This window comes from Bombina bombina, chromosome 2 (genome assembly GCF_027579735.1).
Source record: "Bombina bombina isolate aBomBom1 chromosome 2, aBomBom1.pri, whole genome shotgun sequence".
NCBI lineage: Eukaryota > Metazoa > Chordata > Amphibia > Anura > Bombinatoridae > Bombina > Bombina bombina.
Genome location: NC_069500.1, coordinates 591,616,164 through 591,688,252, shown reverse-complemented (window position 1 = coordinate 591,688,252; position 72,089 = coordinate 591,616,164).

The window sequence follows — 72,089 nt, the reverse complement described above, 5'->3', positions numbered from 1 at the left end:
CATAATTGCTGGTAGAACTTATTATCATTACTGAAATAATTATGAGTTAAAATGTAGTCGATACTCTCAAGAATAAAAGTGTGTTGTGCTTCAGGGACAGATGAGTCTTTCTTATGGAAAAAGTCCACCGCTTCAACACCTCCTTCGTGGGGAATACTAGTATAAAGCGTCACTACGTCGCATGTTGCCATAATATATGTATCTTCCCATACTATATTATCAAAAAATGGTCAAAACCTGCCTGGAGTCTCTTAGGTGGGATGGGAGACTAGTGATATGCTTTTAGAGATTTTTGTCCACGTATTCAGAAAGATTACTGGCTATAGATCCTATACCCGATATAATGGGTCTTCCAGGTGGGTTTACCAGAGATTTGTGTATTTTTGGAAGTTGGTAAAATACCGGGGGGATTGGATGCTTTACCAATATATAATTATATTATCTTTCATTTAGTATTCCCAGTGTTTTTGCTTTCATGACCAAGTCTTCCAACTCTCTTTTAAATTTCTCCACCGGATTATTGAGTAATCTCTGGTAAGTTATAGTGTCGCTTAAAATTCTGTTACATTCACCATCATAATCACTTCTATTCATCACCACTATGCCTCCTCCTTTATCAGCCTGTTTTATGGTCAGGTTGTGGTTATTGTCAAGTTTTTTAATGGTATCGAATTGAGACTTTGATAAGTTGTATTTGACTTTCCTGATTTTATTTCGGCTCAGGTTTCTGATATCATGACACACATTTGTCTCGAAAGCTTTGATTGCACAACCTTCACTACCAACTGGGTAGAAGGTGCACCTCGGTCTTAAATCTGTGTATAGAAATTCGTTGTTTCCAGATGGTTTAAGGGGTATGTAATTCTGTTCAATTGGTGATCTTAAAAAGTAACGTTTTAATGTTAATTTTCTGACAAACTCTTTCGTACTTGCCTGGAATTTGTCCAAGCATTTAGTAGGTGCAAAGCTCAAACCGCACGTTAGTACAGATTCTTCTTTTTTCAATAGTTCTATTGAGCTTTGGTTGTATATACCATTCACTCTTTTGGTAACGTTTCCTAGGTTCAAATTTGATGTCTGTGGGACTGGACCTTGAGTAGCATCTTTAATATGTGGTTTATGTTTTTTTCAGTTTTGATCCTCCTTTTTTTCCTCTATAGGTCTTCTTTTTGTTGAGTGGTAATTTCCTGATCTTCTAGATCTGTGTTTTTCCTTTTCATTGTTGTTCTCTCTTTTTCTTTTTCTCTGGACTGTAGGGGATTTCTCCCTAAAAAAACTGAGTTAGAGGTAGAGGCTAAAGTGAGATCTTGTTCGGTGATGGAGATGGTCTTCTTAGGTTTTTTTTATGATAGTAAGTCAGGGTGATGTTGCGTTCTCTCATTTGAATCTTGATGATCATTTTCATATTGAATATTGTCGAACCTGTTGGAGTAATTTTGATATCTATTTTTCAGCTAGATCTTTGGTGTGGGTTCTCATGATAATTGGTAAAAAAGAAAGACAGCGCCTCATAGTGCAAGTGGGTTCCAACAGTAATGAATCACAGTGAGAAAATAACAAGTGGTAGTATACTCACAAGGATATTGGCACCTTTGTTAAAAGAGGTGCAAATGTGCAGACTGACATTCAAATCAACAGTCAGTACGCTGGAGCCAAATAGATTCAGATTTCCTGGATGGGCCGCTGTGGACTCTCCTCTGTGTATGCAAGCAAGATCCTATGATGTTGTGCTGTATATACAAACAGCAAGCGGTTAGTCTATGCGTATAGCATACACTGGGTACAGGACAAACTTCCCAGATAATCGGAAGATAAGTATTGTCTGATAGTGACTGATATAACTTGGCAGGCAGAGTAAAAAGCAAGTAATGCTATGGTGAATAAAGTTAAAAACACTTTATTTTACGAGCTTAGGACGCGTTTCTCGGCCGCAAGCTCCTGGCCGTTTCATCAGGTAAAATGTATCATAGACTAACCGCTTGCTGTTTGTATATACAGCACAACATCATAGGATCTTGCTTGCATACACAGAGGAGAGTCCACAGCGGCCAATCCAGGAAATCTGAATCTATTTGGCTCCAGCGTACTGACTGCTGATTTGAATGTCAGTCTGCACATTTGCACCTCTTTTAACAAAGGTGCCAATATCCTTGTGAGTATACTACCACTTGTTATTTTCTCACTGTGATTCATTACTGTTGGAACCCACTTGCACTATGAGGTGCTGTCTTTCTTTTTACCATTTCTAGAGACTGTGTTTTCGATCAGACATACCAAAGACCAGCTGCCTGCTATATTGGAAATCCTTCTGACTACAAAACATCTTCATTACGATAAGTTTGAAAGAAACACTGTTTCAGAGACATTGATACTTGTCGGCATCACTTTGATTGTTTGATCACTAGTATATATATCCAATATATATTTTTTTCTGTTTTTGGTTCTTTCATATATATGTTTTCTATATGAATTGATTTTACTAACTAATACTGTATTGTGCACTTATTACATTGGTAATATTGTTTAGCCAATTTGCACCTATATCATTGGTAATATTTTTCAGCGAATTTGTTTCACATCACATTGCAACAATTTTACAATTTACACAAGTATTTTATTTATATCTATTTTCACACATCTTTATATTATCATCATTATATTATATATTTTTAACCTTCACTACAAACACATTAGGCGCATGCTATTACCTATTTTGTCAATTGGTATTTTTTCTCATGATAATTGTCTCGACAATAATGGCTCCTATGATCAAAGTTTCTTCTTTCATATCCTAATGTATTGTCTCTGTGATCGGAGAAAGAAATCTTCCTTTCTTGTATATTTCTTGATGTAAATCTTGGCTTATCAAAGTTTCTCTGAGAATTATAGTAATTATAGTAGTGTGGCCTGTTATGGGTTTTATATTGTCTACTATCATTGTAAGGATAATATGATCGGTTGTCATAATTAGATCGGTTGTCGTAATTGGGATATTATCTCTTGTTATACATCCTTTGGTTGTTTTGTCCGTAACCATATCTATTATGATAGCGTGGGGCTCTGTCATGAGTGTTAGCCCAGTCTCTATTGTGGTATGGGACATTGGCTCTAGATGGAGCTTGGTTACTTGAATTTCTCCTTTGAGATGGATGATTATTACGATCTCCATCATGGTTTGTATATGTGTTGTTATAATAGTTGGATTGCTTCCTGTTATATCGTACTTCTTTCCATTCATTTGGTTCCTCTGTGTTCATAAACTTATTTTCAAAGTGTGGAGTGTGGCTGACTAATCCCTCTGAATTATTGTTAGTGAGTTTTGTTTATAACTGATTTACTTGGGACTCGGAGTCAGTGTTTTTACTATTCTCTAATTCTCTATTTAATTTTTTTGTCTTTTTTAATATAATGTCTTCCCTGACCTTAGTGACTCTTTTGACCATATTCTCTTTTCTTTCTGTTATCTCTTTTTGCTCTGCCTCTGTGACCTCAATATTATTCAGCATGATTTCATCATCTTTTATTTCTAAGTCTATCTGTTTCATAAGTGAGGTTCTATACTCTATTATAAGTTTTATGAGATTTTTAGATGTTTTCCTCCATTTGTCTATGAACATTGAATCTGATAATTATAAGGCACAATCTTTGTTAATACTAAGTCCCTTGGGAATAAGATCCAGTTCCAAACATTTGTTTAGAAAAGAGATCTCTGCATTATATTTGACTTCTGAAATCAGTAACTTCTCGAGATTTCTGAATATAGAGATACTGTCCAATCTGTCTGGATCAGTGTGATAAGAGTTTGTCATATTGGTGCAAATAACTAAAGTCATCTCGCTCCTTAGTGTCAATAAATCCTCCATATTTACTTACTTAAATAATAGAGTGCGGATTTAAATAAATGTATATGTATTTCCTCACATGAGGATGTTGGTATAATATCAGTATATACTGCTGCTGGGTCAACGGTCTAGGTAGAAACTGGTAATGGTATATGTAATGGGTGGACCCTGCACAAGTATAGGCACCTCTAGCTCACCTCAATAGGTTCCCTAGTAACCTTAAAATGAAACAATAGTATAAGTTGTGAAGCGAGCGCCAAAAAGGCTGAGGTAGGTGAATGAACAATTAAAGGAGTTCCTAGGCTCCTAAATAACAATAGAATATACAATTTTAATACAATACAATCTAATACGATAAAATACATGGATCCATGTTTTACAGAAATAGAATTCAATAGTTAAAAAGTCACAGTCGTGAGATCACAATAAAAAACACAATAGTCACAATAAAAAACATCAAAAACACAGTAAAAAATCCACAGTAATATAATTTACATGTAAAAGTCCATAAATATTAACTTAATAAATAGCATCTTTGTGTATATGGTAGGTTTGATGAAACCCCCAAAAAGAGTTGGATATAGAAGGTGGTTAATGTGTATTCCAATAAATCCCAGTATAGAAGGTAGCTATTTTGTATTCCAAAAAGTCCCAGTATGAAAACAGTCCCAGTTCGATATAAGAAACATGATATCCTTTGTGTTCAGATATTATAAAGAAAATAGTCCATAATAAAAAACAAATTTGTGATTAGTGATGAAAAAAAGTATAAGTAAAAATGTGGAAAAAATGGTGAAAAAAAACCTTAACTGTGACTGATCACAAAGAAAACATCATTAAAAAATGTGATGACATAAAAAACATGAAAAAATGGAGAAAAAAAAAATCAAACTAGTGAAGAAAGAAGCAGGTGTTGATAAAATGGTGTAGTGAACTCTTTATATCTTCAAAGATCCATAAATATCACCAATGGATATAAAAATTCTCCTAAAATAACCTAATGGGGAAAACAAAAACAATGCTGCAGAATATATAAACCATTTGATTCAGATATAGGTATTCAGGATGAAAATACTTTTAGAAACATCTAAAAATCTCATAAAACTTATAATAGAGTATAGAACCTCACTTATGAAACAGATAGACTTAGAAATAAAAGATGATGAAATCATGCTGAATAATATTGAGGTCACAGAGGCAGAGCAAAAAGAGATAACAAAGAAAAGAGAATATGGTCAAAAGAGTCACTAAGGTCAGGGAAGACATTATATTAAAAAAGACAAAAAAATTAAATAGAGAATAGTAAAAACACTGACTCCCAAGAAAATCAGTTAGAAACAAAACTCACTAACAATAATTCATAAGGATTAGTCAGCCACACTCCACACTTTGAATGGAAAGAAGTACGATATAACAGGTGGCAATCCAACTATTATACTACTATAACAACACATATACAAACCATGATTATAACAATTATATCCACAGTTTAAGTTGTCACCATGCCTCTTGGAAAGATAATATTCCAAAGGGACAACTATTATGGGTATTATGGCACTACTTGTGATTTCCCCTAATTGAAATACACTAAGGGCTGATATGCCTCCATATGTAGATCAATTACCACACTGGTTATTTGACCGCATTCATCACCTTAACATCAAATATATAACTTATTTCCTATTCTATATGAAGTTATATTATTATATGGTATAAGAAAAGAGAATATGGTCAAAAGAGTCACTAAGGTCAGGGAAGACATTATATTAAAAAAGACAAAAAAATTAAATAGAGAATAGTAAAAACACTGACTCCCAAGAAAATCAGTTAGAAACAAAACTCACTAACAATAATTCATAAGGATTAGTCAGCCACACTCCACACTTTGAATGGAAAGAAGTACGATATAACAGGTGGCAATCCAACTATTATACTACTATAACAACACATATACAAACCATGATGTAATAATCATCCATCTCAAAGGAGAAATTCAAGTAATCAAGCTCCATCTAGAGCCAATGTCCCATACCACAATGGGCACATACTCATGACAGAGCCCCACATTATCATAATAAATATGGTTACGGACAAAACAACCAAAGGATGTATAGCGAGAGATATTATCCCAATTACGACAACCGATCATATTATCCTTACAATGATAGTAGACAATATAAAACCCATAACAGGCCACACTACTATAATTACAATAATTCTCAGAGAAACTTTGATAAGCCAAGATTTACATCAAGAAATATACAAGAAAGGAAGATTTCTTTCTCCGATCACAGAGACGATACATTAGGATATGAAAGAAGAAACTTTGATCATAGGAGCCATTATCATCGAGACAATTATTATGAGATCCCACACCAAAGATCTAGCTGGAGAGATAGCTATCACAATGACTCCAACAGGTTTGACAATATTCAATATGAATATGATCATCAAGATTCAAATGAGAGAACGCAACATCACCCTGACTTACTATCACAAAAAAAACCTAAGAAGACCATCTCCATCACCGAACAAGATCTCACTTTAGCCTCTATCACTGACTCAGTTTTTTTAGGGAGAAATCCCCTACAGTCCAGAGAAAAAGAGAGAACAACAATGAAAAGGAAAAACACAGATCTAGAAGATCAGGAAATTACCACTCAACAAAAAGAAGACCTATAGAGGAAAAAGAGGAGGATCAAAACTGAAAAAATATAAACCACATATTGAAGATGCTACTCAAGATTCAGTCCCACAGACATCAAATTTGAACCTAGGAAACGTTACCAAAAGAGTGAATGGTATATACAACCTAAGCTCAATAGAACTATCGAAAAAAGAAGAATCTGTACTAATGTGCGGTTTTCCAGGCATTTATAAGAACGAAAGAGTTTGTCAGAAAATTAACATTAAAACGTTACTTTTTAAGATCACCAATTGAACGGAATTACATACCCCTTAAATCATCTGGGGACAATGAATTTCTACACACAGATTTAAGACCGAGGTCCACCTTCTACCCAGTTGGTAATAAAGGTTGTGCAATCAAAGCTTTCGAGACTAATGTGTGTCATGATATCAGAAACCTGAGCCGAAATAAACTCAGGAATGTCAAATACAACTTATCAAAGTCTCAATTCGTTACCATTAAAAAACTTGAGAATAACCACAACCTGACCATAAAACCAGCCGATAAAGGAGGAGGCATAGTGGTGATGAATAGAAGTGATTATGATGGTGAATGTAACAGAATTTTAAGCGACACTATAGCTTACCAGAGATTACTCAATAACCCGATGGAGAAATTTAAAAGAGAGTTGGAAGATTTGGTCATGAAAGCAAAAACACTGGGAATACTAAATGAAAGAGAATATAATTATATATTGGTTAAACATACAATCACCACGGTATTTTACCAACTTCCAAAAATACACAAATCTCTGGTAAACCCACCTGGAAGACCCATTATATCGGGTATAGGATCTATATTCAGTGATCTTTCTGAATACGTGGACAGAAATCTCCAAAAACATGTCACTAGTTTCCCATCCTACCTAAGAGACTCCATGCAGGTTTTGATCATTTTTGATAATATAGTATGGGAAAATACATATATTATGTCAACATGTGATGTAGTGTCGCTTTATACTAGTATTCCCCACGAAGGAGGTGTTGAAGCGGTGGACTTTTTCCTTAAGAAAGACTCATCTGTCCCTGAAGCACAACGCACTTTCATTCTTGAGAGTATCGACTACATTTTAACTTATAATTATTTCAGTAATGATAACAAGTTCTACCAACAATTATGTGGGACCGCAATGGGGACCAGGTTTGTGGTGAGCTATGCTAATCTCTACATGGGCAAGTGGGAGCAAATTTTTTGGGACTCCTGCCCAGCTAGCGCGCACCTGGTCCTATATGTAAGATACATTGACAATATCTTCCTTATTTGGAGAGGTACACTTGAAGATCTGCAACACACTATTGACATAATGAATATGAACAGGATGAATTTAAGATTCACTTACGAATATAGTAAAAAGACAATCCAATTTTTAGATTTGAAAATAGAGATTGTGGATGGGCAAAAACATCAACCTTCTTCAAGGAGGTTGATTATAACAATTATATCCACAGTTTAAGTTGTCACCATGCCTCTTGGAAAGATAATATTCCAAAGGGACAACTATTATGGGTATTATGGCACTATTTGTGATTTCCCCTAATTGAAATACACTAAGGGCTGATATGCCTCCATATGTAGATCAATTACCACACTGGTTATTTGACCGCATTCATCACCTTAACATCAAATATATAACTTATTTCCTATTCTATATGAAGTTATATTATTATATGGTATCAAATGTCCTTTCATTATGTTAGATTAGTAAGTATTGTCTAAGAGTTTACTGTTTTAGCCCATCTACGTTTCTAATCTATTAACATAAGTTTCAGTCTTTTTGCTTATTAGTTCATCTTTTATGAAGTCACAATTGCTGTTTGTACCGATAAATTATATATAAATTTTTTTATAGACTATATGTTATTTATTATTCATTTTGTAAACCACTATTTTCATGATTGAGATACCTACTCATTTTTGTAATTTACAAATCCCAAATGCAACTGAGAGTCATCACAAAACCTTATATATTTAGTTATTTGTCAGTCTTAGGAGTGTATAGATAGGACAATCAAATAATAGCTTATATACTTAACAGTCTTAGGGTATATAGACAGGACAATTAGAATATAGATGTTAAGACAGAATTATCTATCATATAAGTCCGTAAAGGTTATTTTTGTTCAACAAGTGATAAATTAAGTTAGATCCAGAGAACATATGGGTCTAATCCATATATTTGATAATTTTCAAAATTAATAATAACTCAAAAGAAAATGGTAGCTTAAAAATCGATGTATTCAATTTGATAATACATTGGATTCTATCAGCCAATCGGAATTAAGTTAGGAAAATTTTCCTACCTTAATTCCGATTAGCTGATAGAATCCTATCAGCCAATCGGCATTCGAGGGATGCCATCTTGGATGATGTCCCTTAAAGGAACCTTCATTCTGTTTTAGGACGTCGGAAGAAGAGGATGGATCCACGCCGGAGGTCTTGAAGATGGAGCCGCTTGTCATCGGATGGAAGAAGATAGAAGATGCCGCTTGGATGAAGATGTCTACCGGTCCAGATCTCCTCTTCTGCCCGGATAGGATGAAGACTTCAGCCGGAGGATGGACTTCTTCAGCCCCCGCCTGGGCTTGGATCAAGACATCGGAGCCTGGACGGATCGGTGATACCCGGCGTGGTGAAGATAAGGTAGGGAGATCTTCAGGGGCTTAGTGTTAGGTTTATTTAAGGGGGGTTTGGGTTAGATTAGGGGTATGTGGGTGGTGGGTTGTAATGTTGGGGGGGTATTGTATGTTTTTTTTTCCAGGCAAAAGAGCTGAATTCTTTGGGGCATGCCCCGCAAAAGGCCCTTTTAAGGGCTGGTAAGGTAAAAGAGCTTTTCTATTTTAATTTTAGAATAGGGTAGGGTATTTTTTTATTTTGGGGGGCTTTGTTATTTTATTAGGGGGCTTAGAGTAGGTGTAATTAGCTTAAAATTGTTGTAATATTTTTCTAATGTTTGTAAATATTTTTTTATTTTTTGTAACTTAGTTCTTTTTTATTTTTTGTACTTTAGTTAGTTTATTTAATTGTATTTATTTGTAGGTATTGTATTTAATTAATTTATTGATAGTGTAGTGTTAGGTTTAATTGTAGATTATTGTAGGTATTTTATTTAATTAATTTATTGATAGTGTAGTGTTAGGTTTAATTGTAACTTAGGTTAGGATTTATTTTACAAGTAATTTTGTAATTATTTTAACTAGGTAATTATTAAATAGTTATTAACTATTTAATAGCTATTGTACCTGGTTAAAATAAATACAAGTTGCCTGTAAAATAAATATTAATCCTAAAATAGCTACAATTATATTGTAGCTATATTAGGATTTTTTTTACAGGTAAGTATTTAGCTTTAAATAGGAATAATTTATTTAATAAGAGTTAATGTATTTCATTAGATTTAAATTATATTTAACTTAGGGTGGTGTTAGGGTTAGGGTTAGACTTAGCTTTAGGGGTTAATACATTTATTAGAGTAGCGGCGAGGTCCGGTCGGCAGATTAGGGGTTAATAATTGTAGGTAGGTGGAGGCGACGTTGGGGGCGGCAGATTAGGGGTTAATAAATATAATATAGGGGTCGGCGGTGTTAGGGGCAGCAGATTAGGGGTACATAGGGATAATGTAGGTGGCGGCGGTGTGCGGTCGGCAGATTAGGGGTTAAAATTTTTTAATAGAGTGGCGACGATGTGGGGGGACCTCAGTTTAGGGGTACATAGGTAGTTTATGAGTGTTAGTGTACTTTAGAGCACAGTAGTTAAGAGCTTTATGAACCGGCGTTAGCCCAGAAAGCTCTTAACTCCTGGCTTTTTTCTGCGGCTGGAGTTTTGTCGTTAGATTTCTTACGCTCACTTCAGCCACGACTCTAAATACCGACGTTAGAAAGATCCCATTGAAAAGATAGGATACGCAAATGGCGTAAGGGGATCTGCGGTATGGAAAAGTCGTGGCTGCAAAGTGAGCGTTAGACCCTTTCCTGACTGACTCTAAATACCAGCGGTAGCTGAAAACCAGCGTTAGGAGCCTCTAACGCTGGTTTTGACGGCTAACGCCAAACTCTAAATCTAGGCGTAAATAAATAAAATTAATAATAATAATAATACCAAACATGACATAGAGCTCCGGATCCATATTTACAACTTTGTATTGTTCTTACTCTCGTCTTTTATTCAGTGGATAATTCTGCATTTCCTATGCAGGGAGTTGTACAGCTCAGTAACACAGCCCATCTCCAGCAGCAGCTGACATTACTACTGTGAACATCATCGAAGGATTCCAACCACACTAGCAAAAAGGCAGAGTTCCGCAGTCTACCACTTAACCTCCATTTAAAACAAAACTCTTGCCTCAGCTCCCTCTAAGAATCCAGTTTCTTCTTCCACCACCTACTGAAAACCACTTCATCTTTGTAGAGAGATCCATTCTGTGTAAGCTGCATGGAAAATTGCCAGTAAGTACTGCTATAGTACCATAGCAGTATATCTTAGTGTGTCCACTTCCAGAGTTTACTTAGCCAGCTGGAATACCGGGTTATATTCTAACATCTTAAAGATTTTAACAGTTACTACAAAGGTGGTAACACATCTCAGTTTGTTACATGGTAGCTTTGAACACCTCGCAACATATATTACAGCATTAACTTCTAAATTGGTGCAAAGCTACATACAATATCATATTTATTAATTCCAGGGATCTGGATTAACAAACTCACGTTACATTCAAATAGAACATAGTATTCTCTCAACTCAAATTGAGTTGTATATTATCAGCCACTTTTGCCAGACCTATTCTACCTGGATATAATTAAAAAAGAGACAGTGAACAAGTTACAATGGAGCATAAACATTGCTGAACTGTGCTGTACTATAGTGCTTGCAACATTATAAATAGTACAGGTACATCATTCTTATGATTATTATCATTATTATTACTATTATTATTTATAATAATAATATTAATGATGATAATATAAGCACCTATCATACAGGCCAGATTAGAAGTCGAGCACAAAAATGTGAACAATATAGAGAATAAACCCCACTGGATTCCAATCCTTATAGCTTTAATCTTTGTGCTAGTAAATCCATTGTTTATATTTATTGTGCACGTTGTAGTATCCTCGCTCCACTATTCATGTCAGATAGCACAGATACATGATTTCCATCAGATAATATGTCTAAAAAAGAAAGCATTTTAACTAACAACTTTTGACACTCAATTGTATATTATTGATTATGCAAGCCTGAGAGCAAAATTATTTACCAGGAATTATCAGTTGTGCTCCTCTTGTAATATAAAATAAAATAGTTACAACCCCCAAGGCAGAACATGTTGTGATCTGAAATGTCATCGCAGAAAATGCAGCATGTCTGCAGAAAGAATGGGACACATGCAGGAATTGTTAGCACTTTCACTTTGCAGCACCTGCTCAACATTAGACTGTTCTCTTCAAACAGAGCTTTGCTCTAGCCTCATTGTTTAAGTTTTCCTTAAAACAGTGCATCCAGAGCAAGGTGCTGTTTGCAGAGAACAGTCAAATATAGAGCATCACTGCAAAGCAGCAGTGACTGGCTCTCAGGAATTTATTCAACCCCACCCTCTAGCCTTTCCTGGGCTGCAAAGCTGTGACTTCTGAATGTAAGGTGTTCTTGTGAGCAATGCACCTTTTTTTTATAACTACATTTCTGCCTTGTGATGTTAGACTAAGAAAAATTTGAATTTCAAAACCTAATTTTTTTATCTGCAGCTAATTTACAAAGCAATTTGCAACTGATTGAATTTTAATATAAAAGTTAAAAAAAAATTGCTTTACTCTCCAGTTTATCAACACATTGCAATTGAGCTGGTTCTTTAGTGTAACTGCTTAATTTAAAATTGAATTTTATTTCAAAATGACCTACAGAATTTTTTTTACCAAAAAAATCTCATTGCAGAAAGTGAAGAAATGCTCGACCTCTGGGGTTACAACCAAATATTTAAATATAGATTAATTTCCTATTGATTTTATGCACTGCATCTGGTATAACACGTCATTTTAAATACATAAAGGGGAAACTAGTTTTACAGTGCACTGTCCATTTAAGTACATTCAAACATGTCATTATTTTTGTTGTTTTTTTGTTTTATTTTGCACAAAGGCAATGTTCTTCTTAAATGATCTTGGCAATGTGTTAAAATTAAACCTAGGAGTACAGTTTTGTGGTTTCTGAAGTTTTGTATGAGCAGTCACAATGACTTTATCAGAGCTTTTCAAGTTGGTTAATATTTCTATTGTTAATGTGATTTATCACTTGAGTAAATAGATTAACCATGAACTTGTAATACAAGCATGAATTTCAACTTCAAACACATCATTGAAAGTATAGGGAGCATTAGATGGCACAAGTTCACGGAAGTGAGGTTGCTATGGAATAGGATTGCTGTCAAAAAGGCAAGTGTGTGTGTGATTCTTTATCATTGTACATAAACTGTGACATATGAATACAAATCTAAATTTCCAAATATATATATATATATATATATATATACAGTATATATATATATAAAACAGTTCTCAGAGATCCGCACTCACTCTAACTAATGTGCAGCAGATGCCCGGGGTGCATCTAGAGTAAACATGTATAGCAAAAAGGAGACGCACTCGCCGGGTCTTAGTAAATAGTGTGTTTAATACACCATGTTTAACAGTGACGTTTCGGGGTAATTAGCCCCGTCCTCAAACCATAACAAATATGTACATTAGTAACAAATATTTAAAGCCTTACCCTCCACCAAGATTCTATACCGGAAGTGTCCATAGCGTTCCCCCTGCGCCACTGCGCAGGACCGGGGGTGGTCATAGCAACCGGTAAACAATACTCACAGAATGACACTGAACTCCGGATCGTACGGACACGCCCATCTGCACTAACAGTGCCAAAGGTAGCCGTAAAAGCCGGATAATGATTACAATTCTGATAAACTATCTGCAAAAGAGTAACATACATAATAGAGTATTTAAGCACATCAATAGCTGTTCAAATTAGAAAACAATATACATCGTATTGTAATATAATGGGGGTCATCACTTGAATACATGCTATGGTGGGCTTCAATGTTAAAAAAGGGGGGTATATACAGAATATATATACTTAAATTAGAAAGTCATTACATAAATGAAATCACTAAGTAAGGAACAAGTATCATAAGAAACAGTGCCAATCTAAATATACATTTAGCCCATTTGGCGTTAAAGTGTTGAGGGTATGAATCCATCTGGATTCCTTTTGTAAAAGTAGTTTGGCCCTGTCCCCCCCTCTACTAGGTCTAGGGACATGATCTATTATGACATATCGTAAATTAGACACCGCATGGCCAGCCAACGCAAAGTGTCTAGCAACAGGTTGATCAGACTGTTTTTTCTCAATTGCCGATCTAATCGCAGTGCGATGGTTGGCCATGCGTGTCCGTAAACACATATATATATTTGGAAGTACAATTTTGTTTTCTGGAATTACAGTCTTCTTTTTTGTAATTAGACTTTTGTTTTTTGGAAATACTATATGATTTTTTCTTTTGGAAGTACAATTCTTTTTTTTTGTAATTACACTTTCAGTATGTGTCAAAACACTGTCAAAAATAAATGTATCTTCGGAAGTAGTGTGCATATTACAGGTTACAAGTAAACGCGATCGCCTGAGCGCAATTGAATTTAACTTGCGTCGGGATAGAGTGATTTCAAAACTCTGGTTAACTGTTAGCCTCGACTAAAAAGTTGCACAAAACACATCAAAATGATATTTAAAAGTACAGTTACACTTATAATAACAATATCTAATAACATTTGCTTTAAAAAATTGCAATAAAAAGTTATACGACTCAAAGATATGGGGCCCCATCTGATATGCAGCGTCGCCCGCAAAAGCCAGCGATGCTGGTTTTTGCGCGGGTTTGGTATCACATATACGGCATAGCATACAACTTACGCCCGTATATTTCACCCGTCGCCCGCAATTCTTACTCCCTTAGGCTAACATGGGACCGCGTCGTAAATTGGTAACCAATATCCAGCGCAAGACCTTACGTGACGAAAATGGAGAAATCTTACTCCATTTTCACCTCGCCATAAAATGCAGCCATAGCAGGCCTTGCACTGAGTATGGGAGCACTGTAACTCCCTAAAATGCCTTAAAAAAAACCTAACGCATGCGCAATGTCTATCTACCTGTCATCCGCAATCCCCCACCGCAATAACTAATAAAGTGTATTAACCCCTAAACCACCGCTCCCGGAGCCCACCGCCACCTACATTATATGTATTAACCCCTAAACCGCCGCTCCCAGACCCCGCCACACCTAAATAAAGTGTTTAACCCCTAAACCGCCACTCCCAGACCCCGCCCCCACCTACATTAATTTTATTAACCCCTAATCTGACCCCCCTACACCGCTACCACCTACATTAAATTTATTAACCCCTAATCTCCCACCCCCAACGTCGCCGCCACTATATTAAATTTATTACCTCCTAAGCCTAAGTCTAACCCTAACCCTAACACCCCCCTAACTTGATTATTATTTAAATAAATCTAAATAATATTACTATTATTAAATTAATTATTCCTATTTAAAACTAAATACATACCTATAAAATAAACCCTAAGATAGCTACAATATAATTAATAATTACATTGTAGCTATTTTAGGATTTATTTTTATTTTACAGGCAACTTTGTATTTATTTTAACTAGGTACAATAGCTATTAAATAGTTAATAACTATTTAATAGCTACCTAGTTAAAATAATTACAAAATTACCTGTAAAATAAATCCTAACCTAAGTTACAAATACACCTAACACTACACTATCAATAAATTAATTAAATAAATTAACTACAATTATCTCAAATTAAATACAATTAAATAAACTAAACTATAGTACAAAAAACACCAAACACTAAATTACAAAAATAAAAAAATATTACAAGAAGTTTAAACTAATTACACCTAAGGATATGATTCTATCAGCCAATCGGAATTAAGGTAGGAAAAATCTGATTGGCTGATTTAATCAGCCAATCGGATTGAAGTTCAATCCGAATGGCTGATTGGATCAGCCAATAGAATGCAAGATCAATTCTATTGGCTGATCCAATCAGCCAATCGGATTTTTCCTACCTTAATTCCGATTGGCTGATAGAATCCTATCGGCCAATCGGAATTCGAGGGACGCCATCTTGGATGACGTCATTTAAAGGAACCGTCATTCGTCGTTATTCCATCGGCCAGGAAGGATGCTCCGCGCTGGATGTCTTCAAGATGGAGCCGCTCCTCATCGGATGGATGAAGATAAAAGATGCCGCTTGGATGAAGATGTCTGCCGGTCCGGATGTCCTCTTCTGCCCGGATAGGATGAAGACTTCTGCCGGTCTGGATGTCCTCTTCTGCCCCATCGGATGAAGACTTTGGCTTTTCTGGGTGAAGACGGCTCAAGGTAGGGTGATCTTCAATGGGGTAGTGTTAGGTTTTTTTAAGGGGGGATCGGGTGGGTTTTAGAGTAGGGGTGTGTGGGTGGTGGGTTGTAATGTTGGGGGGGATTGTTCTATTTTTTACAGGTAAAAGAGCTGATTATTTTGGGGCAATGCCCCGCAAAAGGCCCTTTTAAGGGCTATTTGTAATTTAGTATAGGGTAGGGCATTTTATTATTTTGGGGGGCTTTTTATTTTATTAGGGGGCTTAGATTAGGTGTAATTAGTTTAGACTTCTGGTAAAAAAAAAATATTTTTTGTAATTTAGTGTTTTTTTTTTTTGTACTATAGTTTAGTTTATTTAATTGTATTTAATTTTAGATAATTGTAGCTAATTTATTTAATTAATTTATTGATAGTGTAGTGTTAGGTGTATTTGTAACTTAGGTTAGGATTTATTTTACAGGTAATTTTGTAATTATTTTAACTAGGTAGCTATTAAATAGTTATTAACTATTTAATAGCTATTGTACCTAGTTAAAATAAATACAAAGTTGCCTGTAGTACAAAAATAAATCCTAAAATAGCTACAATGTAATTATTAATTATATTGTAGCTATCTTAGGGTTTATTTTATAGGTAAGTATTTAGTTTTAAATAGGAATAATTTAGTTAATAATAGTAATATTATTTAGATTTATTTAAATAATAATTAAATTAGGGGGGTGTTAGGGTTAGACTTAGGTTTAGGGGGTAATAAATGTAATATAGTGGCGGCGACGTTGGGGGTGGGAGATTAGGGGTTAATAAATTTAATGTAGGTGGCGGCGGTGTAGGGGGGTCAGATTAGGGGTTAATAAATTTAATGTAGGTGGCGGCAGTGTAGGGGGGTCAGATTAGGGGTTAATAAATTTAATGTAGGTGGCGGCGGGGTCCGGGAGCGGCGGGGTATACATATAATATAGGTGGTGGTGGGCTCCGGGAGCGGCGGTTTAGGGGTTAATACTAGGATAGGTTTATTGTGGTGTGGGCTATGGCAGTTTAGGGGTTAATAATTAGGCTTATTGCATTTTGGGGGGTTGTCGGTCTAGGGGTTGATACATTTATTATTAGGAGTGAGAGGGGGGATTGCGGATATAGGGGTATACGTATCGGGCTTATTTTTGGGAGGCAGGTTAGACAGTTACGGGAGATTTAAATTATTTTTTAACTTTTCTTAGGCGCCGGCAGTTTCTAAAGTGCCGTAAGTCACTAGCAACTCCAGAAATTTGTAGTTACGCTTATTTCTGGACATCGCTAGTTTATCCGACTTATGGCACTTTAGGAACTGCCGGCGGGGTATATGTAATACCCCGATGTGCAAGGTGAAACTACGGGCGGCGCGGGTTCCCTCGCTTAAGCCGAAAACTACACTGTTTATCGGATCGTGCCCATGAGGTCTCAGGTGTTAGAATAAATAGGCAGGCAAAGAGCTTTAACATAGAGATACATACATATAGATGTCTAAAGATGGATATGTATGTACATATGTATTTATATATATATATATATATATATATATATATATATATATATATATATATATATGTATATTTACAGACATATAAAAACACATAAATACATATACACACACATATACACATTAGAGTCCTTTGCATATTTATGCAATATTCAAATTTAATAATGGTTTTAACTATGTATTTGCTGTTAATATTTCGCCTTCCAATGTTCTTCAAATATGATCTTTGTATTTTTAAACAGATATTCCTATATATATATATATGTACATATATATATATATATACCTTAATATAATCATATACTGTATATATATATATATATATATATATATATAAATATATACTCACCATCCACTTTATTAGGTACACCTTGCTAGTACCGGGTTGGACACCCTTTTGCCTTCAGAACTGCCTTAATTCTTCATGGAATAGATTCAACAAAGTGTTGGAAACATTCCTCAGAGATTTTGGTCCATATTGACATTATAGCACTACGCAGTTGCTGCTGATGTTGGCTGCACATCCATGACTCAAATCTCCCGTTCCACCACATCCCAAAGGTGCTCTATTGGATTGAGATCTGGTGACTGTGAAGGCCATTGGAATACAGTGAACTCATTGTCATGTTCAAAGAACCAATTTGAGATGATTTTAGATTTGTGACATGGTGCATTATCCTGCTTGAAGTAGCCATCAGAAGATGGGTACCTTGTAGTAATAAAGGGATGGACATGGTCAGCAACAATACTCAGGTAGGCCGTGGCATTTAAACAATGCTCAATTGGTACTAAGGGGCCCAAAGTGTGCCAAGAAAATAACCCCACACCATTACACCACCACCACCAGCCTGAACCGTTGATACAAGGCAGGATTGATCCATGCTTTCATGTTGTTTATGCCAAATTCTGACCCTACCATCTGAATGTTGCAGCTGAAATCGAGACTCATCAGACCAAGCAACGTTTTTCCAATCGTCTATTGTCCAATTTTGGTGAGCCTGTGCAAATTATAGTCTCAGTTTCCTGTTCTTAGCTGAGAGGAGTGGCATCCGGTGTGGTATTCTGCTGCTGTAGCCCATCTGCTTCAAGGTTTGACATGTAACGAGTGGTTATTTGAGTTACTGTTTCCTTTCTATCATCTCGAACCAGTCTGCTCTGACCTCTGACATCAACAAGGTATTGTTGTCCACACAACTGCTGCTCACTGGATATTTTCTCTTTTTTGGACCATTTTCTGTAAACCCTAAAGATGGATGTGCATGAAAATTTCAGTAGAACAGCAGTTTTTAAAATACTCAGACTAGTCCGCCTGGCACCAACAACCATGCCACGTTCAAAGTCCCTTAAATCCCCTTTCTTCCCCATTCTAATGCTCAGTTGGAACTTCAGCAAGTCATCTTCACCACGTCTAGATGCCTAAATGCATTGAGTTGCTGCCATGTGATTGGCTTTTTAGCAATTTGTGTTACCATTACCAAGCAATTGAACAGGTTCACCTAATAAAGTGACCTGTGAGTGTATATACTGTAGGTATAGATATATATATAATAAAACAAACATCATATATATATATATATATATATATATATATATATATATATATATATATATATTGAAATTTGTTTTTTAAAATAAATAGAAAATATTTTTTTATGTGAAAAACACTGGAAAGTAAAATATTCATATTTCATGTCGGGCTAATGCAGATGAGAAACCAGGGTCAGTTTTGCATGATGGGTGTTAGGTTTTTCCCAACACTTTTCACGCTTCATTGTAGTCTATAGAGAAATACGTTAACACGGTTGTGGTATTCAGGTTTTTGCAGACGCAAAAAGATTATTCCTAACGGAGTTAATGCTCAAGCAAGGGCACAAACTACCGCTCCACTTTAATCTAGCCCTAAATGTGGAGAAATAGCTGACAAACCCAGCACATCAACATCTCAGGTAAAAATTTTAACATTTATAATGTAACATACAACATGACTTAAAGGGACACTGAACCAAAATGTTTTCTTTTGTGATATAAATAGAGCATGCACATTTAAGCAACTTTCTAATTTACTCCTATTATCATTTTTTTCCTTGTTCTCTTGATATCTTTATTTGAAAAAGAAGGCATCTAAGCTTTTTTCTTGGTTCAGACCTCTGTACAGCACTTTTTGATTGGTAGATGAATTTATCCACCAATTAGCAAGGACAACCCAGGTTGTTCACCAAAAATGGGCCGGCATCTAAACTTACATTCTTGCATTTCAAATAAAGATACCAAGAGAATAAAGAAAATTTGAGAATAGGAATAGATTAGAAAGTTGCTTAAAATGTCATGCTCTATCTGAATCACAAAAGAAAAAAATTGGGTTCAGTGTCCCTTTAACATGCCAGGCGTGATTATTCTCTCTTGCATAACACTATACAGAAGAATATTGAGTTTTATGTTTTAATTACAGTTTGCCCAAAGTGCTTATTCTGCCTTGTTTTATAATAATATTAATGTACTAAGGAATATTGATTTTGATTATCCGTTAGAGTGTTAGAGGGTTAAATTCACAGTAGAAGTTTTGCATGTAAAATTAGTGGTGCTAATTGGATCAGAGCAGGGTCTTTAAATGGAGTCTAGTCAAAATTAAACTTTCATGATTCTGATAGAGCAGGCAATTTTAAACAACTTTCTAATTTATGCTTATTATAATTTTTTCTGCATTTTCTTGGTATCTTTATTTGAATATAAGCTTAGGAGCTCACCCATTTTTTGTTCAGCACCTGTGTAGTGCTTTCTAATTGGTAGCTACATTTAGACACCAATCAGAAAGTGCTACCCAGGTGCTGAACCAAAAATGGGCCGGCTCCTATGCTTATATTCTTGCTTTTTCAAATAAAGATAGCAAGAGAACAAAGAAAAATTGATAATAGGAGTAAATTAGAAAGTTGCTTAAAATTGCATGCTCTATCTGAAACATGAATGTTTAATTTTGACTAGACTACCCCTTTAAGTTCTATACATCATTGGCAAGTTTTTTTGTTTTGTTTTGTTTTGCAAAAGAAAGCTGAATAAAATAAATGTATTTGTAGTTGAAGATTTGTATTCTAAAAAATACTGTACTTTATCCCCCCAAAAATGTATTGGAAAATTTAGATTTGTATTCGTATGTCACTACTTATGTTTAATGATAAAGAATCACACACACTTGCCTTTTTGACAGCAATCTTATTCTATAAGTTGCAAAAAATAATTCACACGCAACTTGTAAGATGGTTTCTAATAGTAAACATATCATGACCTTTAGATTATATTTGCGCTTCTTGTGGTAACAATCACATTCCACTAATCTAGGCCATAGTGTGCCATTCAAGTTTGATATCTTCAATATGCTGCGACTCTTCCACTATCAACAGCACCTCAAATAGGGCAAAATGATCTCAAGCTCGACAGAATGTAATTATGTTGTAAAGCTATCCACATTGCAAATCAAAAGTTCATGTGTAATGTTCCAAAGTGTTACAAATCATGTAAGAAGGTTATTTCACACACACATAAAGTAGCCTTTACTGTGTGATGTCAGGGTTCTCTCCGATTGCTGAATGTTCTATACAATCTCATTGATGTAAGAAATGCAAATCACTAGTACAAAGGACCTTCAGCAGGTCTAACCCTTACATTACAAGTGTTTAGATTGATCCTACATCATATACATTCTGTACGGCAAGGGGAAGATCACTTTTGTAGAAAATTTCACCTGGCAGGAACATTGCAAGTCTAACAAGAGGGAACATTTCTTATCAAAAGCAGCCGTCAGTTCAATAGAGCCTTAAATATTACATATATGATCATTTTTAATATTTAGATACAATTAGAAATAAAGTTTTATTTGATGGGACATGAAACCCAAATATTTTCATTCATGATTTAGGTAGAATATACAAATTTAAACAACTTCCCAGTTTACTTCTTTCATCAAATTTTCTTCATTCTCTTGGTATCAATTATTGAAGGAGCAGTAATGCACTACTGGTTTCTAACTGATTACATGGGTAAGCCAATGAAAATTGGTATATATATATATATATATATATATATATATATATATATGCAGCCACCAATCAGCAGTTAGAACCTACGTTCTTTGCTGCTCCTGAGCTTACCTAGATAAACCTTTCAGCAAAGGATAAAAAGAGAATGAAGCAAATTAAATAATAGTAATTTGGAAAGTTGTTTAAAATTGTCTGCTCTGTCTAAGTCATGAATGTCTAATTAAAACTTTACTGTCCATTTAAGGTACAATAATGATAAAATGTATGAATGTACAATGATGATAATGGTCTTTAACCCCTTAATGACCAAGGACGTACGCCACACGTCCTCAAAAAAAAGACAGTTAATGACCGAGGACGTGTGGCGTACGTCCTTGGTCTGGAAAGCAGCTGGAAGCGATCCTGCACGCTTCCAGCTGCTTTCCGGTTATTGCAGTGATGCCTCGATATCGAGGCATCCTGCAATAACCCCCCTTGGCCATCCGATGCAGAGAGAGCCACTCTGTGGCCCTCTCTGCACCGGACATCGGTGGCCGGTATCGTTGGTGGGTGGGAGCAAGTCTGGGAGGCGGGTGGTCGGCCATCGATGTGCCGAATGGAGTGGAGGGGGGCGGGATCTGGGGCGGGAGGGGCGGGGAGCGCGCACGGGAGCGCGCGCGTGCACGGGGGGCGGCGGGCGGGCGCGTGCACGGGGCGGGAGCGGGAGGGAACCGCTGCACTACAGAAAAATAAACTGGGAAAAGTAAAAAAAAATAAAGTTTTTAAAGCTGTAAATAAACAGCTAAGGGACCTGGAAGGGGTGGGGGGTTGATCTTGGGGGGGGGGGGGAAGCTACACTACAGAAAAGATCATTTAAAAAAATAAAAAGGCACATTTTTTTTACTACACTGGGTACTGGCAGACAGCTGCCAGTACCCAAGATGGCGCCCATTAAGGCAGAGGGGGAGGGTTAGAGAGCTGTTTGGTGGGGGATCAGTGAGGCTGGGAGCTAAGGTGGGATCCTACACAGCAGCATATGTAAATATGCTAAAAAAACACAAAAAAAGCCCAAATATAGCTTTTATTTTAGTACTGGCAGAGTTTCTGCCAGTACTTAAGATGGCGGGGACAATTGTGGGGTGGGGGAGGGAAGAGAGCTGTTTGGGAGGGATCAGGGGGGTCTCATGTTTCAGGTGGGAGGCTGAGCTCTACACTAAAGCTAAAATTAACCCTGCAAGCTCCCTACAAGCTACATAATTAACCCCTTCACTGCTAGCCATAATACACGTGTGAAATGCAGCGGCATTTGGCGGCCTTCTAATTACCAAAAAGCAACGCCAAAGCCATATATGTCTGCTATTTCTGAACAAAGGGGATCCCAGAGAAGCATTTACAACCATTTGTGCCATAATTGCACAAGCTGTTTGTAAATGATTTCAGTGAGAAACCTAAAATTGTGAAAAATTTAACGTTTTTTTTAATTTGATCGCATTTGGCGGTGAAATGGTGGCATGAAATATACCAAAATTGGCCTAGATCAATACTAGGGGTTGTCTACTACACTACACTAAAGCTAAAATTATCCCTAAAGGCTCCCTACATGCTCCATAATTAACCCCTTCACTGCTGGGCATAATACACGTGTAGTGCGCAGTGGCATTTAGCAGCCTTCTAATTACTAAAAAGCAACGCCAAAGCCATATATGTCTGCTATTTCTGAACAAAGGGGATCCCAGAGAAGAATTTACAACCATTTAAGCCATAATTACACAAGCTGTTTGTAAATAATTTCAGTGAGAAACCAAAAGTTTGTGAAAAAATTAGTAAAAAAGTGAACGATTTTTTGTATTTAATCGCATTTGGCGGTGAAATGGTGGCATGAAATATACCAAAATGGGCCTAGATGAATACTTTGGGATGTCTACTAAAAAAAAATTTATACATGTCAATGGATATTCAGAGATTCCTGAAAGATATTAGTGTTCTAATGTAACTAGCGCTAATTTTGAAAAATAATGGTTTGGAAATAGCAAAGTGCTAATTGTATTTATGGCCCTATAACTTACAAAAAAAGCAAAGAACATGTAAACATTGGGTATTTCTAAACTCAGGACAAAATTTAGAAACTATTTAGCATGGGTGTTTTTTGGTAGTTGTAGATGTGTAACAGATTTTGGGGGTCATAGTTAGAAAAAGTGTGTTTTTTTCAATTTTTTCCTCATATTTTATATTTTTTTTTATAGTAAATGATAAGATATGATGAAAATAATGGTATCTTTAGAAAGTCCATTTAATGGCGAGAAAAACGGTATATAATATGTGTGGGTACAGTAAATGAGTAAGAGGAAAATTACAGCTAAACACAAACACTGCAGAAATGTAAAAATAGCCTTGGTCCCAAACGGACAGAAAATGGAAAAGTGCTGTGGTCATTAAGGGGTTAAATAACCTTACTAAGTAACTATTAAGCAACTAGATAACTGTTTGTATTCCTTTTAGAACTTATTTTTATTTTGTTTATACATAGTCCCATATATGTCTTTTTGTTTTTGGATGGGAAAGATTACACTGTTCTAGGATGTATCACAAATAATTCAAAATGTGCCAAGTTGCAAAATATATTTTGTAAACAGGGCAATTTTGAGTAGCAGGAAAACAAACCACAAAGCCTCAGCAAACAATTACATTTAAATGTATTGCCTTTTTCTCAAGAACAACAACAAAAAAGGAAGCAGGACATCAGTTGTGTACAAACAATATTCCAGGTCACTGCAGACCACCTGCACACTATTGTATTCACTCTCTGTGGGTTGAATCAATGTAACATCAACGCAACTTCTCTGCCAACAATTGAACACAAAATCTAACAATGATGTCTATCTGGTACAAAGTTACTTTTGTTTGCCACAATTTAAGAAAAATCAGGCTCTTATTAATGTTATCATCAAGACAACTTAGTTTTTATACTTACAAGAACATACAAGCACACAAATTAATTTGTACATGTACAAACAAAACCAATGTTGCTTGTCATATACTGCCTAACATCACGGCCGCGTATCTCAATACGCTCTCCTTATTTAAGAAAAAAAGCCGGCAAAAAGACACGCACCAAGTATGGGGCGATGAGCATTAGACCTTTGTTAACTAACAGTCATCGATCTCGAGTCTATTCGGCTTTTTCCCAACTTTGTTCATACCCTGTCACTAAACACCGCCACTATACTAAAATGTTTAGCCCCTATCCCGCCGCTCCCCGACATCACCACAACCTAAATAAAGTTATTAACCCCTATCCCGCCACTCCCCGACCCCGCCGCAACCTAAATAAAGTTATTAAACCCTATCCCGCCACTCCCCGACCCCGCCACAACCTAAATAAATGTATTAACCCCTAAACCTCTGGCCTCCCACATCACCACCACTAGCTAAACCTATTAACCCCTAAACCGTCAACCCCCCACATCGCCATAAACTAAATTAAGCTATTAACCCCTAAACCAAACAAGCCGTTAACTTTAAATTAGGCCATATATATCTGATTTATTTAGAGATATCGCAATACCCTGTCTGCCATAATCAGAAAAGTTTCTATACCTTATGTTTCTATTAATCTACATATGACCATGTTATGTCTCTGAGGCTCTTAAACTCTTTCAAGAGCCATAGGTTTTTCTAGACTTTATGCCTTATCTAAGCAGCTCTTAAATACTAGTTAGCCACAATATAGAGCTTTATTTTTATTTTTTTTGGAGTATCTTCATATAGCTAGCAATGTAATTGTGCTACAAAGAGGTCACATCTCTCTTTAGATGATGGGCAGGAGGCTTTACTTCTTCCAGTTCATACACGGGTAGTATAACTCCTCTGTCTCCCTCAGCCGGCGAGGGAGTTAGGGGACCGTATATGACAGTATAAAGGTTACCTTGCTGTTTACTTTTGTACATATACTGACATCCTACTTTGTTTATGTTGACTATTGAGGTAACTATACGGATACATATTACTAGTCTATTGCTTATTTAGCGGACACATAGACTATAATCATTATTAATCTACACCTTTGCAAATACAAAATAGATATCGGGGTTAAGTCACTTAATATTCTTAACATGTCCTACATAAGCAGTTAATCATTAGTTGGTTAATTTAGATTTAAAGATCCTAGGAGATTCATAGATTACAACTAGTTACTGTTAGCCCATCCTCAGGTATACTATCTCCTATTTAGCAAGCTTTATTACTGCATTGAGAGCACTATATATTGGAAATGCCTCAGTTTATTATGTAAAATGACACACATATTCGGGTAGTTTTGGTTAAAGAGCTCCTAGCCATTATGTTAACTTTACTAAACATTTTATAATTTAGATCCTCGCTTACTCATAATTATGCATACTTTTAGTGTGTTTAGCATTTGTATTCTATTACTGGGAAGATTATTCCCATGCTCTTGTCATATTTAAATTGTGCCTTTATATACTAGACATAACTAACAGTATAAATATATGTTTACCCTGAAAGGTACTTAATCTGTTTTAGAATTAACTATATTTAGTATCGTAAGTCCAAGTACACACCCATCATAGGTTATTTCTCTAGTAGATATTGCTTTTAACTAATATTGGAATACTGATATGGTCTTATGGCTAGCTTTATTGTTTATTCTGTTTATATTGTATGTAGCCAGTTTATCTTCCACTGCTCTTGTTTATTAATCCACCCCCCCCCCCCCCTCAATCCCAAGAGGTGTTTATCCGCTGTCAAATTCTACGCAAGTTAACATACCCTGTCCACTACTAATATACCTCATCATATTGTTTATGCTTTACTATTATTATCAGGACTGAGGTTATTTTTCTAACTATTAGGTGACAAGATTCTTAATATGACTAATATTCCTCACTGGAACTTAAATGCAAGTGACGCCATCCAAGATGGCATCCCTTGCATTCCTATTGGCTGAAAGATTTCAATCAGCCAATAGGATTAGAGCTGCTAAAATCCTATTGGCTGTTCCAATCAGCCAATAGGATTTAACACTCATCCTATTGGCTGTTCCAATTAGCCAATAGAATAAGAGCTCAAATCCTAATGGGTGATTGGAACAGCCAATAGAATGAGAACTGCTCAAATCCTATTGGCTGATTTCAACAGCCAATATGATTTTAGCAGCTCTAATTCCTATTGTGGGCAGTTGCTCATGCATCCTCAAAGGAATATTGGCTGCGCAAGGCAGCCAAAAGAATCCACCTGGATGCAACAGATTTGGTGGATTCTTTCACCACCCTGCCATTTTTGGAATCCACCTGGATGCAGTGTAGGCAAACCCGAAGCCTTAAAAAAGTCTACTATTGCTGTCCATAGCTCCACTAACTGGATGAACCTGGACGTAAATAATCCATCACAATCCTCGGCTAGAGACCCAGTAAACAGCTTAAGTGCTGCGGCCCCAGCTTGGGATCCTTTGCTTAAAAGAAGTTCTACATTGGTTAAAAGAAAAGAACAGACATCGAGGCATACCTAACCTAATGTATGTCGGAAAAAGTATTTACCCAGCTCTGCGGATAAAGTAGTATAGTAAAGTAAAGTACAGTAAATGTTTTTATGTTGATTATTGAGACTCTCGCTGGCACCCACAGGCAAGAAGAAAAGTGCTAAACCCACTTTTAGTGTCATATAAAGCTAGATGTATTAGAGACTTACATATCCGGATGCATCTGCTTAGTGATGGACTGATATGATGAACCATTGTAAACTAAATGCTATGTATTTTCTTCATATGTAACACAATAACTGTTGAGTATGTTGTCCTCTCATTGTTATAATTGTATAAAAGCTATGTATAGGTTACTTTAAAAAACAATGACCCTAGCACTCACAGGTACAGTCATTTTAAAGGTCTTATACAATGAGAAGTAATACAGGGGTAGGTGCAGAAATAGGGAATCCCCACATGTCTAATGGGCAAGAGGTAATACATTGGCCTATACAAGATATCACTGCCAGTGAGGGTAAAGCTAGATTATAGGCCACCGTGGGTGACAATGAGGAGCACTCCCATAAAATGCTAATAACAACTTAGAATATAGACGGAATGCCATACTTGGGGGGAGGTCCCTAAAGCGGTGAACCTTGAATTACCTTATCTTAGGCCTTTCTTAATAATTTATAGAGATAAGACTGATTAGTCAACATTGCCAAGTAATACCTTAACAGTCTGGGAGCTAGTGTGGAGGACAGACATCGCAAGACAAGAACTTTATAACCCCTTAGAGTTAAACATACCAAGTTGCAGTTGGCTTACATTGTCCACACTGTATTTAAGTTTATGTATATGTTTGCTGTCATTCAGCTGGGGGAGTTCTCCCCACAACTAACCCCCTCTCTATTTATTATTTATTTCGCCTCATCTATTATTAGTTTATTTCATATTTTATATGTATGATGTTTTCTTCCCTCACTTAATTTCTCCCCCATTCAGCTAAATTCCCCAAGTTTATATTATAATCTGGAAGGAGATATATAGTTTTTTACTTTTGCTTAATATTACAACTCTCTGACTGATATTACACCCCTCCCCTATTTCCCCCTGCAAGTACAACCAATATTATATAAAGCTGGTTTCTAATTGCACCAAGGTAACAAATAGCCACTTTTTACACTTAATCGGCTACTTAACAATAGTACATTTACACTGTGTAGGGGGAGATGCTACACTCCCACCAGTAAGTCTGGGCTATTTAAAGAGCGGCTTTGATCCGCTATTTTGAAATACTTTTTGATTCATACCATAGTTATACATTGTTGTGATACTCTGAAATATTGTTGCGTATTAGTGTTCAATCTCATCTCAGGATAACAGGTGTGGTGGTTTCCCCCCACCCCTCCCCCTTCTTACCAGAGCTCCCCTCCTCTTTACAAATTCCAGAGTTCCCCTCCCCTTTACAAATTCAGACTCTACACACAATCCCTTCTACATCCATTTAGCTGTGAAATATGGGAGACTTTAGGTTAACAACCCATAACACTCAGGGGCTTAACACTCCCACTAAACAAAGCCTTTTACTCAATAGTTTAAGAAAGAATAACATAGATATCACGTTCATACAAGAAACACACTGGACACAGGCGAAAGAAGGCACTTACCATTTTCGCAATTACTCACAGGCTGTTATGGCATCACTTGACAAGGGGGGGTGGCCATATTGATTAAGGACTCCCTCGCATATGAAACAATCTATGTTGAGAGAGATGAGCAAGCAAGCTATATCATTATAGTGTGCAAGATTAACCCCTTAATGACCACAATGTACCCTGTATGTCACTGGTCGTTAAGGGGTTTTTCAGGACATAATAGCACAAGTCTAGCAAGAACACACTATTAATGCCCTCCCTCCAGCAGGCTTTGTGGAATAGAGCAGTCTCAATGCTGGTGGAAAGACCGTGCTATAAAACAATCAAGTCCCAAAAAAAGGCCAGCGACATACAGGGTACGTCGCTGGTCCTTAAGGGGTTAATAATGTTCTTTTAACATTAGTGAATGTGTAAGCTCCTAATTCAGGCCAAATTGGGTTCTTGAGAAAACTCCTGAGGCGGGTGTCCACTGTTAGGCAGGGTGAGTTGATAATGGGTGGGGATTTAAACTTAGTTTGGGAACCAAACATGGATAGACAACTTCCTATATGAGGACGAGTGGATAGGGCACGGGCCTTTCAGAACTTGATGGCCCAATATCAGCATTACGATGCATGGAGGGCTTTGAATTCAGTGGAGAGAGAGTTTACTTTTTATTCGAATCCCCACAAATCCTACTCTAGGCTAGATACCTTCTTCATCTCCTCTAGGCTCATAGATAAGACCACGTATGCTAAAATTATTCCATCTTACTGGTCTGATCACCAGGCCGTTCTGGTAGATGTGGGCACTTGCCCGAATACTGGTATTTTTTCATGGAAACTAGCGGACTGGCTCCTAAGCACCCCTAAGCAGAAAACAGAGATTGATCAAGCAATCAAGGATTTCTTTACCATAAACGACAATAGGGAGACCTCCACACAGACACTATGGGCAGCCTTTAAAGCCTACATAAGGGGATATTTTATTAAACAGGAGGCCGTCGCTAGGAAAAAAAGGTGGGGGTCCCTGGCAGAATTAACATGTCACCTACGAGATCTACAAAGGCAGCTGGGTGATAAATTCTCACATCAGGTTATCGATCAGATTCAAGCAACCAGATCCCAGATTAGAGATTTAGAGATTTTGAGGGTGCAAAGAACATTGGAGAGATTCAAGCAAATATACTATCATAGTAACAATAAGGTGTCCACTCAATTGGCTAGTAAGCTCCGAAATAGGATGGCGCAATGTAGAATTTTAGCACTAAAGGAGGGATCCAATACTTGGACCTCTCCAGGGGATATAGGTAAAACCTTCCATAAGTACTACAGTTCTCTCTATAATTTAAATCCCTCAGTCAGAGAACAGCAGCCAAATAGGAAACAAATAAAGCAATACCTAGAGTCCCTTAATCTTCCAGTCCTAACACTACAAAACATAGAACAGCTGAAGGGACCGGTTTCTTTAGAGGAGGTTACTTTGGTTTTGAAGGACATGAAACGGGGAAAGGCCCCGGGCCCAGACGGTTTTTCTGGTAGATTTTATAAAAACTTTAGCGAGCAATTGACCCCTATCCTTCTAAGATTCTTTAATGAAACATTCACAGTAGGTAGATTTCGGACTGAGATTTTAGAGGCATCGATTATTACATTATTGAAACCGGATAAGGACCCCCAAAACTGTGGGAGCTACCAACCGATCTCTCTGATCAACGTTGATACTAAGATCTACTCTAAGTTTCCTGGCCAACTGATTAGCTAAAGTGATCCCCTCCCTGATTCACGGAGACCAGGTGGGCTTTATCCCTGGCAGGGAGGGGCCAAATAATACAAGAAGGATTATGCACATATTTACAGAGGACAGGAGGAGAGAGGTCCCCCTCCTTGCCCTGTCACAAGACGCCGAGAAGGCATTTGACAGGGTGAGGTGGGATTACCACTGGGAAGTGTTGGAGGTGTTTGCGATCCCTATGGAGCTCTGAACAGCAATACAGGCACTGTACTCGTCCCCTTCAGCAAGAGTCAGGGGAATAGATTTTGTGTCCCATAAGTTGGATATTTCAAATAGCACTCGTCAGGGGTGCTGTCTGTTGTCGCTTTTGTTTGCATTGGCAGTGGAGCCCCTGGCACAGGTGATTAGGCAGGATGAAGACATAAGAGGGGTTGTGATAGGAGACTCCCAACATACAATTGCTCTATTAGCCCATTATATTACTTTACTGCTAACTTCCCCTCGCACATCATTACCTGCGGTTATGTCTGCTTTAAAGCTCTTTTCGGTAGCCTCAGCTATTATAAGATAAATTAATTGAAAATAGAGGTGTTGCATATCAACGTTGAAGCAGAGGACTTGATATATCTCCAGAGTAGATATAAATTTAATTGGTCGGTAGAACATATCAAGCATCTGGGGGTTTTCCTGGGGCCAGATATCCCAGAAGTCATAACTAGAAATTTTATGGACAGGATAACTGAATTTAAGCCACTGCTGAACTCCTGGGAGTTTGCGGAAATTTCCTGGACAGGCAGAGTGGCAGCTATAAAAATGTCTTTCCTCCCCAAGATCACATACTTATTTAGGTGTATTCCAATACAGGTACCTAGGTCCTTATTGAATAAACTGCAATGCATAGAGACCAAGTATATATGGAGAGGAAAAAGGCCGCAAACGTCTAGGGGCTTATTGAAAGACCTGTAGATAAAGGAGGGTTGGCTCTGCCGAACTTGATCCATTATCATGATGCGGCACACTTGTCCCATGTCCTAGCATGGGGGCAATCAACGAGCTCCTTTAGGTGGCAGGATGAAGAGCGAGCCCTTTTGTCTCACTCACTCAAACTTTCGGATTTAATATGGATCCCAACTCACTGTAGGCGGCAGATGGGAATTGATCAGCCCATACTGCTTGATAATCTGAATTTTTGGGATAGAGTTAAACATCTGGAAGGGGTAGCGCCACATCCCTCACCAATACACCCTCTCATAAGCATAACGAGATGCATGATAGAAACACATAATTATCTTTGGGACAAGTGGGATAGCAGCTGCATTAGGGACATATACGAGAATGGTAGATGGATGAATTCGAGAGATTTCATTGAAAAATTTAACCTACCTCAGAAATATCATTTTGAAATAACTAGACTGTTTAGCCTGATGAGAGCATGGGGTTTCATGAGAGAGGCCCCAAGGGAGGTAACCAAATGGAAAAGTGTTTTACAGTTGGGCAGAAGGTCGGGGGAACCATGTAATTTCGCTACTACATTTTATCTGAGGTTCATATAGAATGTATATCTAATCCCCAGAGAGCATGGGAAATCGACCTGGGTTTTTCGGTGGACACCCACATTTGGAACAGAGAATTAGCATTTGCTAGGAAAGTACTACATAATGTGGCTCTTAGAGAGCTTCATTATAAGGTAGCGGTGAGGTGGTATTTAGTACCACAAGATTACACAAGATATACACAAATTCCTCCCCACTCTGCTGGAGAAATTGCGGTCAACTAGGGTCGTGGACCCATATATGGTTGGATTGTCCCAGGGTTAGACCTCTCTGGAAGAAATGCTTTAAAATCATAAGAGATCTAAGCTATATTGTCCCTTATACGCCTATAATTGGACTACTACATTTAACATTCCGGAAAATGGTTTTACTTAGGAAACAATTTCTTATTTACTTATTCACTTCAGTAAAGCTACTTAAAGCGAGAGCATGGAAGCAGCTCTTACCACCTACAGTTCAGGAGGTCATTTCTCAAATGACATTCACCCAAAAAATAGAAGAATATGTCTATAGGGAACAGGATAGATTACACATACATTATGAAACATGGTATCAATGGAACAAAATGTTTCAGACATAGATTTAATATGTCGGTGGAGTAGATACCACTTAGGACAACTTTCAGCGAGAGCCTAGACTATAGCAGGACTACACTATGATGGGCCCCCTCTCATCCCTATATATATATACACCTGCTGACACCTCACTCCCTTATGGTCCCCCCCATTCCCTTCCCTGGTCATAAACCATCCCCCCCTTTTTTTCCCTTCCACGCACTGCCGTTATGATACCTGGAGAGATGAGAATGTTTGCTACAGAGACTTATACTTACATGATGGATGCGATAAACAGGAGACATAATCTTCATTGTATAGGTTACCTAAGTGTATCACTTTAATCTGTTCAAAGGGCTAAATATATGGTATTGGTTACAATTATAATGTCATGACTGTGTGATGTTAGCCATATTTTCTAATGCTGTGTACTTGAGTTAAAACTTAGGCACAGATATGTGTCTTAATGTAGCACAAGAGTATTACCCAAATATGGGTTATAATAAGGGGCACATTGTTTATGATACACACTGGGGCCTATTTATCAAGCCGTCTACTTAGCTGCATTTGCCGGCCCAATACGCTCGCCTAAGCTTGCCTACCATTGCCGCCGCGGACCGGAATACATTCTCCAAAGTTATCAAAAAAGCTGTTTGAAGCCGCGTACCAAGTACGGAGCGATGAGCAGCGGACTGTTGTTAACTGACCGTCATTGATCTCGCTGCTCATCGGCTTCTTCGCAGCTTTTTTGATAGACTATCACAAAGCACCCACACTAAACTATACTGTTTTACCCTCTAAACCGCCACTCCCGGAGCCCCCCCACCTAAATAAAGTTATTACCCCCTAAACCGCCGCCGCAACCATAATAAATGTATTAACCCCTAAACCGCCGTTCCCGGACCCCGCCGCCACCTACATCATACCTATTAACCCCTATCCTGCCCCCCACTACACCGCTGCCACCTATATTCCAGTTATTAACCCCTATCCTGCAGATCCCGGACCCCACCACAAATAAATAATTCAAACAACTAGAATACTAATTGTATAGAGAAATACACATTAGAATTTTTTAGAAAAGAATACCACAAAAATAATAAATACCCAACTCCAACTTGTATATGGATATAGGATTACTCTAAACATTAAAAATGTTCCATAACATTCATACTTTAAATTTTTATTAGGTACTAGGAACAACCATTCACACAGTAGTAGCAAGAAAAAATTAAAAACACTTGAACCCAGTTAACATGGGAATAATTAAGTAAGCAACAATGATATTGATTTGCCTAGTGCCCACAGAGGAAAAATTGTACAATAAGCTAAGCCCTTACAATCAGAGGGCTGAATTTACTTTTATTATTACTTCTTAAACGATGGGCACTAGTTATCAACAAAAGTAAGTAGAGGCTAGATTTCTGTTTTTAACATGGGTAAGCAGTTAAAAGCGACAGACAGGAGAGAGCAAGCTGCTCCTGCTGGACCCCTGACGCGCGTTTCACAGAACGCTTCCTCCTCTGAGGAAGATCATCCTACCTTGAGCCGTCCTCACCCAGCCGGGCCGAAGTCTTCATCCGATGGGGCAGAAGAGGACATCCAGACCAGCAGAAGTCTTCATCCTATCCGGGCAGAAGAGGACATCCGGACCGGCAGACATCTTCATCCAAGCGGCATCTTCTATCTTCATCCATCCGACGAGGAGCGGCTCCATCTTCAAGACCTCCAGCGTAGAGCATCCTTCCTGGCCGACGGACTAACGACGAATGACGGTTCCTTTAAAGGACGTCATCCAAGATGGCGTCCCTCGAATTCCGATTGGCTGATAGGATTCTATCAGCAATCGGAATTAAGGTAGGAAAAATCTGATTGGCTGATTGAATCAGCCAATCAGATTGAAGTTCAATCCGATTGGCTGATTGGATCAGCCAATCGGATTGAAATTCAATCTGATTGGCTGATTGAATCAGCCAATCAGATTTTTCCTACCTTAATTCCTGTAAAGTTGCATGTAAAATAAATATAAATCCTAAAATAGCTACAATATAATTATTAGTTATATTGTAGCTATATTAGGCTTCATTTTATAGTTAAGTATTTGGTTTTAAATAGGAATAATTTAGTTAATAATAGTAATTTTTATTTAGATTTATTAAAATAATATTTAAGTTAGGGGGGGTTAGGGTTAGTGTTAGACTTAGGTTTAGGGGTTAATAATTTTAATATAGGTGGCGGCGGTATAGGGGGGCAGGATATGGGTTAATAAGTTTAATATAGGTGGCGGCGAGGTCCGGGAGCGGCGTGTTTAGGGGTTAAACAATTTATTTAGTTGTGGCGGGGTCCGGGATCCGCAGGATAGGGGTTAATTAGTTTATGTAGGTGGCGGCGGTATAGGGGGCGGCAGATTAGGGGTTAATATGTATAATGTAGATGGCGGCGGGGTCCAGGAGCAGTGGTTTAGGGGTTAACATGTTTATTATAGTTGCGGTGGGTCTGGGAGCAGTGGTTTAGGGGGTAATACATTTATTTAGTTGCAGCAGTGTAGGGGGGGGCAGATTAGGGGTGTTTAGACTCGGGGTACATGTTAGGGTGTTAGGTGCAGACATCTCCCATAGGAATCAATGGGATATCGGGCTGCAGCGAACATGAGCTTTCGCTATGGTCAGACTCCCTTTGATTCCTATGGGATCCGCCACCTCCGGGGCAGCAGATTGAAATCCAGGTACGCTGGCCCGGAATAGTGGCGAGCGTACCTGCTAGTAGCTTGATAACTTGCGTTCGGAACATCTGTAGTGACGTAAGCATCGAAAAATCTTATACCTAATCCCAATGAATTTTAAAAAGCTTCCCCAAAATAAAAACACCCCCTAATCTAAACTAAACTACCATTAGCCCTTAAAAGGATCTTTTGTAGGGCATTGGCCTAAGTTAAACAGCTCTTTTACGTTTAAGAAATACTAAGTCCCCCCTAACAGTAAACCCCACATAACAGTAAAAAAACCCACCCACCAAACCCCCCAAAATAAAAAACCTACCACTAAAAAAGCCTAAACTACCCATTGCCCATAAAGGGGCATTTGTATGGGCATTGTCCGTTCAAGGGCATTCAGCTCTTTTACTGCCCTTAAAAGGGCAATTAGCTTTTTTTCAAGTGCATTAAATCCCTATCTTAAAAATAAAAAAAATCAAAAAAAAAATCCTAAAACTAAGCCCCAAATAGGTAATCACCGTTCCTGAAGTTCAGCGGAGAAGGTCTTCTTCCAGACGGCTCCATCATCTTCTATCTTCAGCCGGAGCGAAGGCACGGAGGTGCGGAGCTTGCTTGCCCAATACTCGGATCCTCAGCGGCGGTCTTCAAAGGGGTGGCAGTCCTCGGCAGCGTGGAGGCTCCACTTCATGGGATCGTCCATCGCACACTGAAGATTGAATATTTATTGGTGTACCTTGCATTCCTATTGCTAAGATTTTGAAATGTGGTACCTTGCATTCAATTTTCAGTGTACGATGGACATCGGATGGAGAGGAACCTCCACGCCGCCGAGGACCGCCTCTGCCAAGGACCGCCACTGCTGAGGATCCACGCATCAGTGAAGACAGCTTTGCACCTCTGCTCCGCACTGCCTTCATTCCGGATGAAGTTAGAAGATGATGGAGCTGCCTGGAAGAAGACATTCACCACTTCAGGAACGGTGAGTACCTATTTGGGGCTTAGTCTTAGGCGTTTTTTTAATTTTGGGTTGGCTTTTTTTTTAATTAGCAATTTTTGGGCTGGAAAAGAGTTGATTGCTGATTTGGGGGGTTTGGTGGCTAGGGGGTTTAAAGACCTCTGCTCCATAACCTGTTCGCCACAAATCAACCCAATTGAATATGATCGGGTTGATTGACACCCCCTGCTAGTGGCTGATTGGCCTTAAATCTGCAGGGGGCCACATTCCATCAGCATTTAACAAGAACTGCTATTGCAATGATAAAAGCCGAGATCGTATGCTGTCTGCATTTATCAATGTGCAGCGGGCAGGATCTGCTATTTCGGATCATGTCCGCTCGCAAAATGAAAATTTGGCCCCAATATGTAGAAGTGAGAAAGTAAGGGGTATTGGCTATCACTATGTGTAGCAGATGCAGTCAACTACGACAAGTACTCCACAAATGGCCCTTTGCTCTGCTATTGATAAAAAAGTAGATCTATTTTACATTAAATCTATCATCTATCTATCTATCTATCTATCTATTTATCTATCATCTATCCATTCATCCATCCAGTAAGAGTGGTATTCTTTCTGACTCTTTCTTCTCTTTATGCTTATTTTTCTCTGGTTTACTGCACTGTATGTCTCTCATCTATCTATCTATCTATCTATCTATCTATCTATCTATCTATCTATCTATCTGTATCTCTCTAACATTGCTGCACATTGCTAAACCTTTTTTATTATTCATTTTTTATGTAATAATTTTAAAAGTCAAGTATAGTTAAGCAGAATGTGTAGGTACTTTTATTATAAATGTTACATAGTGAAAGCTCTTTAAAAATTATAACATGGTTAAGAGATCTTAGAATACTTAAAGGGACAGTAAAAAACAAAAATGTTAGTGTTTAGAAATATAGATAATCCCTTTATTTACAATTCCCCAGTTTTCATAACCAACACTGTTATATTAATACACGTTTTACCTCTATAATTACCTTGTATCTAAACTTCTGCAGACAGCCTCTTTATCTCAGATCTTTTAACACACTTGCATTTCAGACAATTAGTTCTAACTATCTATATGGCACACATGAAATAACGCCCTCTGGCTGTGAAAAACTGTCAAATGCATTCAGATAAGAGGCAGCCTTCAAGAGATTAGAAATTAGCATATGAGTCTAACTAGGTTTAGCTTTAAACTAAGAATACCAATTGAACAAAGCAAAATGAATTATAAAAGTAAATTGGAAAGTTGTTTAAAATTACATTCCCTATCTGAATCATGAAAGTTTAGTTTAGACTTTACTGTCCCTTTAAATTTCACATATCAATGTTTTTGCTACATAGTTTTTTATTTTAATTTTTATATAATAATTTTAATAGTTTAGCTGTGGGTATGTGGCTAACAGAGGGGTAGCCTGCCAGGGGTCTGATCTGATGTGGGTATGTAGCTTATTGAAGGGCTGCAGTGCTAGAGTTTTGATCGGATGTGGATATGCAGCTGACAGAAGGGTCACTTTACTAGTTTACTAATCTGATGTGGGTATGTAGCTAACAAAAGGGCTTTAGTGCTAGAGATCTAATCTGATGTGGGTATGTAGCAAACAAAAGGGCTGCAGTGCTAGAGATCTAATCTGATGTGGGTATGTAGCTAACAAAAGGGCTGCAGTGCTAGAGATCTAATCTGATGTGGGTATGTAGCTAATAAAAGGGCCGCAGTGCTAGAGTTCTGATCTAATGTGGGTATGTAGCTAACAGAAGGGCCACAGTGCTAGAGTCCTGAACGGATGTGGGTATGAAGAAGACAGAAGGGCCACAGTGCTAGAGTTTTTATCAGATGTGGGTATGTAGCTAATAAAAGGGCCGCAGTGCTAGAGTTCTGATCTAATGTGGGTATGTAGCTAACCGAAGGGCCACAGTGCTAGAGTCCTGATCAGATGTGGGTATGTAGTTGACAGAAGGGCCACAGTGCTAGAGTCCTGATCGGATGTGGGTATGAAGAAGACAGAAGGGCCACAGTGCTAGAGTTTTTATCAGATGTGGGTATGAAGAAGACAGAAGGGCCACAGTGCTAGAGTCCTGATCGGATGTGGGTATGTAGTTGACAGAAGGGCCACAGTGCTAGAGTCCTGATCAGATGTGGGTATGAAGAAGACAGAAGGGCCACAGTGCTAGAGTTTTTATCAGATGTGGGTATGAAGAAGACAGAAGGGCCACAGTGCTAGAGTCCTGATCGGATGTGGGTATGTAGTTGACAGAAGGGCCACAGTGCTAGAGTCCTGATCAGATGTGGGTATGAAGAAGACAGAAGGGCCACAGTGCTAGAGTTTTGATTAGATGTGGGTCTGCAACTGGCAGAAGGACCACACAGCTAGAGCTAAAAAGTGATTTTAGCTCCTTTGCAAATTTTTTTTATCTTAGCTTGTTTGCAAAGAAGTGGTCTTTTTTTTATAAACAAAACAAACAAGAAAAACCTAATGCTAAACCCCAAACTTAAGCCTCACCATCTTGAGGATATCTTCAGGATGTAGCCGATCCGTGCCACCAGGATGAAGATAGAAGATGCCGCCTGGATGAAGATAGAAGACGCCACCTAGATGGATGAAGACCTCGCGCCTGGATGAGGATGGATGTCCGGCCTTCAAAAACTGTAGTGGATCGTCCAGGGTTAGTGTTAGGTTTTTTAAAACTTTGGGTGTTTTTTTTTTTTAGATTAGGGTTTTGGGCATTCTAAAAAGAGCTAAATGCCTTTTTAAAGGCAATGAAAAAGAGCTGAATGCCTTTTTAAGGGCAATGCACATACAAATGCCATTTTCAAGGCATTAGGTATTTTTTAGAGTTAGGTTTTTTATTTTTGGGGGTTGGTTGGGTGGTGGGATTTACTGTTGGGGGGTCTTTGTGTTTTTTTTACAGGTAAAAGAGCTGTTTAACTTAGGGCAATGCTCTACTAAAGGCTCTTTTAAGGGCTATTGGTAGTTTATTGTAGGATAGTTTTTTTTTTATTTTGGGTGGGCTTATTTATTTTTATAGGGCTATTAGATTAGGTGTAATTCTTTTTTATTTTTTATAATTTCATAATTTAGTGTTTGTTATTTTTTGTAATTTAGTATTTTTTTATTTTTTGTAATTAGATACTATGTAATTTTTTTAATAGTGTTAGGATTTTTTTAATGTGTATTTTAGTTTTCTTTAACCCCTTAATGACCACAGCACTTTTCCATTTTCTGTCCGTTTGGGACCAAGGCTATTTTTACATTTTTGCGGTGTTTGTGTTTAGCTGTAATTTTCATCTTACTCATTTACTGTACCCACACATATTATATACCGTTTTTCTCGCCTTTAAATGAACTTTCTAAAGATACCATTATTTTCATCATATCTTATAATTTACTATAAAAAATGTATAAAATATGAGGAAAAAATTGAAAAAAACACACTTTTTCTAACTATGACCCCCAAAATCTGTTACACATCTACAACCACCAAAAAACACCCGTGCTAAATAGTTTCTAAATTTTGTCCTGAGTTTAGAAATACCCAATGTTTACATGTTCTTTGCTTTTTTTGTAAGTTATAGGGCCATAAATACAAGTAGCACTTTGCTATTTCCAAACCATTATTTTTCAAAATTAGCGCTAGTTACATTAGAACACTAATATCTTTCAGGAATCTCTGAATATCCATTGACATGTATATATTTTTTTTTAGTAGACATCCCAAAGTATTCATCTAGGCCCATTTTGGTATATTTCATGCCACCATTTCACCGCCAAATGCGATTAAATACAAAAAATCGTTCACTTTTTTACTAATTTTTTCACAAACTTTTGGTTTCTCACTGAAATCATTTACAAACAGCTTGTGCAATTATGGCTTAAATGGTTGTAGATTCTTCTCTGGGATCCCCTTTGTTCAGAAATAGCAGACATATATGGCTTTGGCGTTGCTTTTTATTAATTAGAAGGCTGCTAAATGCCACTGCGCACTACACGTGTATTATGCCCAGCAGTGAAGGGGTTAATTATGGAGCATGTAGGGAGCTTTTAGCGATAATTTTAGCTTTAGTGTAGTGTAGTAGACAACCCCAAGTATTGATCTAGGCCAATTTTGGTATATTTCATGCCACCATTTCACCGCCAAATGCGATCAAATTAAAAAAAACGTTACATTTTTCACAATTTTAGGTTTCTCACTGAAATCATTTACAAACAGCTTGTGCAATTATGGCACAAATGGTTGTAAATGCTTCTCTGGGATCCCCTTTGTTCAGAAATAGCAGACATATATGGCTTTGGCGTTGCTTTTTGGTAATTAGAAGGCCGCCAAATGCCGCTGCATTTCACACGTGTATTATGGCTAGCAGTGAAGGGGTTAATTATGTAGCTTGTAGGGAGCTTGCAGGGTTAATTTTAGCTTTAGTGTAGAGCTCAGCCTCCCACCTGAAACATGAGACCCCCTGATCCCTCCCAAACAGCTCTCTTCCCTCCCCCACCCCACAATTGTCCCCGCCATCTTAAGTACTGGCAGAAACTCTGCCAGTACTAAAATAAAAGCTATATTTGGGCTTTTTTTGTGTGTTTTTTTGTAGCATATTTACATATGCTGCTGTGTAGGATCCCCCCTTAGCCCCCAGCCTCACTGATCCCCCACCAAAGAGCTCTCTAACCCTCCCCCTCTGCCTTAATGGGCGCCATCTTGGGTACTGGCAGCTGTCTGCCAGTACCCAGTTTAGTGAAAAAATGTGCCTTTTTTTTTTAAAAAAAAAAGCCCTTTTCTGTAGTGTAGCTCCCCCCCCCCCCAAGATCAACCCCCCACCCCTTCCAGATCTCTTAGCTGTTTATTTACAGCTTTCAAAACGTTTTATTTTTTTACTTTTGAAAGTTTATTTTTCTGTAGTGTAGCGGTTCCCTCCCACTCCCGCCCCGTGCACGCGCCCGCCCGCCGCCCCCCCGTGCACGCGCGCGCTCCCGTGCAAGCTCCCGCCCCCGATCCCGCCCCCCTCCACTCCACTCGGCACATCGATGGCCGCCCACCCGCCTCCAAGGCTTGCTCCCACCCACCAACGATACCGGCCACCGATGTCCGGTGCAGAGAGGGCCACATCGGATGGCCAAGGGGGGTTATTGCAGGATGCCTCAATATCAAAGCATCACTGCAATAACCGGAAAGCAGCTGGAAGCGAGCAGGATCGCTTCCAGCTGCTTTCCAGACCAAGGACGTACGCCACACGTCCTCGGTCATTAACTGTATTTTTTTGAGGACGTGTGGCGTACGTCCTTGGTCGTTAAGGGGTTAATTGATCGTTTAATTTTAGTTTAATAGTTATATTAGTTTAATTATTAGTTTAAACTTAGTTTTTTTAATTTGACAGGTAAGTTTTAATTTAATTTAAGATAGGGAAATTGTAAATTTATGTAAAGCTAGGGGGCGTTAGGTTTAGGGGTTACTAGTTTAAATTAGTGTATTGCGATGTGGGGGGCTTTTGGTTTAGGGGTTAATAGTTTAATTTAGTACATTTCATTGTCGGGGGCTTGCAGTTTAGGCGTTAATAGGTTTATTATAGTGGCGGCGGTGTCGGGGAGCGGCGGAATAGGGGTTAATTAAATTTCATAGTGGCCGCGAGGTCGGGAGCAGCAGATTATGGGGTTAATAACATTATGTAGGTGGCAGCAATGTCGGGGGCAGCAGATTAGGGGTTAATAACATTATGTAGGTGGCGGCGATGTCGGGGGTGGTATATTAGGGGTTAATAACTTTATGTAGGTGTCAGCGATGTCGAACAGCGCTTGTATTTTGTGTAGTATGGAGCTCAACGCAACCATATCGAACACACAAGCCGGCAGTTTGAAAACTTGTAATGGCAGCACTATGGATCATAAAATAACTCAGCTTTTGTTGCATTTGTTAAATACCCTCTAACGCGCATAACTTGTAATCTACCTGAATGCCAATTAAAATAAACTTATCAGTTATCAATTTATCATTAACCTCATAGATTATGTTAAATATTTGAAGAACTACCTTACTGAGATCTTTAGCATCAATGCAGAGAAATTTATATACCACATGACTTCTATAGCTTACCATAACCTTATCCACATAGACATATTATGCCACAATGGCAATAAGTGTTATTAATTTGTCCTGTCCACCTTTAGAAAAATACTAGTTATTTCTTCTATATGAAATTTCAGTCATTTCCTACAGTTATTATTTTGTTTCCTCACCAACAACCAGCTAAAAACATGATAAATTGAAAGAAAACAAAATACCTGCTGTCTAACCAGCATGAAACTAAAATATAAATAAAAGGTAAATAACAAGGTAATAAAAGGTTTCCAAATAATTTAGAAGAAGCAAAAATGCCAGGGAGCAAGGTTCTTCAAACCATTTCAATGACAGCAGGGCTTGTATTATTCAAATCTAAAAAGAATGAATATAGTATCACACTGATTTGATGGATGGAATTCAAATTCTAAGTAAACCTGCATTTTAAGTCCATAATGAAATAAACGTGTGAACATGTGTATACTGTACACATGCCTGTGTGCAATTGCGTGTACTCATGTGTGCTTGTGTTTGTGTTTTTGTGACCAAGGAAGAGATTTTTCAAATTAATACATATACGATTAAATATAGAGATTACAAGTGGAGCTCAAAATATTAGAACTACTGTGCGCTAACATCACTCGTGTTAAATCAATATAACTTATATTTTTGCGCTCATATTAAAAGTTCAAAGTCATATTTTATTGCCCAAGCAAAAGTCTAAAGCAAGCTATCATCTTGATGTCGGATAGCAAAAGTATGCTAAACTTCTATGGGGGGTTCGCTGAAAAACTCTTGTCGGATATCACTCCAGTTCTTTACTTACTTTTATACTATAGTTTTTCCTTGAAATAAGTTAAAAACACTGCACGATTGAAGCAATGGCTGGTTAATTATTGGGCTCCCGCAAATGGGCAAATGTGTTTTTATTTCCAAATATAATTTTACTGCATTAACAGTATGCTTGAGAATGTAATAATGCTGAAAAATAAAACCATTCCTAATCAGGCGCTTTCCAGAAGGAATGGCATGATGAATTATAACCTGTCTGTACTTTTCAGCATTCATGATCCCATCTATTCGGAACAATATCGCCAACACCACTTGCAGAAATGCTGCCCCAAACCAGGACAGACCCTTCACCATGTTCCACCGAAGGCCGCAAGCACTCATTCTTCCATCTCTCTCCAACACTACTTCTCACATATTATCGACAATTGGACCCAAAAATATCAAACTTGGATTTGTCATTCAATAACACTATTTTCCCCTGATCTTCATTCCAATCTTTGTGAGATTTAGCATACCTTAGCCTTTCACAAAGTTCCTTTTCTGAGAAAGTGGTTTCCTGCCTGCTACCCTTCCACAAAGACCATTTCTGATCAAGCTTCTTCAGACTGTAGAATGGTCAACTTGGCATCCTGATAAAGCTGACAGATGCTGAGTCAGACCCTTGCTGAACTTCTTGCAATGTCTAAAAGAAGAAACTGTGAGAAACTGTTCATCAGATTTTGAAAGTTTTCTTGGCCTTCCAGTCTTTTTTTTATCCTTGACCTTTCCTGAATCTTCAAATAACAACTTGAATACTGCATCTTGAGTATCTAGTTTATTTGCTGTTTTCCCTTTTGAGAGTTGTCTTGCTGATGTAAAAGTATGCTTTTATGTCTGTCAAATTCTGTGATCTTTGACATTTTGAATGGAATGATGTGGTTGAAACTTGGTCTTATTTGCAAGCTTCCAATGGATTAAACTCATACCACATGGGTATGTAATGCTCAAGCATGTTTTGCACAAACCTAGTGTAATAGAGCTTTATAGTCATACATTCAAAGCACTCCAGCCACCAGAATAAATCTTTGTTTAAAAGACCTTTATTTTCATTAGTTGGGTCCAAAAGTTTACAGGAACAATGTTTCAAACCTACAATAGGCTCTTAGTCATACATTAAATAATAGGTCAAACATTCCATTTAGGTTTATGAGAGCCAGGTCCCTGCTATTGCTCAAGTGTAAGGGAAGGTCACACTAAATACTTGGCACTCTAGCCAATTGAAGCTGTTTTATACAGTATCTATCTATCTATCTATCTATCTATCTATCTATCTATCTATCTATCTCTCTCTCTCTCTCTATATATATATATATATATATATATATATATATATATATATATATATATATATATATATATAAATGTATCTATATACAAACATAGATACTATAGAACAGCCTCTATCAATACAGATTTCCTGCTTTGAAAACTACTGCTACTATGATACTATCAGGTTAAAGTAATAGCAAAGTCTTCCCTGGTTTATAAATACACAGTATTTACTTTGAACAATTGGCAGTCTGGATAGAACACATTAGTGTGCTATCTTATTGTAATGCTCATGGGATATTCCTCTATCAACACCAAACTTGGCCAGTAGTCTTCTTATCCCGGCATCAAGTGGAGTGATAGAAAATATCCCAGAGCAGAGAAAGTTTGCAAAATGAGGTAAGCAGTACTCACTGTAGGCAGGCAGTCCTTATCGGAAATAGGAAGGAAATCAGGCAGTATAGCAGTTCAGGGGAAAATCAATAAAAGTTCCCAGGAACAGGCAGGAATCAACAACCAAGGGAAATACAACAGTATAACAGTTCAGGGATAAACCAATAGAAGCAGAGTTCAACAACAGTATATCAATCCAGCAGTATAGGGGTAAACAGGCAGAGTGGTCAAACAAGCAGAGTTCAGCAGCAGTATATCAGTCCAGCACAGAGCAATAATAACACCCAGGAGCACACTAAGAAACACCTATACTTGGGCAAGGGTAACAGGAAAATGAGAGACTTACATAGGCGCAGGATTCGCGCCACAGCTCCAGGACCGGCATCAGGAAGGAGGAGACATGTGACGATGGCATCAGTAGAACCACTGCATCCCTGGCAATAGCCAGAGCGAAGCGGCGATGCGAGGCGGCGTAACACTTATGGCCTCTGGGCCAAAATTTGCAAACAATTAGTGTGAAAAATACTTTTTTTTTTTTTTTCAGTTTCATGATGTAGTGAACAATCATTGCTAAATTATAAATAAAACAACAACAACAACTCTATTTTAATAGTTTACATCATTGTATGTGCAAACTCCTTTAAATATAACTATTATTGGGTTTTTAATCTTAAAGTAATTTAGGGTAGATTAAATTGTATTATATTAACCTCCAGCTGTCTCTGCTGTTTCCAGAGTTAATATGAATATGAGTGCCCTGTTCTCCTGACCAGGTATTAATAGACTACTTCTCAGTAACATTAAAGTGATTAATGAGATGAAAGGATAAAATACTTCACCTGCTGCACTAGCAGTAGCCCTGAAAACTGAATTAATGAGTACTTAGGAAAAAAAGAATCTCAGAGTTTGTCTGTGATATACTACAATAATGATTATTTATCTGGACTCCTAATGATGCTGTTTGGAACTATGTTCCAACCTCAGAAATTAGTGGCCTCAAAATTGTCAGTATGTAGACCTGTATTCGTAGCATTAAAAATGACTATATTTTGTAAAGTATATCCACCTGAAATGTGTATTGTTTAATAACTTGTCTTCGTAATACCATTGTGTATTGTTTAAGAACATTTAATTTCTATATAAAATAACCTATATGAATAATTACTTGCCTGTAAAAAAAAAAGAATAATGAAAGGACATTCATAATCTTGAATGTTATTCGCCTAAAGGGGAACTATTTATTACCATGTGCTAGATTACGAGTGGAGATCAATTTAGCACTCTCACTGGAGCATAAACTACGCTAGACAATGCTTTTTGTGTGATTCAGGTTTCGATCGTATTACAAATTGAAAGTAAAAAAATATTGTGACTGCGTTAACTACTCCCATAGACTTCAATGGTGTGTGAAAACTGCAAAGAGAAACTAACACCCATAGTCGCACACTAACCCGACCGCGTATATTCAAGACTGTTAAACCCGACATGAAATATTATTTAAAATTCCAATGTTTTTCAACTAGTAGAATATGTTCTTTTATTTATATATATATATATATATATATATATATATATATATATATATATATATATATATATATATATATATATATATATATCTTTAGGGAAAGGGCACTCTCACTTCATATACAAGCACAGACCAGGGTGTTCATCCTAAAAAATATGCAGTCCAAAAATCCACAATAATAAGAAAAGGTGGGAGGCGTCACTCTCTGGATTTCGTAACAATGTTTTAATTAAAACACACTGTTATAAAATCCAGAAAAATGATGCCTCCCACTTATTCTTAGTCTTAGTATTGTTTTTGGACTGTGTGTTTTGGACTGTGTGTATATATATATATATATATATATATCATGCAGTGGAATACCAGCACTCTCTTAAGTCAAATCGGGGTGCTTTCAGATATATGTAAAAAGAATGTCCAGGGGGCGGAGCCAGACACGCTACTGAATGGACGCATTTCCCACTCTCTCCGTATCCCAAGTGCTATAAACTTATTTTAAATCCCTAATTCTTCCTAATACCCCAGCTTTCCCTAGTTCCCTAAGCCCTCAGGCAACTTTCTTCTGAACTAGATTGTGAGAAGGAGAGTAGTGAGCTAACCGAGCGCCACAAAACAGTGCCGAGAGCTTGAGCCGCATCCACCTCTAACCACCGCTCAACGGAACAGGCCTCCTACCTACTACAGCCTCCGGCTACGTTTTTCACATCCTGGTGCAACTTTCACCTTACTTCACACTCCCTTGTATAGCTGTACTGAGTGGCAGCGCTGACCTCCTTCTTGCCGCACGGCCCGAGAGGGTTCCGCCTCACTTCAGATAGGCCTGCAGACCTCCCGCAGGAGGTGTAATTGACATAGAGCCCTCATTGAATAATCCGGATCTTTGGTCTTGGGCCCCTTAGCCTTGGAGACCCCAGCATCCTCCTAACACACGCAGGTTCTTTTTAAACTCATTACGGTGAGGGCCCCCAACAGAGACTTATATACTATTCTCTCCCTGATCCACACCCACGTGGCAATCTGAGAAGGCCTCATTAGAAATCACAGTACTGAGGGGACTAGAGTTATAACAGGTTATAACAGGGGATAATAATATTAACACTTTGAGCCTCCTGCAATCTCCTCACTTTTATTTCTACAGTGTATTTAAAGGTATCCTCTGGGACTGTGTGTGTTAGGTGATTAACAGAGACGCTCTGCAGCTTGACTGGCAGCATTAATTTTACATAGCTGCAGCTTCAACGTCAACAACTTTGCTCCCTGATTAATGTCTACAGTTCCAACCTGCCTACACTATATATTATAAACAGCTGAACCACACGTGGGGAACCCTTTGTCCTGTAACTTTATATTACCAACTCAGGTTAAGGAGACCTATCAGATATCTCTACTGGCAGCTTTTAAAGAGATATATACCTGAACGACGACTCTCTACTGCCATAATCATAAGACTAAGGAACCACATACTCTAAGCCCTCTTTTTGTGAGCCACTCTTTTCCCTTACATTTCTACACCTGCAACTTTACTGTTGTGTGATCAAGCATAGTCTCTCTTCCTCCTCACCTCCCTTTCCCGTAGGCCCTAATTACCTACGGGTCATATCCCTTTGTCCTTTTCCCCAACCTGCTCAGGAAGAGCACATTCCCCAGGTGAGTGAGGCAGAACTTTATCCGGAGCAAAGCTCTAGAGTGATCTAATACAAATTCAGCAACCCTCACCCCCCCCCCCATTTCATTAACCTCTATCTAGAAATGATGATGTGCTGAGCACACCCTACAGGGGGGGGGGGGGTGCCAAATCTTCATTCTTCATTTACTCCTTATCACTGGAGACCGTTGCCACCAGCTGGAACCTCCGATATTACTTTCTATCTAACCGGAATCAAACATGTCTCAATCACAAAAAAAGAAGACAAAACATACAGATTTACCAAAAAGAACCCTCTCTGACCATTTTCAACATAAATCTTCATATGAACAAGACATGTCAGATGAAGATTCCAGGGAATCCCTCACCACTGCAAAAGACTTTCATAGATCTGCTCCTCATTCCACAGACAGATCATTGACTCAGCACTCTTCTATCTTAGAATCTATCAAAGATCTATCTGACAAGATGGATTCCCATCATTCTTCACTAAAACAAGAACTCAAAGCCTCAGTCTCAGAACTTAAAAGAGACATTTCCCTTCTAGGTGAAAGGACGGAAAACCTGGAAAAGAAACAAGAAGACCTTCACTTAGATCACTCTAATCTGTTGGCATACTCACAGTCGCTTGCAAAAATGATCACAGACCTGGAAACGAAACTGGCGGACCTTGAAGACAGGTCCCGCCGTAACAATATTAAAATTTGTGGTATTCCAGAGGAAGTGGGCAGCGCTGACCTTTCCAAATATCTCATAGATCTCTTCAAAGAACTTCTTGGGTCAGTACAAGAACAAGAAGCCTTAATTGATAGAGCTCACCAAGATCTGCGACCAAGATCTGCACCGTCTGGCTCCTCCAGAGATGTCATCCTCAGGCTACATTACTTTACATTTAAGGAGAAACTACTCAGAGCTTCATACCAAAATAAACAACTAAAAGATCCATATCAATCCATCCAGATCTTCCCTGACTTATCCACACACACGCTGAATAAAAGACGCTCATTTCAACAAATAACTCAGACACTACGCCAAAATAATATTAAATACAGATGGGGCTTTCCGGTCAAACTATTTTTCCAGATAGAAGAGCAGTCATACATTGTATCCACTCTTGAACAAGGTTGCAAAATCCTACACACAACTGGACTCCTTCGTCCCCAGAATGAACCAATAGACCCTGCAGCCCCTTCTGAGAAACTTAATGCCTCTGCCCTGGAATGGAGACCTCTCCCACAATGGTTCAGCTATCAAGCCAAGAGAAAGGAGCTTCATCCCCTACAGGGAGACCCTTGAAACTGATTAGCATCTGCAGAACTTTCCACATACCTGCCGCTTCCATCCTTTTTCTAAACAAACATAATTTAGCCATCCTCTCACCCCAGAGACCATAGGCTTGAATTGCTCTATGAATGGTAATGTAGTGATGTTTACTTTGTTCTTTCTGTTTCAGTTTTCCTTTTTTTTTTCCTTTTTTTTTTTCTTTTTCATGTGGTTATCATATTATTAGCTGTTTTATTGTTGTTTATTTACATAGACCTTGTTACATTTCCACTGAGATACTAGACTCATGCTGTCTTAATATATAGTGATGCACTAAAGACACCACTTCTCTTCTTATAAGAGATATTACATAGTTAGAAGTACATTATTTATGCCAACAGTAAAGCTTTTGTCACCCTTGGTTACGATATAGATCACGTCACTATCACTCCATAAGTTCCCAACCTTTCCCTCCCTACTCAATGCCAAATAACCCAATGTTTTGGATATAGAGTTTCTTCTTAGTTTAATTCTAGGTTTTGCTGATCCCTTATATTGGTTACCTTCACTTATAGGTTATTACCCATAATATGTACTTACTGTGAACCCATAATATTCTTCACATGTTCAACTATATTATCTAAATGTGGAAGATCTGTGTACTCTTCTACTCCCTCCTGCTATTTTGTTATATTTGAAAATATCGATAACCTCAATGTTTCACTTGTTAAATTAACTATTGGTTTGTCTTAGATTTGAGCACCCCCCCTCTCCTTATCACAATTTTTACTCATTTATCCCTCCTTATACTAGTTTCTAGTATTTAATGCTTGGACTTACAAGCATCCTAATTTAATCTCTCTATTTGTACTGCCCCATAGCATTTGGTATACAAATATTTCTTCAACGTTACATACCTGTAATAATATCTCCCCTGGCCTAGTTATATTTATAGTTATGTATCATTCTAACTCCCCATCCCCTATCTCCTTAATCTTTGAGCGGCTCTTGCCCACTGAATATCCCCTCCCCCCATTTTTGATTTTATTGTGTTAATGTGCATTCAGTTCTATTGACTGTTCTCGTAGATACGCTAAAAGTTATATATCTATTTTCCCATTCCCCAATTTATCCCTTCCCTTCTGCCCCCCCTTTTTTTTCTCTCCCCTACCTCTCTTTCCTTACCCTTCTACCCTTCCCTATCTAACCCATATTGTCACTATGGCCCAATTACGTCTTCTAACCCTCAATACACAGGGTCTCAACTCTCCTACTAAGCGCAGCCTTATGTTAAATATGCTACAACGTGCCAAGATAGATGTTGCTCTACTGCAGGAAACACATTGGCTCGCCAATACGGTCCCCTCTCGTAGATATAAGAAATACCCAGTAATTATTGAAGCCTCATTTAACACCAAATCTAGAGGGGTTGCAATCCTTATTAGTTCCCTAGTAAACTACGAGCCAATCTACACGGAAATTGATCCGCAAGCCAGATTCATTATTTTAATATGCAGATTAAATGATAAACTTTGCACCATTGTCAACGCATATGCACCTAACACAAAACAAATTAGCTTTCTCAGACGTTTGCTAGACTTGGTAGCGACTATCCAGCAAGGTGAGCTGATATTAGGAGGGGATATGAATATGATATGGGACCCCACATTAGATAGATTAGGCCCAAAAGTCTCGTCAGGTGAGAGATCCATACATCCCCTTTCTGTTTCATTTCAGAAACTGCTTGCAAAATTTAAACTGTATGATGTATGGAGGGCATTGTACCCTTTCGACAAGGAATTTACCTTTTATTCCCCACCACATCGTTCTTATAGTCGTATTGACTTTTTCTTTATGAGCTCACAGGCTTTAGAACGAGTGACACTGACAAAGATAAATTCAATTTCTTGGTTGGATCATGACGCGGTTCTTCTCACTTTGGGTCTACACCCCACACTCATACCACCCCATACCTGGCGACTCAAAAATTATTTAATCTCCCACCCAACACTCAAGCTTGAATCCTTAGACTTAATAAGGAACTATTTAGAAGTTAATGATACCCCTCATATCTCTGCAGAAGTTGTAAGGGCTTCCCTTAAAGCTTTCTTAAGGGGGCATTACATTACTAAGGAGGTACAATTTAAAATGGCGCAAAACTCATCTCTGGCCACATTAACCTGTCATATTAGATCACTTGAAAACTGTCTTGCTACCTCCTACACCATTAATCTGAATACTTAAATATCTGATCTGACGAGGCAGATCAAGGAGTTAGAATTGCAGAGAACACAGGTAAATTTAGAAAAATTTAAACAAATCTACTATTATAAAAGCAATAAGACTTCTTCCCTTTTAGCTTCCAAATTGAGACACAGAATGGCACAGGCCAAAATTGTAAGAATTAATTCGAGTGGCGGTGTAGTCACTTCACCAAAGGACATTGGAGAAATTTTCCGGGCATTCTACGCAGATTTATATAATCTAGCGGACTCAGACTCGACCCCTCTCTTTGGAACACAAGAGATCAGAGAGTTCCTAGAATCTCTTAACCTCCCTTTGGTCAATCCAGAACTCTCACAGGACCTTACTGCCCAGATCTCCCTGAAAGAAGTTAGCGATAATATTAAAGATCTCAAAATAACTAAGTCCCCAGGTCCAGGTGGCTTTACCGGCCAGTTTTATAAGACTTATGTAGCCATAGTAGCGCCTGTTTTATGCAGAGCTTTCAATGAAGTGATGAGAAAGGGTTCTTTTCGCAAAGAATATTTAGTGGCATCTATCACCACCATTCTTAAGCCGGGTAAAAACCCATTAGAATGCGGGAGCTACCGCCCCATCTCCTTATTAAATATTGACACAAAGTTATATGCTAAAATATTAGCTAACCGTCTATCTAAGCTACTTCCTTCCCTAGTGCACCCTAACCAGGTTGGGTTTATTCCCATGAGAGAGGGACCTGATGCAACCAGATATGTGTTAGATATTCTAATACAAGCAGCCGAATTAGGGAGGCCCATGCTTGCCCTGTCACTGGATGCGGAGAAGGCCTTTGGCAGGGTAAGATGGGCTTATTTATGGGAAACCATGAAAGTCTATCGATTTCCAACCGCCTTTATTACGGCCATACAGGCACTCTATGCAAGCCCCTCTGCCGTGGTCAGGGGTGTAGGTTTTCAATCTGATCATTTCCAAATATCCAATGGTACTAGGCATGGGTGTCCTCTCTCGCCTTTACTTTTTGCGCTCGCGATAGAACCCATGGCGCAGGCAATTAGGCTGAATCCGAATATAGAGGGGTTTTCTACTCAGGGAACACAGCATAGGATATCACTTTATGCTGATGATATCACATTGCTCTTAAAACAACCCTTCGATCCCTTCCAGGGGTATTTGATTTACTCAAGCACTTCTCTTCTCTAAGCTATTATAAATTAAATCTCTCTAAGACGGAAGCTCTGCACATGAACATTCCGCCTTCTGACCTTGACCGCTTACAAAGACTATATAATTTCCACTGGTCTGCACAGTCCGTCAAATTGTTAGGGGTACATCTTAGTATGGACACTTCCATTGTTATTTCAAATTTTTTTTCAGACAGGCTTCCTGAATGGCGTCAGCTTTTAGATTCGTGGGAATTCCGCGAGATATCATGGACAGGCAGGATAGCAGCGGTCAAGATGTCCTTTATCCCTAAAATTCTCTATTTGTTTAGGTCCCTTCCGATAAATCTACCCAGACCCATATTGAACAAAATGCAGAGCCTTATCACGTCTTATGTATGGAATGGCAAAAAACCCAGGACAGCCACACAAACCCTTCAGAGACAAGTATCCAATGGTGGTCTAAGTCTCCCTAAAATTATATTATACTACCAAGCAGCCCGCCTCACTCATTTGCTAAGCTGGAGCTATTTATCTAACTCGGCCTCATGGCGAACGGTAGAACTATCCCTACTACCTGACGGCCTTCAGCTACAAGATCTACCATGGATACCCACACACTATAGGAAAGACCTTAAATTGACCCATCCAGTAATCTTTGAGACCCTACAGTTTTTGGACCAAATCAGACACTCCCCTAATATAGCCCCCCACCCCTTGCCTCGACAAACAATATCTAGTACCCTCATATGTCTGCCAGACTCTCATATACTTACATGGTCTAATTATAATGTTAAATGCATATTAGACCTATCTGACCGATCTAATACCCTATCACATACCACCTTATGCAGCAATCTTCAAATTCCCCGCTCATTGAATTTTGAGGCGTTTTGCCTCTGCTCTATTCTCAAATCATGGGGATTCCCCAATACAACCCTCAGAGAAACAACGAACTGGGAAAGACGTTGGTCACTCGCTTTACAGATTAGGGGTGCTCTTTCATACAACTATAATTTACTTATAGACCCATACTCGCTCCACAAAATATCCCAACATATAGCTTGGGAAAAAGAACTATGTTTTACCTGCGATGCTGATATGTGGCATAGAGAAATCTTAATCACTAGGGCCTAGATTTGGAGTTTGGCGGTAAAAGGGCTGTTAACGCTCCGCGGGCTTTTTTCTGGCCGCACCATAAATTTAACTCTGGTATCGAGAGTTCAAACAAATGCTGCGTTAGGCTCCAAAAAAGGAGCGTAGAGCATTTGTACCGCAAATGCAACTCTCGATACCAGAGTTGCTTACGGACGCGGCCAGCCTCAAAAACGTGCTCGTGCACGATTCTCCCATAGGAAACAATGGGACTGTTTGAGCTGAAAAAAAACCTAACACCTGCAAAAAAGCAGCGTTCAGCTCCTAACGCAGCCCCATTGTTTCCTATGGGGAAACACTTCCTACGTCTGCACCTAACACTCTAACATGTACCCCGAGTCTAAACACCCCTATCCTTACACTTATTAACCCCTAATCTGCCGCCCCCGCTATCGCTGACCCCTGCATATTATTATTAACCCCTAATCTGCCGCTCCGTAAACCGCCGCTACCTACGTTATCCCTATGTACCCCTAATCTGCTGCCCTAACATCGCCGACCCCTATATTATATTTATTAACCCCTAATCTGCCCCCCTCAACGTCGCCGACACCTGCCTACACTTATTAACCCCTAATCTGCCGAGCGGACCTGAGCGCTACTATAATAAAGTTATTAACCCCTAATCCGCCTCACTAACCCTATCATAAATAGTATTAACCCCTAATCTGCCCTCCCTAACATCGTCGACACCTACCTTCAATTATTAACCCCTAATCTGCCGAGCGGAGCTCACCGCTATTCTAATAAATGTATTAACCCCTAAAGCTAAGTCTAACCCTAACACTAACACCCCCCTAACTTAAATATAATTTACATCTAACGAAATAAATTAACTCTTATTAAATAAATGATTCCTATTTAAAGCTAAATACTTACCTGTAGAATAAATCCTAATATAGCTACAATATAAATTATAATTATATTATAGCTATTTTAGGATTAATATTTATTTTACAGGCAACTTTGTAATTATTTTAACCAGGTACAATAGCTATTAAATAGTTAAGAACTATTTAATAGTTACCTAGTTAAAATAATAACAAATTTACCTGTAAAATAAATCCTAACCTAAGATATAATTAAACCTAACACTACCCTATCAATAAAATAATTAAATAAACTACCTACAATTACCTACAATTAACCTAACACTACACTATCAATAAATTAATTAAACACAATTCCTACAAATAAATACAATTAAATAAACTAGCTAAAGTACAAAAAATAAAAAAGAACTAAGTTACCAAAAATAAAAAAATATTTACAAACATAAGAAAAATATTACAACAATTTTAAACTAATTACACTTACTCTAAGCCCCCTAATAAAATAACAAAGCCCCCCAAAATAAAAAATTCCCTACCCTATTCTAAATTAAAAAAGTTACAAGCTCTTTTACCTTACCAGCCCTGAACAGGGCCCTTTGTGGGGCATGCCCCAAGAATTTCAGCTCTTTTGCCTGTAAAAGAATAAATACAATACCCCCCCCCAACATTACAACCCACCACCCACATACCCCTAATCTAACCCAAACCCCCCTTAAATAAACCTAACACTAATCCCCTGAAGATCTTCCTACCTTGTCTTCACCATCCAGGTATCACCGATCCGTCCTGGCTCCAACATCTTCATCCAACCCAAGCGGGGGTTGGCGATCCATCATCCGGTGCTGAAGAGGTTCAGAAGAGGCTCCAAAGTCTTCCTCCTATCCGGCAAGAAGAGGACATCCGGACCGGCAAACATCTTCTCCAAGCGGCATCTTCGATCTTCTTCCATCCGGTGCGGAGCGGGTCCATCTTGAAGCAGGCGACGCGGATCCATCCTCTTCTTCCGTTGTCTCCTGACTAATGACGGTTCCTTTAAGGGACGTCATCCAAGATGGCGTCCCTCGAATTCCGATTGGCTGATAGGATTCTATCAGCCAATCGGAATTAAGGTAGGAATTTTCTGATTGGCTGATGGAATCAGCCAATCAGAATCAAGTTCAATCCGATTGGCTGATCCAATCAGCCAATCAGATTGAGCTCGCATTCTATTGGCTGATCGGAACATTCTATTGGCTGATCCCTTAAAGGAACCGTCATTAGTCGGGAGACAACGGAAGAAGAGGATGGATCCGCGTCGCCTGCTTCAAGATGGACCCGCTCCGCACCGGATGGAAGAAGATCGAAGATGCCGCTTGGAGAAGATGTTTGCCGGTCCGGATGTCCTCTTCTTGCCGGATAGGAGGAAGACTTTGGAGCCTCTTCTGAACCTCTTCAGCACCGGATGATGGATCGCCAACCCCCGCTTGGGTTGGATGAAGATGTTGGAGCCAGGACGGATCGGTGATACCTGGATGGTGAAGACAAGGTAGGAAGATCTTCAGGGGATTAGTGTTAGGTTTATTTAAGGGGGGTTTGGGTTAGATTAGGGGTATGTGGGTGGTGGGTTGTAATGTTGGGGGGGGGTATTGTATTTATTCTTTTACAGGCAAAAGAGCTGAAATTCTTGGGGCATGCCCCACAAAGGGCCCTGTTCAGGGCTGGTAAGGTAAAAGAGCTTGTAACTTTTTTAATTTAGAATAGGGTAGGGAATTTTTTATTTTGGGGGGCTTTGTTATTTTATTAGGGGGCTTAGAGTAAGTGTAATTAGTTTAAAATTGTTGTAATATTTTTCTTATGTTTGTAAATATTTTTTTATTTTTGGTAACTTAGTTCTTTTTTATTTTTTGTACTTTAGCTAGTTTATTTAATTGTATTTATTTGTAGGAATTGTGTTTAATTAATTTATTGATAGTGTAGTGTTAGGTTAATTGTAGGTAATTGTAGGTAGTTTATTTAATTATTTTATTGATAGGGTAGTGTTAGGTTTAATTATATCTTAGGTTAGGATTTATTTTACAGGTAAATTTGTTATTATTTTAACTAGGTAACTATTAAATAGTTCTTAACTATTTAATAGCTATTGTACCTGGTTAAAATAATTACAAAGTTGCCTGTAAAATAAATATTAATCCTAAAATAGCTATAATATAATTATAATTTATATTGTAGCTATATTAGGATTTATTTTACAGGTAAGTATTTAGCTTTAAATAGGAATCATTTATTTAATAAGAGTTAATTTATTTCGTTAGATGTAAATTATATTTAAGTTAGGGGGGTGTTAGTGTTAGGGTTAGACTTAGCTTTAGGGGTTAATACATTTATTAGAATAGCGGTGAGCTCCGCTCGGCAGATTAGGGGTTAATAATTGAAGGTAGGTGTCGGCGATGTTAGGGAGGGCAGATTAGGGGGTTAATTTTATTTATGATAGGGTTAGTGAGGCGGGTTAGGGGTTAAAAACTTTATTATAGTAGCGCTCAGGTCCGCTCGGCAGATTAGGGGTTAATAAGTGTAGGCAGGTGTCGGCGACATTGAGGGGGGCAGATTAGGGGTTAATAAATATAATATAGGGGTCGGCGGTGTTAGGGGTAGCAGATTAGGGGTACATAGGGATAACGTAGGTGGCGGCGCTTTGCGGTCGGAAGATTAGGGGTTAATTATTTTAAGTAGCTTGCGGCGACGTTGTGGGGGGCAGGTTAGGGGTTAATAAATGTAATACAGGGGTCAGCGGGGTTAGGGGCAGCAGATTAGGGGTACATAAGTATAACGTAGGTGGCGGTCGGCAGATTAGGGGTTAAAAATTTTAATCGAGTGGCGGCGATGTGGGGGGAGCTCGGTTTAGGGGTACATAGGTAGTTTATGGGTGTTAGTGTACTTTAGGGTACAGTAGTTAAGAGCTTTATGAACCGGCGTTAGCCAGAAAGCTCTTAACTCCTGCTATTTTCAGGCGGCTGGAGTTTTGTCGTTAGAGCTCTAACGCTCACTTCAGAAACGACTCTAAATACCGGCGTTAGAAAGATCCCATTGAAAACATAGGATACGCAAATGGCGTAGGGGGATCTGCGGTATGAAAAAGTCGCGGCTGTAAAGTGAGCGTTAGACCCTTTCCTGACTGACTCCAAATACCAGCGGGCGGCCAAAACCAGCGTTAGGAGCCTCTAACGCTGGTTTTGACGGCTACCGCCGAACTCCAAATCTAGGCCTAGGAAAATCCTACACTGTGCTACACTGTGGGAATTACATTTTAAAATAACAGTACATTGGCATCTAGTCCCAGTCACTCTCCACAAGATATATACTACTCATCCACCTACCTGTTGGAGAGGCTGTGGTCACCTCGGCACACAGAGTCACATTTGGTGGCATTGCCCACTTATAGCTCCCCTTTGGACCTGACTCTTCAACATACTCGGACAATTAGGCATCACCTATCCATTAAGTCCCCAAACATGTATTCTACACCTAGACTTCCCTCCGCTTACAACTGCACAAAAATACTTAACTATCTACCTGCTAATGTCCACTAAATTAGAGATAGCGAGGACCTGGAAGCAGAAATCCCCCCCATCCATTAGACAGGTCATAGCGACTGTCTCATTTATCCACAAGATGGAATCCTACGCATATACAGCTATGGATACATATGAAATCTACCTTGACATTTGGCGCCCATGGGTTGAGAAGTTCACCCCCTAGAAGCCTGAGCTACCCCCCATGCATCCCCCTCCCTAGTCCCTTCCCTAAAATTTCACCTCCCTTTTTTTTTTTTTTTTTTCTCCTTCTCTTTCCCATACACTCCATCTACGAGAACCATGAGAAAACATAATTTCCTGCACACAAGCACTGAATACTGGAAAATGAGAAATCACTTATGTAACTTTAGGTAATACTTGTATCTATGTTTTGTCAATCATTATACTTGGGTCCTTGAACTTTTTGCAAATAGATAGTCTTATAATATCAGGTTCCCACAACAATTGCTCGTCATAATTTTATTCTTGACTAAATGCCTTTTTTCTTTTTTTTTTTTTTCTTTTTCTTTCTCTTTGCTATACCTGAAGTTACTTGGAAAATGTGTTTTTTGAAACAAATGTTATCCCTGCGCGGATACTGATTGAATACATGTTTGCATTTATTTTTCTCAATAAAAATTTTTACCCAAAAAAAAAAAAAAAAGAATGTCCAAAGACAGCACTCGCCGTGTGAAAAAAATGTTTAATGTTAGATTTAAAGTTTTCGGGGAACAACCCCCGTCCTCAGACGTTGAGTGCTCTCTTTGGACATTCTTTATATATATTTATATTAGGTTTATAATGCTGTTTAGCAAATGTTTTTGTTCATTTAACTTAGTTTAATTATATATTCTGTGTTGTGTGATTTTTTAATTAGGTTTATAATGCTGTTTAGTATTTAAAGTCTTCATTTCAAAGCTTTAAAAATAAAATATTAAGTGTTACTTATGACAATTTTGAGAGGTCCTGGAATCTAACTCCCTCACTTCCCATTGATTTACATTATAAACTGGGTTTCAATTTACAATGGTTTCAATTTACAACCATTCCTTTTGGAACCTAACCCCGGTGTTTATAATGCTGTTTAGTATTTAAAGTCTTCATTTCAAAGCTTTAAAAATAAAATATTAGGTGTTACTTATAACAATTTTGAGAGGGCCTGGAATCGAACTCCCTCACTTCCCATTGACTTACATTATAAACTGGGTTTCAATTTACAATGGTTTTGATTTACAACCATTCCTTCTGGAACCTAACCCCGGTGTAAACTGAGGGCTACCTGTATATATTTATATCACTGAATAAACTACTTGTTTTTTACTTAAGTCCAGAGAGTGCTGTTTCCTGTTTTGCTAAATATAAATATATATATATATATATATATATATATATATATATATATATATATATATATATATATATATATGTATTCACATATACCGGTATATCTATTTCTATATAAATATTTATTTTTTATGGACAGTATCATATAAAGATAGAAATACATATTTTTTTTAATTTTTTTTTTTAAATATTTTATCACAAAATATACATATCCATATCAGGCAATCAACAATTTGTTAAAATTTCGAAAAAGATAACAAAGAGATGAGAAATTAAACACAAGACTTTAGATAACAGACTGATATGAAGAGACAATCTTAAACACCTATTTTGTTTGTACCGTTTCGCAGTGGCCTTAATGTATAACAGATCCAGCTAAGTGATCAAGGTCCTTATGGAAGACTTCAAGGCACTTTATGCAGACTAATGAACAAATGAAGTAACAGTTGTAATAGTCAAAAAAGGAAAGAAAATATAGGGAAAAAAAGAAGCTTAATTTTCAATGTAGGGAAACAAGGTAATCACTTTTAAATGTGCAATAGTATTTTGTTCAGAAATTAAAAACAGAGAAAAAAATAAATATTTAAATAGATAATGTACGCACATAGGAAAAATCACCAAGTGTAGGGTCCGAAGAGCATCTTCACGTACTATCAATTGTGAGAGCAAGGGGAAGGAAGAGAAAAAAAAAAGGGAGGGGACGGGGAAAGAATGAGGAAGGAAGTAGGTTAGTGGGGCTAAGGGAGGGGGCAGATGTCCATTAGCAGAGGATCGTCCCCTTCACCCAAGTTGCATATGCATGCTGTGAGTGTTATAGTGTCTACTGTTAAATTGTGGATTAGTTCTCTGGAACTCATCCCATGGGCACCAGACTGAATAATAGAAGTCAGAACGTGCTTCAGCTCTCAAGGAGTATTCTTCCTTCCTCTGCAAGTAAGCTAGGATATCTAGAACCAGAGTCAGAGTCAAAGGGGAATCCCTAGCCCAATGCCTAGCTATAGCTAACTTTGCAGCTAGGAGAATAATGACACATAAGGTTCTAGGAGGTTTTTGAAGTGTGTGGAACCCCAAATGAAAGAGTGCAATGTCCCCGGTTAGGCGTTGTATCAACTGCAGGCGGAGAAGCAAGTCCGCAACTGAAGCCCAAAAGGCACTCAAATTGGGGCAACCCCACCAGACATGGAGATGAGTACCTCTCTGCCCACATCCCCTCCAACAATCTGCACTTCTAAGAGGAAACACCCTGTGTAACCTAGTCGGGACCCAATGCCATCGTAGCATTAATTTTATGTACAGTTCAAAAAGGTTTGAGCAGCGAGCTGCTAGTTTCACATCTCAAAGGGCTCTTTGCCAATCTACATCCCGATGAACCACCTCCAGGTCTCTCACCCAGTCCTTCACGGCACCCGGTTTAACAAATTGGGGGGAGTCAAGAAGAAGCTTATAATGAAAGGACAGTGAGCCCTTAATAGGTCTTCCCGCCATCCAGTATCTCTCCCACTGTGTGAGGGACCGGGATCCCGATTTAGGGAATCCCCAAGAGAGAAGTAAAGAGGTTACCCTTAGATATTCAAATTGTAAGTCCTTAGGAAAGTCATCAGTTGGGAAATTTTCTGGTGGCAGCATGAGAAGATCTCCCCTATAGAGGTCCGAAATCTGCTTAATTTCCAGAATTTCCCAACGTCTAGGTCTTGAATCAGGAAGGCACTGCAGTATGGCTTTCATTTGAATGGATAGGCGAAGGATGGGGAGCTATCGACTTATGTGAGCGAAGTTCTTTCCAACATTTCAGACATGTTTTTATGATAGTGCTGTAAATTCCCTTGAGGACATCCGCATGATCAGGGATCCAAATCAGATCAACCAGATCTATCCCTGCAGGTAGCGTAGCTTGTTCAATCTGATACCACTGTGAGGTATTAGGTCGTACTCCCCAAGCCGCAATATGCGATAACATGGCCCCCTTGTAGTAGTGAACTATATTTGGAACTGAGATACCACCACATTCTCTAGGCTTCTGTAATTGAGATAGGGAGATTCTGGGGGGATGACCTCTCCATATAAACTTAGTAAAAACTGACTGGAAGTGATTAAGTAAGTAAGCAGGAACTGCTACTGGTAGACAGCGGAAGAGATATGTTAGCCTAGGAAGTAGCATCCTCTTCAAGGCCATAACTCGGCCTGTCCAAGACACCTCTAGCCCGGTCCAATTTGCAGTGATCTTTCTAAAATCTTGAAGGAGAGGCTCATAATTTTACTTGATTATTACCTTGAGGTCATGGGACAACTCTATACCCAAGTGCCTCAAACCATCCGTAGACCATTTGAAGGGATAACGTTCCTTCAAGAGCTCTAATCTATGAGCATGGAGACCCAGAGCATATGCCTCCGTTTTTGTGTAATTCAGTTTGTAGTAGGACACAGCTGCGAACTCCGCCAAGAGTTTAAACAGCTCCGGAAGAGAATCTTCCGGCTCCGAGAGAAACACAGTAAGATCGTCAGCAAAAAGTGCCAATGAATGGGGGGTGTCGTAAAGTATTAGACTTTGTATAGTCGGCGAGGCCCTAAGCCTACATGCCAAAGGTTCGATAATCAAGGTAAAAAGTAAAGGCGACAGGGGGCATCCCTGCCTGGTTCCGTTTTTTATACTAAAGGGCCTGGAAACAAACCCCAGTCCACGTACCTTCGCAGTTGGGTTTGTGTACAGTGACATAACTGCAGATATAAATTTGTCGGGGAAATGAAAAGCCCGGAGCACCTCCGTCATGTAATCCCATTGGACCCTATCAAATGCCTTTTCAGCATCTAAGGATAGGGTTACCAATGGGATCTCGAGTGATGCTACCTCAGAAAAAATATTCAAGAGTCTCCTGGTGTTATCTGAGCCTTGACGACCAGGAGTGAATCCCACCTGATCCGGGTGAATCAAAAAAGGAAGGACTCGATTAAGCCTTGTCGTCAATATCTTAGCATATATTTTCACATCCCCGTTTATGAGGGAGATTGGACGGTAACTTTCACAAAGGGTAGGATCTTTTCCCGGCTTCGGGATTGTGACAATAGAGGCCTCCAGAAATTCCTTAGGAAATCCTCCCGATTCTGCAGCTGCATTAAAAACTCTAGTCAGGAGGGGGGCAAGGACAGTTAGAAACTTCTTATAAAAGAGGGCGCCATATCCATCTGGGCCTGGGGATTTGTGGAGCTTAAGGCCCTTAACAGTAGAGCAAACTTCTGCAGTGGTAATAGTGGCAGATAGGGAGTCTATATGACTTTCAGGAACAGGCGGCAATTGTAGATTGGCTAGAAATGTGGTTATTCCCGACTTAGGAGCGTAATGGGAGTGGTCTTGATCTGAGATCTGATACAGTTGACTATAATATTCAACAAAGGCCTCACCTATGTCATTCGGAGCATAAACTCTGTGCTCACCCTTCCTTATGTATGCTATCTTATTTAAAAGGGTCCGCTGTCTGAGTTTATGCGCCAGCAGCCTATCAGCCTTATCTCCTTTATGATAGTATTTCTGTTTTAGAAGAGAGAGATTCCGCTGTACCTTTTGTAGTTCAAGTTGTTCTATTTGTTTTTTAACTATTTGTAGTCTGCAAACTAGAGTGCTCAGTTGCGCCTTCTTCAGCTGATCTCTTAAATTTGCATAGTCACAATACAGTTGGGCGAAGGAGGCCCCCTATGATTTTCTATGTTGACCAGCCTGTCGAATAAATAAGCCTCTCATATAGGCTTTAAATGACGCCCATAAAGTCAAGGGAGAGATACAATCCCCGTCATTTATGTGCAGGAAATCTTCTATTTCCCTCTCCCAAGTAGGAATATGGAAATCAGAGAGTAGATAATCGGGTAATTTCCAGGAGCATCTAGCGCCTCCCAAGTGTGCAAGAGCGATCTCCAAGATAACCGCATCGTGGTCCGACCAGACACAAGGCATAATCAACGCTCCATCAACTTCTTCTAAAGACCAGGGGTAGCAAAAGAAGTAATCTAATCTCGAAAAGGACTGGAAAGAGGCCGAATAATAGGTATAGTCAGTGTCATCGGGATGCAGGGCTCTCCAAATGTCTTGCAGAGTGTATTGGGATATTAGATTTCTAAAGTGTTTTGAATAATGTTCCTCCCCTTGTGAAGAGAGATTTTTATTTTTTAATTTTCTGTCTCTGCTAGGGTCCCAGACTAGGTTACAATCTCCCCCAACAAACACATGGCCCTGCTTGAGCCTATCCACCTTGCTTAGGAGTTTCCAAAGAAAACTAGTTTGTTTAACATTAGGGGAATACAATGCTACCAAGGTACACAGGACATTATTTATACAGGCGATGATAATAACATAGCGCCCTGCAGGTTCAATATCTACATGAATGGGGTCATATGAAAAATGACTACTTAGCAGTATTGATACACCCCTAGCCTTTTTATGAAAATTTGATGATATACAGACGGGGTAATCCCTAGATTTAAACATGGCTGCTCTAGCCTCAACCCAATGGGTCTCTTGGAGAAAAAACACCCCCAACTGGTGTGCAGAGAGGAAACAGAGAAGTAGACTCCGCTTAGTGAGGGAGTTAAGTCCCCTTACGTTAAGTATGCCAATGTTCATATTAGTATAGGAATGGAGGGAGGTAAGAAGGGGGGCGGAGGAGAGAAGGAACGGGGAGAGAGGAAGAGAGAGAGAGGAAAAAAAAAAAGGGGGGGAAGGGGAGATAGAACACTAGGACAGCTCTTCGGATTGGGCAGAGACTACGCAACTCTGCCAAAAGAGTGTGGTGCAGAGGATAACAAGTTATCCCTAACCGCACAAAAATAATTGGGGGGGGCGGGGAAAATGGAGGGGAGTCAAAAGCAGCAGTCCCCTCCACTACCGGCATGCTAGAAAAATAAACAGTTAAACAGATAGCAAACTGTGATCAACATTATTCAATGTATTAATACAATAAACAAACTTTTGACAAAAATTTTCCAACGTGGAGAAAACAAAAACAGTTTCAATATTTGTGTTTCAATATATGTGTTTAAGCGAAGCATCCTGTTGCTGATAGGTATGGGGTACATTACATTCCAGTATAAATGGAGTCAAATGAAGGTGATCAAGAATTACAGTACATGGGGAATATCTCGTACAGGCCATGAACTACTATCCAAGAATCTTAAAGTAAAAGCAGCAGCTACTGCCACATAAACAGTTGGGTTAAGGAGTATGGTAAACTATTGGTAATGGTCTATTAGGGAAAATAAAGCCCTCAACCTCTAAAGGGGAAAACATCTGGAATAGTAGGATAATAAGTAATGTAGAGAGTGCTAATGTCTATACATGCACCATGGCCAAGAATGTAGGAGTTAGATATTTTAAAACATAGGAGGGGTATTGAACAGCACATTCTTGGATAAAGTGATTTCCTAACTCAAGGAATAATAGACATTAACCCCATTGCAGATAGTAAAACATGTATACTCTACAGTTTGATAGTGAACCCTAACTATTCCTGCACCCCTCCCTCTAAAACAATTGGTACTATTGCAGATCTAACGTGAATCCCAATATGACCATAATGTATCCTCTGGGTGCCATGATAAGGTGTCAAGAAATGGTACAGCCATGGGTCCAAATAATGTTTTTGGAGCAGCGGTAGGAGCTGAAGGCCTCCCACCTCCAATGTGTCCCAATTGTTGACAACCACCATGGAAACCACAGTACAAACATTCAGCATCAGGAGGAAGGCATAGCGTCTAATTGAATAGATATGGCATATTAAATAATGGGACAAATTTTGGATGCTTAGATTATGCTAGATAAAGGCAGATTAGAGTAAATTAAATTAAAATAAAATAAAATTAGGGGCAATAATCAGGAAACAAGAAATAGGAGGGCCAAAATTGCATTGGAAAAACATGACAGTAGCAGAGCATACAAAAAAGAAAGAGGCAAAACAGATACTGAGTCATCAATTTGAGGCCATGGTATATAGCAAAAAGTGTCTATATTATACGTTACCGTCCTTCAGCTGGTGAGGGAATCGGCAAAGAATGTTCTCATAAGGACTAATACTGGGTGTTATAAGAAGAAATGGAGTTGAAGAAGAGATGTCAGCGAGCAGGATCCTGTCTGACAGGGTTCCAATCTGGGGCTCCTGCCCTCAATGGGGTACCCGGGCGTGGAGGCTTATTTGGAGGTTCTTCATCCCCAATCGGTAGGTTCCAGCCTCTCAGCAAATCTTGAGCTTGTCTATGGGAGAGAGCAGTGTGCTGCGTTCCATCTTTGGTAATTATTAACCTCGTAGGAAACCCCCACCATTAGCGGATCTGGTGAAGTCTCAACTCTTTGGTAATTTCTTGAAAGGATCTTCTTTGCTGGAGCATATGTGATGACAGATCTGGGTAAAGTGAGACATCTTTAAATTGATCTGAAAGATGAGGCTGCCTAACAGTTGCTTGTAGGATCTTATCTTTGTAAGATGTAATAATGTGTACGAGCAATTGTGTCCCGGAGACCCCAAGATAGCTTGGAACAAGGCCTGAGCATATTTTTCCAGATCCTGGGGGGCAACAGATTCAGGAATGCCCTAATCCTCACATTGTTCCGCCAAGAGCGGTATTCGAGGTCTGCTAGTTTTGCTTCCAAGGAGGATACCTGGTCAGACAAATTTTGTGTGTAGCTTACCCAGTTGGTGTGGTCCACCAATAGGTCCTCTTGCTTTCTTTCAATGATATATGTGCGTTTTTATCAAAGGACTGACTTTGCCTATCTAGCAAGTGCTTCATGGAATCTACTGTGAGTATGTCACTCTGTGAGCGTGATGGTGGAGAGTATCTCGAAGTGGCCCTTTCTTCTGATGGTGCAGGAGAAATCGAACGCTCATCATCTGAGAAACCAGGATGAGAGTCTCTGATAGGCGGGAAGTGATCCCTAACCGTATGCTTGGAAGGTTGGTTTGATTTCTGCTTTCTCTTCGCTTGCTGTGACATTTTGGCAATTTGAGCAAGGTTCAGGGCTCCACAGCTTTGTTTAAGAATACCCGTGAGTTTTAGTGGAAATACTTTGATAGCAATCACAGTTAGATCACGCCAGCAGGGAGAGGGTGCCGAGCCCTTAACCTGCCATGGTGTAGTTAGTTAGAAAGTCTTGAAATAAGGATTATGCAAGCCTAAGGCCCGCAAAGCACAGAAGGGCCCCAGCAGTTAGATCTGATGCCTCTCTAGTTCCTGTAAGGGGTTAATGCGTTATTTTAGTGGCCGCAAGTTGAGGAGAAAGATCAGCAGGCTCTCCTGTTCACATCAAGGTACAAATCAATATGACCCACAAGATTTCTCCTGAAGGTTAAAAGTCAGTGGTGTGGGTTAAGTGGCAGGCTAGCTTAGTCTGGCCTTACAGGTATAATGTGATTAACGTGAACCTGTGCAGATCTCTAGGCAATTTTATGCACTATCAACGGGCCACTTCACAGTTATCCTGCTACAGCCCCCTACAATTGCTCAAGTCATACTGCAGCTGTATAAATGGTCCTCAGCAGGGCAGTATGATAGGAAAAAATCTGTACACAACTCTCTGGGCTGCTTAAGCTGCCTTAATAATAGCTCCCCAGGTCAGTGAATAATAAGAGCCCCTAGCAACCTGTGGCATGTACCATAGTTAAAGTAAAGGTACAGTTCTAGCCAGCCTGGGTTAATGCCTGTTGAGTAGGTGTGGGTCCGTTTTTACCCTGCGTGTGTTGATAGCAGGGACTGCGCACTTACTTGGCCCACATGGCAGCAACGTCTTCTCCTCAAATTCTCCCCAGTGCAGCTCTTCTACTTGTTCCCACTAACTGGTCGCTCTATATGGGGGAGAAGGTATTCTAACAAGTGGGATGCCCCTATTTATACTGGCAGTCGTTCGGCTCTCACCTCCTCTTAAGCCGCAGATGATCAGGCTTTTTGGCGGGCACCGCCGCTGATTAACAGGAGCCGGCTCTCTGGAATTCCCCCACACAAGCCTCTGCTGAGCCTATAAAAAGACCGGCTCCGAAGCGGAGCCCCGACCCTCCGGAGCGTTGGTGAAGCTGCGCAATCTCTTGCAGTGCCTGCATCAGCTGCGCAGTGCGATCTGTGTCCCCGGGTTAGTGTAGGCCCAGACTGATCAAAGGAAACTAAGGTCCGTCGCTGCTCTCGGCTGCTATTAAATGAGGTCAGTCCGGTTCAGCAGGATGCTATCAGTCTCAGCTCCTCTCTATACAGGGTCACCGCTTCTCAAACAAACAGTCTTAAGCTTATTGTCATTGTAGGCTAAGGAGCTCTGTAAAGTACGTCTGCTTCTAATGGCTGCTGGCTCCGCCCCCCCCCAGAAATACATATTTAATAATAAAAAGTACATTATTTCCTATGTGAAGCACATAGGAATTTGAAATATGCGTTTGGGGTGTGGGTTTCGAGATTTAGATTTTACCGAGGTCCGGTTAGCACAATGTAATCTTAAGGTACTTTATTAAAATATATTACATATAAAATATTGAAAAACATAATAAAAGTTATTAAACATACTATAAAAATATAGCTGTAGTCTATCGATTATTTAGAATATTTTACAGTATTTTTTTATCTATATTTTTCAATATTTTATGTAATATTTCAATAGTGTATCTTAAGTTTACTAAATTTTCATGAGCGCTATCCCGACCTCATTAAATTTAAATAACAAAACTGATCCACAAAAGGCATATTTTAAATTCCTATGTTCTCCACATTGAAAATAATGTATTTTTTATTATTAAATATATACTTCTATTTATATCTGATACTGTTTATGTAAAATGCATATCTATACCTATACATCTATATGAATAGATATATACTGCCCTGCTTTCATTTGCCATGCCAGGGATAGGGGGCACTGGCATAATGGCTGTTCTCACAACTGTAATCATCATTTGTTTTTATTTCCTCACTCTGGTCGGACCCTACACTCACCACCAAGCCACACCAATGTGTCCTGGTCTCGACCCCACTTATGACAGGTCCCGGCCATGCACAAATCACAGCCCTGCACATATAATCCATGGGCCTCCCTGCTACTTCTGTCTGCCTTTGCAAGATCTGAGGCTGAGCTATTCTCCCCTATATCACTCCTGTATGCGCAGTGTAATCAGTGGAGGAATCAGAGTGACACCACTCAGCATTTCAAGTGGGACAAAAGCAGAGAATACTGACTTGCGTCAGCCCTGATTCCTTTACTGATGGTGGCCTAGTCTACCCCTGACTCATTACAAACTGTAGAAGCAGACCATTATACACAGCATGCTAACTTCACAACTTCACAGTTAGCAGGATATGTGGAATGGGCTGCATCTACAATTTGTAATGAGTGTGTAGTTACATAAGGAAAAACACAAAATTTTAGGAATGAATGAGTAACTTGTATAGCGCCACACCACAAGCTCAATCGCCTCAAGGCGCTTTTCAGCCAGAAGCGGCCTGAGCCTTCAGAAAAGGTGGGTCTTGAGCTTCTTCCTGAAGGCTAGATGGTTTTCTTTTGAGCGGATGTCCGCAGGTAGTGCATTCCATAGCGGGGTCCTTGGACTGCGAATATTTGTTTGCCTTTTGATTTGTAGGGGTCTTGGGTATGTGGAGGAGGTTCTGGTTGGCTGACCGGAGGAGGTGACTTAAGGTGTAGTGCTTTATTTTGTCGCAGAGGTATTTTGGGGCTTTTCCTTGTGTACATTTGTGGATGAGGCTGAGGGTCTTGAATGTAATGCGATCCTTCATGGGTAGTTAATGGAGTGTTTTCAGGGACAGGGTGATCAATTCCCTGGGTTTTTTCCCAGTTGCCAGTCTGGTGGCTGTGTTCTGGACAACTTGCAGTCGTGAGATTTGGTATTTGAGGAGTCCTAAGTAGAGGGAGTTTGCGTAGTCAAGTCGGGAGTTGCTGATTGTTCCAACTACAGCTGTGGTGTAGTAGGCAATGAAGGTGTTGAGATCCCCTGACTACTGATTCTATTTGTGCGACCATTGTCATGTCTGAGTCAAAGATGACTCCAAGGCTTTTGGCTTTGACGCTGGGGGTGATGGTTTGTCCAAGGATGGTAGGTGGTTTGGATGCTATGCTGTGGTGTTTGTTCGGTTTGCGTGGAGGTAGAGGAGTTCTGTTTTGGATCTGTTCAGTTTGAGGGAGCTCTCAGTCATCCACTTGTCGATCAATGAGAGGCAGTTTTCCAGGGTGCCGTATTGGTCTTTCTTGTTGGTGATGTGCAGGTAGAGTTGAGTGTCATCAGTGTAGGAGTGATAGAGCAGGTTCTGGTTGATGATGATTTTGAGGAGTGGGCGGAGATATATATTGTAGAGTGTTGGCAGCAGGGGTGATCCTTGAGGAACTCTGCATGTGATTTTACGTGCTTCTGAGGTGAAGGCGCCTAGTTTCACTTTCTGGGATCTGTTCTCTAGGAAGGCTGCAAACCAGGGAAGGTCCAAGTCTGCGACTCTGGCTACTTCTGTGAGATTAATGAGCAGGGTCTTCTTGTCTACTGTGTCGAAGACTGTGTGAGGTCCAGTAGCACCAGGAGGCACAATTCTCCTACATCTGCTGCTTCGAGGGCATAATCCCAGATCTTGAGGAGCACTGTTTCAGTTCCTTGACCAGGGCAGAAACAAGATTGTAATGGATTCAGGAGTTCATGGGTGTCCAGATGGGGCTGTAGCTGTTGTACTACTGCTTTCTCAATAATCTTGGAGAGGGTGTTGAGGCTTGTGATAAATGAAGGGTATCACACTGTATATGCAGAACATAAGTATAGGAGCCTCATAGAATCAATGAAGGTGGGGATAAAAGAGTATTCAACAGTCACTTAATGCAATTGACACGGCGGTCACCAGCAAACATAAAGTGTTATACATGCAGCGGTCACGTCTCGGGCTTCACCCATACTTACACAGAGTAGTCTTAGCCCTTTTCCTCGTACTTCTGCCGGTGCAGGCTGAAGGCTCCTGCTTCCTCCCAGATGGGCAAAACCTGAATACAGATAGAAGGACGGCCACGCTATTAGGTGCGACCGTCAAACTCACGTCTCCTTCGGTTCTGCTACTATGCGGGTGCGGGACTTCCACCGGACGTGACGTCAGCTTCTCCGGTATTCTCTTTAGCAATCCTCCACAACGAACGGCTCCAAGGCTATATGTAAAGCTCTACCAAACACCTCTGGGACAGTTAGCACCGGGCTCCTCACAGCCCTTAGTAGGTAGATAAAAATTCAGGCTTTATTTAATCCAATTAAGAACAGCAAAACAAGATAAAAGACTTAAAAAAGAATGCATTGGTCAGTCTTACGCGTTTCGGCTAGCTGTTGCCGTAATCATAGACTATAACAAGTGAACATTCATAAGTCTTTATATACATAATCAATTACTTACTTAAACTTATTCAGCTGTTCATATAACTAATCAGGCATAGAACTGCAGTGCAAGGGATACATGGGAAAACATTCACTTAGCTGCTATATTTAACAATTTATGACTATCTATTACATATATATTCAATATAGACAGAAAAAACAGAAAAAGATTTAATACACAGGTCCTTTTTTATCTCCTTTTAGAGAGTTATCTCAAAATTTTACTCTTAAATAGTTGAGGCTTGTGACAGGTTTGCGGTAGTTTAAGTTTTTGGGGTCAAGGTTGGGCTTCTTTAGGAGAGGTTTGATTATGCCTTGCTTGAGGGAGATTGGCACAATTTCTTTTTTGAATGAAAGGTTTATGAGGTGTGTTATGGTGGGTGCCAGGATGTCGTGCATTTTTTCAGAAGTTTTGTGGGAATAATGTTGTTTGGTGATGTGCTGTCTCGGAGGCTTCTGAATATGGTTTTGGTGGTGTTGATGGTGATTGTTACCAGGGTGAATCTTGGTGGTTGTGGAGAATTTGTGTGGTTTTTGTCTTGTTGCGGTGACCGGGCAGAGTTGCTTGCTATGTTCTGTTAAATTTCTTCTTGAATGTTTGTGATTTTGTCAATGAAAAAGTCAGATAGTTAATTGCAGAATTCTTGTGTTTCGTTTGCTTGTGGCTCAAGACAGATGGGGTTCATAGTCTGTGAAACTAATTTGAAGAGCTCGCGGAGGCGGTTTATGGATTCTGAGATGGTGTTTGAGAAGTGTTCTTTTTTTGCTGTGAAGATGGCTTTGTGGTATTTAATAGTGAATGATTTCTAGTTTGTCTAATTGTCTGTGGTTCCTTCTGTGGGTTCCTTCTCCAGGCTGCTTCGACTCTTCTTTGTTCTTGTTTCAGTGATGTAAGGGAGTCGTTGAACCAGCCAGAATTATGTTTGCGGGTGGGTGCTCTGCGGATTGGTGCAATTGTGTCTGCTGTCTGTAGTAGTGCTGTGTTAAGAGAGTTGAGTGTATCTTCAATTGTGACCTCACACCATATGCTCTAATTTCATGTTCCCAGAAATAAAACCTGCGTGCATCTGCACTAAGGGCAGGTATGAATAATATCACAAGGAATTTATATTCTCTCAACATATATCTCTACAAGTGTCAAAATCAGTTGCTAACAGCACAGATAAGCCTCCACGCAAGGGTTGGTGGATGTGGATCGAGCCCCCAAGATTGCCGGGTGTGACGTAAGACGCTGAAAGCACGAGACACACACTGCAAGAAGCCGCTGATCTCCACGGCTATGAATAACCAAGCTGAAAGGTACGATATCATGCAGCAGTGGGTAACTGTAACT